Below are 55,691 nucleotides of genomic sequence, written 5' to 3'. Positions count from 1 at the left end.
TGCTTTGACCAGAACCCACATGAAAAGAGCCTCCCTGAGGTCCCCGCTAGAGAGGGTCTCCTCCCTTTTTTTCCCCAAAATTAGAAAGTCAAACTACCACTTGTCCAAATTCACCACAATTCATTGAATTTTTCTGAGTAGTGGCAGCCCTGGCTAAGAGTCTGAGGAGCCCTGGGTCCCTTGGGAAAGTGGGGGAAGCCTAAAGCAGGGGCCTCTGTACAGGGGTTCGGGACCCCTCCCCACCCTGCTGGAGGAGTACATCTAGAGATGGTGGCGCGAGCCTAGGGGTTCCGCTGAAAAGACAAACGGGGTGCAGGGGATGCCACAGAAACGCAGGATGCCCGGGAAGGGGCCTCCACGGCTACACAGGTGCTCCTGTGACACCGCTCGCCCGGTACCGTTCTGTGGTTGGAAAAGCAATTTCTATTTTAAAATACTTTTTATAAGAAGGTGACTTTCCTTTCAGACAAAGCCAAACGTTTAATCACAACATAATGCCTACACATTTTAAAATCCTTTCCCTCTTCCTTCTCACCAAAAAAACAAAACCAAAGCAGGAGACTTTGTGCAGCGTGGCATGCTCCTCTGTGACCCAGAGCCGGGGAGCCCGTCCCTCCCATTTTGCTGAGAGGCTGAGCGCTCAGCTCTGCCCGGGGGCAGCTCTGGGTCCTCCCTGTCCCCAGCACACATGGGGAAGTTGAACAAGATGGTTTGGAAGAAGTTGAGCTTCGGTTTCACCGTCCCTTCTCTGGAGTCCTAGGCCAGGGCTATGTTCTGCCTCTCCCCTCTGTCCCCAAGTGCCTCTGCTGGCCCTGTGAGTCAGGCCCTACAGCTCCCTGCCGTCCTCCTCCTCACCATCCTGGCACTGGGCCTGTCGCCTCTGCTGCACCAGCTGCTTGTCCAGCTCCCGGAGCTGCTTCAAAAAGCCGCGATTTGGGAGGACGCAGCGGTTCTTGGCCACTTGCTGGATGGCGTCCACCAGAGTCATGTCCTTGTGGATCATCAGGTAGGCCAGGACCAGGGTGGCTGACCGGCTGCGGCCCATGACGCAGTGAACCAGGATCTTACCTGCAGATGGAGCAGGGAGGAGAAAACCCACACTGAGGGGCAGGTGTTGGGGGCACAGGTAGGGCCCACTCCCATCCTGACTGTCACCCTCTAGCCCACAGAAAGTGACTCGGCACTGTGCCCCACAGCTGCCTCTGTAGAACGGGGACACTCTCGGTGTCTTCTTCATAGGGTTGTTGAGAAGGCAAATAGCCCTGTAAATAACTCGATTTTAGTACAATTTGTTTGTGCTAATGAATGGCTGCTGAGCTCCTACAGTGTGGCTGGGCTGCCTTTCCCCTGAGCACCATGGCCAGAAAGCAAGCACCCACTTCTTGATTGCTGTTTCGGGTCTGGGGGAGGCTGGTCCCAGGTTCTCCCTGGCATGACCGCACTCCTGGGGTGTGAATGTGTCCAGCTGGATGAATGTCTACCCCTGGCATTCAAATCCCACAGACCTTTCTGGAGGCTGCCGGGCCTCTGGCCAGCCCTGCTGATAACCAAAGCGTTTCTTCCTCTCCCAGAAAACAGGGTAATTCTTTCTGTCATGACTCAGTACTTGAAACAGATGAAAGCTGTAGTTCATTAAGCCTTTTGGGGGCCTGAATTATGTTAAGTGGCAGAGGGGAGGGGAGCAAGAATTGGAAGGGAGATGGAGGGGGTGGCAGGAAAGGGGGAGGTGGAGGGAGCAGGAGAGAAAGGGGAAAAGGAGGGACAGAGGACACTCAGCTCTGGTAGGAGCTCCAAGAGCTGAATTTTGTTTCCAAGACTAGGGCATGAGGCTGGGCGTGGTGGCTCACACTTGTAATCCCAGCACTTTGGGAGGCCGAGGTGGGCGGATCACTTGAGGTTGGGAGTTCAAGCTGGGTGAATGCACATCTGTTACTACTGGAGGAGTCAGCCCTATTGAGAAGAATCAAGGTCCAGGCAACACTTTTTTTCCTTCTTGTGGTCAGATCAGCTGAGACCCATCATGCCAGAGCACATCTCTTACAGTCACAGGGGCCAGCACTATAACTGTGTTGGGCTTTTATTTCCCAACTTCTGTCAGAGCTCCTAGGGTCTCCCTGGCCAGAGCACACTTGTTGCAGTGGGAGAGATCAGCACCCCTCTCATGCTTGGAGATACTTTTCTTCATGACTATAGTCAGAGCCCTTGAGGCATGCCTGACCAGAGTTCATCTTTAGGAATAGCAGCAGCTAGTGCATACCTATGCTTGCAGGTCCTTATGTTCTCACATACAATCAGAGCACCTGGAGTCCATGTGGTTAAAGCCTGGCCAACATGGCAAAACCCCGTCTCTACACAAAAATTAGCCAGTCGTGGTGGTGCACCTGTAGTCCCAGCTACTCAGGAGGCTGAGGCAGGAGAACTGCTTGAACCCAGGAGTTAGAGGTTGCAGTGAGCTGAGATCGCGCCACTACACTCCAGCCTGGGCGACAGAGCCAGACTCCATCTCAAAAAACGAAAATCCAAATCCAGAATCTCTACTGCTCCTCAATTGCATGCTTTTAGGAGTGACTGGAAGGTAGGCCTCTGTCACGAAAATCAGACACAGGCTAAGGCTGTTACCCTGCACCATGCCCCGCCCCCCAGCCAGGTGTGCTCCTTGCTAAGCAGACTCCTTCCTTGCTTTCAGGAGATGCTCTCTGCCCATCTCTCATGCACTATCTGGGAACCTGCCTTTCTTAGCAACTTGCAAAGAAATTCTGGTAGAGCCCTTACTTCTTCCCAAGAGGTTCTGGGTGTGTGGAAGTTCTGAGAAAAAAGGTGCAAGGTGTATTATGAACTGCCGGGGCTGGAGGGAGATAGGGCAAGAGACCCTGCAAACAGTGAAAATCGGCCGGGCGTGGTGGCTCACACCTCTAATCCCAGCACTTTGGGAAGCCGAGGCGGATGGATCACTTGAGGCCAGGAATTGGAGACCAGACTGGCCAACATGGTGAAACCCTGTCTCTACTAAAAAATACAAAAATTCACCAGATGTGGTGGTGGGCACCTCCCAGCTACTTGGGAGGCTGAAAGAGGAGAATCGCCTGAATCCGGGAGGTGGAGGTTGCAGTGAGTGGAGATCACGCCACTGCACTCCAGCCTGGGTGACAGAGCGAGATTCATCTCAAAAAAACAAAAACGAAAAAAACAGTGAAAATCTGGTCGGTTAAAGCTTATTAGAAGCACCAGAGAATCAACCTCCTGCTTGAAAGCAGGCTTCATTTATTTATTCATACTTCCTTATCCATAATAGATTTTAAGATGCCTTCAAAAGCAGACTATGGACTGTTTAAGAACAAGAAAGAGCAGCCAAAAGGAGAGCCTGATACTAAAATCTGATCTTTAGTGCCTCGTGGCATTTGCCCTGGAGTTTCTTAGAAGACTTCATTAAATTAAAACCACACTAATTCACCTCGGAGGATGCCGCATCGGGGGCAGTTAAAGCAACCCAAGTGGGGTTCCTGTATTTTGTGAGTACTTCTTTTTCTGATGAAGAGTGACAAATTCAGTTTTTTCAGATCCTATAACCAGCTGGCATGACTCGTCCTCCATGATATTCGGTGACCTCTTATACAGCAAAGTCACCAGGTGCTCAAAGTAAGGGCAGAGGACTCTTCTGTGAGGCCTCGGTGACAGAAGGAATCCCCGCTGGTAGGCAGGTGTCCTGATGGCGCTGCCTCTGATTAGCTCTGTGACCCTGGGCACTTCACTTGTCTTCTCTGGGCCTCTGTTTGCCCAGCTGTCAGGGCAGGACCAGGGACTGGATTATCTCCGAGATATTTTAAGAGTGACTGAGGTTGCCTGGGGAGTTCTTTCAAAGGGTCAAGTCAGGGTAGTGATGGGGTGGCAGAGGGCCCCAGGGGCTGATTACAGCCCACGAGTATAGCTCCACAAGGAACGCTTTTCAAAAAGAGTGAAAAAGACTGGCTGTGAGAAGCCGGGTGGGGGGAATGGTGTACACTTGGCTGAAACCAGTCAATGAGAACAAAGAACATAGACAAGAGGAAGCAAAGAGTGATGCCTTGCTTTTTGGCCAGACTGTCTATCCACACCGCTTACATAGAGAGTGTAAGAAACATACAAGTAGGTCCAGCACTAAAATGCCAAGCAGTGTCCCTTGGTTTTCCCTTGGGTCTGGCACTAAAATGCCAAGCAGTGTCCCTTGCCTAGACACAACTGGGCCACCCACCGCATGTGGCAGGTGGGCTGAGCACCTGCCGTCCACTGGGTATGAAGTTTGTGGCATTGCTGCTCCTGAGCTAGCGGGCATTTTGTTGGTTGCTCTGGCCACTCGGGGCACAGGTTACAACCCGATGGCCATTGGGTTGCTTTAGTCTGTCCTTTGCATTTTAAGAAATTTCAATCTGTTGCCAAGACCGAAAAATCGAGTGATTTTATAGTCCAGATTGGAGACTTCTGAAAAGTCAGATCTCCCACATTTGCACTGACTCCCACAAGACAAGCATTAGCTGATGCTGAGTGACAGGTGCCCCTCTGAAGGGGTACAGGGCTGTCTGCTTAGCCACAAGTGCCCCCTCCCCACACCCCTCTGCTGTACATGCAGCCAGCTTCCTTTGTTTACACTCTGTGTGGTTCTGCAGGGTAGGCGTTTGAGCCCTGACTTGAATTCTTTAGATATGCCAGTGCAAAGGTGCTGAGAGCAGAGCCTACTCTGCCATCTCCAGTGGGATCATGTCCTGCTCCCCATCCCTAGCCATCTGGTCGAGTCCTGGCACTCCCGTCCATTCATTCTATCCCACTCATAGTCTCTGATCTGAGTATCTACTCTCCTCTGTTGGCCCTTCGTTTGCTAGGTGCCACCTGGTCTAAGTCATGATCCACAGCAGCCTGACACCTCCTCATAATGTTCTGTCATCTGCCTAGGCCTAAGCTTTGACTTGAGAGCCTGATTCTTTCTGGATTTGGCAGTGGGGGCAGACCCTAAAATTGAGTGCCAGGAACCTAAAACAAGCTTTCATATATCTTACAGTTCAAAGTTGGAATGTCTTTTTTTTTTCTTTGAGGATTGGAAACTTTATGATGATGATGTGCACATGCTGGCATGGTTATGTGCTTCACGGTGTATGACCATGCTTTATCAAATACATCCGAGAGCCTGCTGTCCACCAGGTTCTATGCTAAGCACTTTACGTGCGTTACTGCTGATCCTCATTATAACCTCTGAAGGTAAATATTTTTATCACCGGATGGAGAAATCAAGGCTCAGAGAAATCACATCGTTAGTAAATTGTGTGACAGAAATGTAAACCCAGCCCTGTCTTCTCCGAAGTCTGCCAGGCCCCTTCTATGACAGGTAAGGTCTAAAATATAGTAATGGCAAGTGAGTGCATTAAACAGAAACTGAAGGATTAGGTTGTTGCAGTCTTTTTTTCATGTCAAATATGTTTTCAGTTAACTTCAAATACTATGAGGCAAATTTTACCTTGTGGTGATGACTCAGTTCAGTTGCGTTTTTGATCCTGCTTGGAAACCCAGAATGTACACAGCACAAAAGATGGTTCATAAATAGACTCACAAAAGGCAGGCCTGGAAATGAGGCCTCTTCTAATACATGCATGTTAGCTCTGAGGATTTTTTTTTCATTGTGACATTGCTTTCTGAGCCAAAATAATGACAAATTGTTGGTGGCTATGGTTGGCTGTGGGGCCAGGGTCACCTTGGGATGTCCATTAAGGTCTGATATTGTCCAGCAGACCTGGCCTAGGCCCAGCCCCAGGTTGCAAGTTCCTGCAGCAGACTGGTCAGTCACTGAGCCTTGTAATCACAACCTCTTGCGGCAAGAAAGGCTTTCAGTAACCGGATACCCTGAATTATGTGATGGCTCCACAAAGGGGTGTGTGACACATTGGGCTGAAGTCAGAGCACAGATCAGGGAGCTGAAGTCCTTCTGGCCTCTGTGGAATGCCACTGAAGTACACCCTGCAGCAATAACTGTATATTGTCTTACCCCCGATGCGTCCCTAAGCTGTGCCCTTCTCTCCAAAATAGCCTTGTAGCCTTTGCTGGATTAGGGTAGCCAACAGTGCATTCTGAGCACAAAGACTAGCACTGTGATTTAAAAGCTGGATAATTAACACTGGGAAAACTTGGACGCTGGAGGTGCAAAACCCAAATTATACCTCAAATACAGCGTGCCAGTAAAGCCCAGCTTGTCAGCTTTCTACTGGAGGCCTCACTAGGCTGAGTGTAACTGGGGACATGGCGGCTAGAAGGTGGGCTGTGAACTTGGGTTGGTGGGCAGGAGAATTTAAGGTCTCTCCATGGATTCCCACTCAAGTCAGCTCCCTGAGAGTTTTCTGGCATCAAACCCCTTGGCTACTAGTTGGGTTCAGGCCCGGGCACAATTAGTGTCTCCGGCCGCAGCCCCAGCTTTGAGGGCTCCCAGACCACCTCTGCCTTTTGAAGGATGGCAAATGTTCTTTAGCAAAGACTCCGACCAAAAGGCCTTTTTTTCTTACGCCCTATTTCCATTCCCCAGAGCTGCAATCAAGGCCCGAACCCCACCAGCAGCACGCTGCGTGGTGCAGGTCCTTAAACCTTCACAGCTTCCAGGGGCTCAGACCTTTACCCTCGCCACAAGCAGCCCCAGTGGCCTAGCTTTGCGACAGACAGAGATTTCGCACGCGCACATCCCGCTTCCGGCCTGGGCCTCGGGCGGGGAGACCTTGGGCTAAGGGCGGAGCCTAGGCTAGGGGCGGAGCCTTAGCGGGGTGGGGCGGGGCCTAGGCTGTGGGCGGGGCGAGTCGGGGCGGGGCGGGGCGGGGAGGGGAGGGGCGAGTCCGGGCGGGGAGGGGCAGGGAGGATCGCGGCGGATCGGGGCGGGGCCACGGGTCTCTTACTGTGGTCGTCGCGCAGCGCTCTGTCGATGAAAGCTGCCGCCGGGTAGAAGAAGACACTGAGGTCGAAGGTGGGCAGGTCGTCGGCCTCCACGCCGTGGTACTGGATGTCCATGTCGCGGTAGTAGTTGGGCCCAGTGTCCACGTTCCAGCGGCCGTGGGCCGCGTTCAGCACGTGCGTGAACCCCGCCTTCTGCAGCCTATAGCGGTCCAGCGCCGTCGCCCTGGGCGCAGGAGAAATCTGTGTGCGCGCGGGAAACTCAGGGGCCACCCACACTTTCCGCCGTGAATTCCAGTTCCAGAATAAGGACTAGTTATTGCAAATAAGTCCCAAAGCTCTGCTCTTACCCGGTCCCCTAGGCCACCTGCACTGTTTTGTGATTCTGGCTCGGCTGTCTCAAGAAAGGACAGGGTGGAGGCTGGGGTAGGCAAGCTGAGCTGTTCGTTCGTCCATTCGTTCTTTCATCATTCAGTATACACAGCAGAGCCTGGTGCTGGACTCTACGGTGGTCGCAGATGTGGACCTGCCAAATCGCCTGAAAGCCCTCCAGAATAACCTGTTCATCAGGGCTGCCTTCACGCAGCCTCTGCTCTGAACCTGCTGGATGTTTTTAGGGTTTGGAGATGGAGGCTCAACTGAATGGTTTAAAGCAAGGCCTTCCATAAGAGGATTGGATTGGGATTGGGCAAAGTTCACAAATTCACGTTGGCACGATGTGAACGGGAAAGTGTTGCTTTGGGGAGCTGTTGCCCAGCTGGGCAGAGCATTGTTCTGAGAAGGAGGGCTTTTTGAGCCATCTGTTGTTTGAATTAATTGCAGGGAAGTTCTTGAAGCCAGCAGTAAAGTTATTTAATGGGCTACAGCTTTATCTTTCTAGGCAAGAATTTCCAGGAACATTAAAGTCCTCTTGAAGTAGATGGCTCTGAAATATGACTCGATGAGAAGGCAGCATGGTGGGGCCGGAGTGGAGATGGGCTGCCAGAGGAAACACAGGTTCTTCCTGCCTGTGGGGTGGGGCAGGGAGAGGCCTGTGTCACTACAAGTGTCAACATTTGGTGATGGAGGGGAAGAAGGAGGCAAGTGTGGGCCAAGCCAAGGAAACAGCACCACGTGAGGTATGGAGGCTGGAGACAACGAAGGCCTTTCAGGAAGCATTGTCTATTTCCTGTAATCAATTATCCATCCCCAAATAATGATTTGCAATCTCTTGTGTGCCAGGCACTGTGCTGGGTGCTGATGGTAAAGAAGTGAACAGGGGCTGAGCACAATGGCTCACGCCTGTAATCCTGGCACTTTGGGAGGCCGAGGCAGGCAAATCACATGAGGTCAGGAGGGAGACCAGCCTGGCCAACATGGCGAAACCCTGTCTCTACTAATAATACAAAAACAAAAAACAAAAAATAGCCGGGTGTGGTGGCGCATGCCTGCAGTCCCAGCTACTTGGGAGGCTGAGGCACAAGAATCGCTTGAACCCAGGAGGTGGAGGTTGTCGTGAGCCAAGACCACACCACTGCACTCCAGCCTGGGCGACAGAGTGAAACTGTGTCTCAAAAAAAACAAAAGAAGTGAACAGGTTAGTGAAGGTCCCTCAGGAAGGTCAGATACTAATGGGGGTAGGAAATAAAAACAAGTAAAGATAATTTTAGATAGCAGTGAGAGCTATCCGAAGGACCTAAAACTTTATGACATGATACAAAATGACTGTGGTCCTGCTTCAGGCAAGGCAATCAGGAAAGGCCACTGTGGGGAGGTGGTGTTTAAGCCAAGACTGAGTGATGAGAAGGCTGAGGAAGAGTTGGAGAGAAAGTGTTTCATCCAGGAAGAGGGAAAAAGTGCTGAGAACAGGAAGGAACCCAGTGTGGCTGAAGTGGCAAGGGGAATAGGAGTTTGGAAAGGTAGAGGGGCTGGTTCGTGGTGGGCCCTGCCCACCATAGGAAGGAGTATTATTGCAAGTGTGGTGGGAGTCCACTAGAGGATTTTAAGAAAGAAGTAAGCATTTTTTACTTTTTTAAAGATCAGTCTGGCCAGACCTCATCTGATTTTAAAGATCAATCGCTCCTGACCTCATGTGATTTAAGGTGGCTCACACCTGTAATCCTAGCACTTTGGGGAGGCCAAAGCGGGAGGGTGGCCTGAGACCAGGAGTTCAAGACCAGCCTGGGCAACATCATGAAACCCCATCTCTACAAGATATGGGTGTGCTGGCATGTGCCTGTAGTCCCAGCTACTGGGGAGGCTGAAGTGGGAGGATCACCTGAGCTCAGGGAGGTTGAGGTTGCAGTGAGCTGTGATCGCACCACCACTCAGTCTGGGCAGCAGAGAGAGACTCTGTCTTAAAAAAAAAAAAAAAAAAAAAAGAAAGAAAAAGAAAAATCAATCTGGCTGATGTGTGGGGATCCTGGATGCTAGGATCTGTGTTTGGGAGTCAAGGAGAGCTTTAGAGAGTGTTTAAAGAGAAGTGATACAATCTGGGTTTAAGAAGACATTTCCCTCAATAGCACAAAGACCAGGATTTCAGCTCAGGGAAGACATGACAAGGGTCTGGAGCCGTACCAGTAAGAGGGTAAAACTGGCATTGCACTCCAGCTGAGGGCTCATCTCAAGGCCACTAGTAAAAGCATGTGGACAGAAGTGACCATGTTAGATGCTAGCAGGGACCAACACCCTGGGCCAAGAGGAAGCCTCACACCAGAAATATATGCCATGGCCCCTCGGCCAAGGGCGTGCTCGTCTTTCACTGGTTTCCTGGAGCTTTTTATTTGGCATGAGAACCATGATGGTGTACAGTGTTTGGGAAGGGAATTGAGCATTTGGAAACATTTGCAGACAGCCCATCAGAACTGTGGCATGGGGAGGTGGGAAGTCCCACTGAGCCCCCCTCCACTTGGCTCTTAGTGTGGCCATTCTGACTGTGGGACACATTGTGCTTTCCATTTTTCCTCAGAAAGGTCTGCTTTTCATTTTTCGTCTTGCCCCAAAGTATGTATACAACAAACATTATGCTTTGGGGACATAGATCTGCGCCCAATTAAAGCCGCAGCTAATGCGGTCCATCTTGCTGAGTAGCAATCAACCTCACTTTGAGGTTGAGCTCAGTGGAAGAATTAAAATTAACTCTTCTTGACAGGAAGCTCCTACCCACCATGAAGACTGTTCTCTCTGGGTTCAGTAACTGGCTTTCAACATAATCAAGTGGCAGTTTGAGTGAATAACAGTTTGCACTTTGCCACTTTTGGGGAGTGGGGTAGATATGCAGCAAGACTCATTGCCTGACACCTCCATATCCACCACACCAGGCTGACGTTGGCTGTGCCTGAGGGAGAGAAAGGGGCTCGTGAGGACCCCGAGACCTGGTGGGTATTTGAGGCCCACCACAAGTTTTCAGGGTCTTGGCTCCCTGGACGGGAAGGGGAGTTGGTACCCTCACACATCACTCTGGGGACTTCCCCCAGCCTCGTTCACTCAGAGTTCAGTTGAGGGCTTGAAAGAGCATCCACAGCAGAATGGGAATCTGCAAATAAATGGAGTGCCTCTTACACAGATGCTGTGGGGGAGGCAGAGCCATCATCACAGACACCCATCGTCCAATCCCCAGCTGGGACAGATGCCCAGCTCAGCAATTATTGGGAGTGGGGCAGGCTCAGAGGGTGGTGTCTGACACTAGATTGCTTTGGTTTTGTTTTTAAATTTCAGGGCCAGATACATTATCTGCTCACATATGTTGAAAAGAGACTAGGAAACACAGGGGCATTTTGAGGTGATGGGCATGGAGAAAAGGCCATGTGCCCCACTCCTGGGTCCACATAAATGCCTCTGCTGAGGGAGAGAAGACTTCAGAAAGAAAAGCGGATTTAAGAATGTACTTCCAGAATCTAGATGACACAGGAGCTTTAGTTTCTGGTTAGGCACAATCCTAGATGTGATCAATCTGTTCAATTTTTAGATAATAAATATGTCATCTCATGACAAAAATAACACATGCTCAATGTAGAATGTAGAAAACATACTCCCCCCTCCAAAAAAATCACCTGTATTTCCACTCCCCTGGAGATAAAGGCTATTGTTAGCTTTTGATGTAAGAACCTCCCATTGTTTCTCTATGCATAGATTTGTATATTTTATAGAAAGGTTTTTTTTTGGTACAATACTATACATATAAAGTTTCAAAACCTTTGATGTGATATATTGTAAACATCTCATCTTCCTATGGCAACATATAAGACTTCAATAACTGCATGCTATTTCGTTATATAGGTAAGTCCCAATTTTTTCTTACCAAACATTTTGATGTGTTTCTTTGGGCGCTCCTCTGTTTATGTCTGTAGGAGACATTTTTAAAAGTGAAATTGCTGGGTCAACAGATATGGCCATTTTAAAATACATTTGATACTTGTTACTAAATTACCCTACAGAAAACTTGCTAAAATTGCTAAAAATTGCCGTCCATATTCTTTGTCAATTTCATAGACAAAAACAATTAATGGTGTCTTGTTTTCACTGATTCATTTTAGCAATGGCAGACATTGTTTACACATTTGTTGGATTCATGCAGTTTGCTTTTTTTTTTTAACATTTTTTTGACTCTTCCCAGTTCATTGGAATCATGTAGTTTACTTTTTTTTTTTTTTTTTTTTGAGACGGAGTCTCGCTCTGTCGCCCAGGCTGGAGTGCAGTGGCGCAATCTCGGCTCACGGCTCACTGCAACCTCCGCCTCCCAGGTTCAAGCAATTCTCCTGCCTCAGCCTCCCGAGTAGCTGAGATTACAGGCGTGTGCCATCATACCTGGCTAATTTTTGTATTTTTCGTAGAGACAGGGTTTCACCATGTTGGTCAGGCTGGTCTTGAACTCCAGACCTCAAGTGATCCACCTGCCTTGGCCTCCCAAAGTGCTGGGATTACAGGCGTGAGCCACCATGCCTGGCCTATGCAGTTTACTTTTGAAGAACACTGTCAGTCATATCCCCTTTTTGACTCACTTCTCGTGAACTCTTCTCCCTTCCTGTGAACTTCCAGCCTAGCTCTGGATTCAGACTCCATATTGGAGGAGGGCTGAGGAAACGACTTCCTTCTTGCATGGCCCAATTTCCTCAGCTAAGCCCTTCCCTCCCTTCCTGCTTCTCTGGCCTGGCCTGGACACCTGCCAGCCCCTCTGGAGTTGTTCCCAGGAAGCTCGCTTCAAAGCCCCACCCTGGAGGAATGACAGATAAGCTGCCTCTCCATGAGGCGGTTTTCTTGGGCAGTGCTCCTGACATTTCACTTGCTCAGACCCCTTGTCACCCTCCTGTTGTCAGCCTAAATACCTCAGCCTCTGCCAGCAAGCCCATTTTCCCAGGCGTGTGCTCTTGCACAGAGGGGAGGAGGCGCAAGCCCTGAACATATACATCTGTACAACCCCCCCGCAGCTTCCTTCAGGCAGCAGCAGGCTGCTCCCATGTTGCACAGACTCTACACTGGACATTGAAGGAAGTCCCCTCATGATCGGGGCGGTTCCCCACACTCTAATATCTGTGGAGAATCTGCACATTTTCCACACCTGATTATGGACTTCTGTTTGCTGACAGGCTGTACCTTGCCATCTCACACCTTATTTTTTCGGATGGGTGTGACACTGTCGTGGTCACACATCATTTCATGGGCGTGGCCTTGATAGTGACCTTCCCCAATGGAGTCTCTTGTTTTTGAGACAGAATTTTGCTCTTGTTGCCCAGGCTGGAGTGCAATGGTGCGATCTCTGCTCACTGCAACCTCCGCCTCCTGGGTTCAAGCGATTATCTTAGCTTAGCCTCCCAAGTAGCTGGGATTACAGGTGCCTGCCACCACACCTGGCTAATTTTTTGTATTTTTAGTAGAGACAGGATTTCACCATGTTGGCCAGGCTGGTCTCAAATTCCTGACTTCAGGTGATCCACCTGCCTCCACCTCCCAAACCCAGTGGAGTCTTAACCGTGCAGTCTTGAGTGTGCCCGTTCCTTGAAAGTGGACTTTAAAACAGTGGGAACATTTCTGGCATGTGATCTCGGTTAATTCATCTGATGGGAAAGTGAAATGAACTGGCCTTCCGGTGTCTTGGGTGTTCTTGTTACTTGATGGTGAAGCTCCTCCGTGTTGAGGCACCTGAGAAAACATAGGGCTGACAGCTGAAACTGATGCATGAACTGAGGCGGCAGAACAACTGGGAGCCTCTGTTTTCTTTGTTTGCTAAACAGCACCGATTACACTGGCAGTACTTTCTTTGTGAGAGTCTTGTGAAGTTGAATGATGCAATATTGAAGCTTCTTTGAGAGGTTAAAAGATGACTCCAGGTGGAAAAGGCAGTGGAAAGATGTATGTCAGAATGTGCTTATCCCATGACAAAATGTGGTAATGGGATTATATGTAATTTAAATTTTCTTGTTTTTGTCTTTCTACATTTTGTACATTTTCAGTAATGAACGAGTCATATATTCATTTACTATGTAAATGTATAGCATGATTTGTATTGCTATTTCCTTAGTTCTCAAGAGAGACCATTGTAGAGGCATAAGGTGGCCTCGGGGTTTTTAACTTCTGCTGGAAATCTCCTGTCTGCCCCACTCTTCCAAACTCTATTCCTCCAAGGGTGGAAGTGAAGAGAAGAGAATACCCAGGTGGCCTGGTTTTGAGAAATGATGTCGTGTGAGTGATTGGACTTGGCATTTGCCTAACCATGCAAGGAGATGGTTTATGTTGCTTGAGGCCTTGACTGCTAAGCCGTGTTCTGGCAATGAGAAGGCCAGGCCAGGCCAGGGCCTCAGGCTTCTCTCTCTGACCGTCTTGCCTATGACTGCTGCCCAGCTGTGCCTCAGTCGCCTTCAGTAGTTGGAAGTCCTAGTTATTTTCAGGTAACGCCCAGCATGTTAAATTGGCAACCTTGAAGGTGTTTGCTGCATCCTAAACTGACCACGCCACCCACACCTCGAAGAAGCAGGTTAATTTCATCCCTGCTCGGTGCCTTAAGGCGGAATTAGTTCCTCCTTTTCGGAAAGAAGGAGGAGTTGTCTCAGCTGACTGACTTGCCTTCACTTCACTTCCGAGGCTCTCGACGCCAGGCCAGCCATGGAGATGCCTCTGGCTTCTGAGGCGGATGGTCAGAAGCAGAAAAGCAGAAAGGACAAGACAGAGGTTCCCTGGAAAGCCAGCTTGGGCTGGGTGGGTGGGGCAGGCTGCAGGCCTTGGCAGGAATCTGAGGCCAAATACCAGACCTTGGAGGCAACTGTAGTTTACACAAAAACAAGGAGCTCCTGAGGGCCCCCACCATTCCATGAGCAGCGGAAGTTTAACCTCACCTTGGCACTGGCTCTCTGACACCCGCATTGTGGAGAGGGAAGAGAGATTTCTCAATTATCCTGTTTCAGCCAAGCCTTGTCACTGGAGGCTGCCCTGCCTAGGAATTTGCAATCACTTCGATGGTAGCCAGGATATTTCCCCTCCTGCTGACTATAGGGAAAAAAAGGACTGAAAAAAGATTTTGCTAAGCAAATGAAAGATGTGAATGAGATTAAAGTGAGAATATTTAAATTACAGAAACTTAGTGCTTTCGAGCGTACTCAAGCATTTTTGAAGCACCCATTTAGGGACTGCTGATTGATAAGAGGTGATGAATTATTCTTATCTCATCATTGACGCCAGTCCCTGGCTCTCTGGAGGGCAACACTTGGTTAACCTAATTTGAATCTAATTTGAATGACTTAAAAGTAATAAAACAAGTGTGTGCTTGAAACTAATAAAGCCTAATTCATTTAATAGGCCATTTCTTAAATAATTTTATTTTAGAGCTGGAAGGGAACCTTTGAAATCATCCTTTATTTTACAAATAAAGAAACTGAGTCCCAGAACACTAAAATGCTTTGCCAAAGGCCACCCATAGTTGATGGCCACCCACACACAGTGGGGACTGGGACGCTGTGCTGAGTCATGCTGGAGACCTCCACTCTACGCTGAGCCTGCAGTTCCACTTGTGGCCGATTCGGACCCCTATCGAGTTAGAGGAATGAGTGGGGAGTGGGTGGCTACACCTTGTGTGAAGAAGACTTCCCCAGAACCCCAGGAATATCTGCAAGGTGGCCAGCCAGGCCCCACCCCTTCGACCCCTCTGCTGAGCTGGCAGAGTGAGCACCCTCCATGTCGCGCTCCTGTTTGTAGCCTTTTCTCATCAGGCTGCAGTGGCAGGGCCACCTTTCCCTTCCCCTGGGCTGCTGAGCAGTGAGGACTTGGAATTACCAGGCAGCCCACTTGGTGAATCTCCTTGAGCTAACCTGGGATTGAGAAAATGCTTTAGCGATTTTGAAACCCGCAGGCCCAAGGAACTTTGATATGGCTGCCTTCTTAGACCTTAGGTCACCTTCCTGGAAGGCCTAGGAGGGCAGGCCCTCCTTCCAACACTCTGCACTGGGTCATGATAGAATCTCATGGGAGAAATCTGACCCAGGGTTGTTTTCTCTCCCAAGGCTTCCCCTAGCATGGGGGACCCTGCGTGGCAAGGCACAGTGACTGTTCTTTACCTTCCTCATACACTGTGAATCGAATTTCCAGAACCTGCCTGATTTGTCATAGTTCAAACTTGATGAATGTATTGGGCACCGTGAGACATGTTTTGCTTGCATTAACGCATAGAATCCACATAGGTGAAGAAGCTGAAAGTCACAAAGCTTGAGTGACTTGCCCAAGGCCACACAGAAACCAGTATTCAGTCCAGACACTGTGGCTCCAGAGCAGATGCTTGGCCGCTCCACCTCTCTCCACAAAAAGGAGCAGGGAAAAGAGTGAGCTTCATCTTAGAGGTACATATGCCCCCCTGAGGGCCCAACAGTCACTGGCCTGGGCTCCAAGGCTGGATAGTAGCTTTGGCCATCCCAGGACATCCATCCTTACTCCTGGGTCCTGACCTCCTTCACTTCCAGAGCCTTGGTACTGGGCTTTCAAAAATCTTAGGTGCTTTTAGGGAAAGAAAAAACCTAACCAAAATGTAAATATCAAATTAAAACTGAGGCTTTGTGCGTGAGGAACGAGCTTGGAGCTTTTGGCTGCTTTGGGCAACCCCTGCAAAAAGACCAAGAAACACAGGCAGCCTTGCCTGCTCACAGCCCAGGTTATAACCTTTGCATGGCTGCATTGGTGGTGGAGTTAATTGCTCTTGCAATAAGCATCTGTGAGTCTCATTAACCTTGTTAAGTGAGTGTCACAGCAATCAGGGACAAGCACCACGCCATGCTGACTTGAGGCTCCCTCCTTCAGCTGGGGGTGCAAGTCTCACACACCTGTGTGTGCTTGTATTGGGGCTCGATTAGGCAGAGTTGGATTGAATTAAAAGGGCAGTGGCATTTTCCATTTTCTTGGTCGAAAGAAGCAAGTTCAAGGTCAAACATCAAGGAGGCAAGCATATTTTATTGTCTAGCACTCGATTAACTAGAACACGTCAGTTCTGCTCAGACACTCAACGGTTTTCTGAATGAAGTCCCTTGGCCGTCATTCACCCTTCCATGAGCTGGCCCTGACCTACCTTTCCAGATTTCTTTTTTGTTAACAATAATATTTGCATTTGTCTATTACTTTTTTTTTTTTTTTGAGACGGAGTTTCGCTTTGTCGCCAGGCTGGAGTGCAGTGGTGCTATCGCAGCTCACTGCAACCTCCACCTCCTGGGTTCACACCATTCCCCTACCTCGGCCTCCTGAGTAGCTGGGATTACAGGTGCCCGCCACCACGCCAGGCTAATTTTTTTGTATTTTTAATGGAGACAGGGTTTCACCATGTTAGCCAGGATGGTCTCGATCTCCTGACCTCGTGATCCACCTGCCTCGGCCTCCCAAAGTATTGGGATTACGGGCGTGAGCCACAGCACCCGGCCACACCTGGCTAATTTTTGTATTTTTAGTAGAGGTGGGGTTTTGCCATGTTGGCCAGGCTGGTCTCGAACTTGTGACTTAAAGCGATCCACCTGCCTCGGCCTCCCAAAATGTTGAGATTACAGGCGTGAGCCACTGCGCCTGGCCAACTATTCTTCAAGTTGAGGAAAAGGTAAAATAACCTGCCCAAAGCCAATGCACCTGACCAGGAGGCTGTGCCAGATGGCATTATTGTTAGAAAGTTTGCAGCCCCTCCGGCTGTGCTAGTTATACTTTCCTGCCCCACTGACATGAGGCTTTGGCGTGGACTTGCTTTTGCCAGTGAAATGTGGACAAAAATGGCATGTGTCACTTCTGTATCAGCTTATGGTTTGCTAGGTCTCTCTTTTCTCTCTGCTGCAAGGCCGGCAAGATCCCAAATCAGGGCTGCTCTATCAGCCTGGGTCCTAGAGTAAAGTGGCCAGGAGCACAGCAGAGCTGGCCCACCATGGACTGCAGTGTGAGTGAGAATCATTGCTGTGGCAGGCCGCCAAAATGTTGGGGTGAGCTATTAGACTAGCACAGCTAATCGAAACTGACCACACGGCAGCAGAATTTGGCTTAATCTCAGACCTTCTGAAAGTGTACCACATTCATCCCCTATATTCCAGATGAATCCCCCTGCTTTTCTCACCTCTGTAGCTGTTCCCATCCTGCTTCCTCTGCCTGGAAGTTCTTTGAAATCCTACCCATCTTCAAAAGTCGAGCCTGGTTCCATGCCTTCTGTGATCTTTCTCAGATCCATAATAGCACCAAGCACTTACTGAGCATTTACTACGTGCCAGATACTACTCTAGCATTTGTTCGATTTCATTTAATCTTCACCCCGTGAGATAAGTCCCATTATTGTTGCCATATAAGGTGAAGGTAAAATAATTTGTCCAAGTTCACACAACTGGTAATTGGCAGAGCCAAGACTCAAACCCTGTGCTCCTTCCCCTCCAGCACTCACTGCTGTTTCTGTTCCCTGTTACATTTCTACACATCTCCTCCCTCTCCCCTCCTCAACTCTGAAATAGCTTCTGTACCTGACTGGACTGACCATGTTTTTTTTTTTTTTTTTCATCTGGATTTGAGTATAAATTTTACCCCTTTCTGGTGGTGAGAACTTGGGCTGGTCACTTGATTTCTCTGAGCCTCAGTGTCTTGTTTTTCTCCCCCGCAGCTCCAAGCAAGGTGTCCAGTAAAGGCTGACTGAATGAATGAATGAACTCTCTGAGCTGTGACTTGTCCATTTGTAAAATGGGAATAATAATGGTTCCTCCTTTATAGGGTTGTTTAGGAGTCTAAATGACGCCTAGCACAAGGCATGACACCTAACACCTAAGAATTCAATACAACTTAGCTATTATTATTATAAGCCATAGGAAAGGTAAATACAGTATATAATATACAGAGAAAAAGCTTACTTCTCACTATGGGGATTGGAGGAAGCTGGCTTCATGGCAGAAGTGACTTGAATGGACTTTGAAGAACGCATAGGATCTGGACTTGGACATGAGGTGCAGGGAAAGACATTTTAGACAAAGGGAATAGCATGGATAAAGATACAGAAACAGTTTAAGTCTTAAAATCTTAATCACTCTTTCCTCAGTTGTACCATTTCTAGGGTCAGATCTAAGGAAATAATTCTAAATATAGAAAAAACATTATGTGTAAAGATGTCCACTGCAGCGTTGTTTATAAAAGTCAAAACATAAAAATAACTGATATGCCCAACAATAAGGAAGTAGTTAAACAAATGCTCTTCTGTTCATCTGATATATTGTCATGCCTATTATAATTAAATATATAAGAAGTAATAAAAGAAAATGTTTATGATTGATGCTATGTGAGAAATAAGAGAAAATGAATAATCATTATAGTTACAATTATATAAAAGCAAATTCCAAAACCAAAAGTAATATTCGGAAAGTCTAGGAGGAAATATACTACAATATTAATAGGAGTATCTTTGAAGTAATGGCCTTTGGTGATTGCTTTGGGATATTGAAAGCAATCTTTCTTACATTTATCATTTTTTTATTATCATAGCTAAACTTTACTGAGCACTTCCTATGTACTAGGGAGTGCACTATTTTACACACATTACCCAACTTAATCCATACAGCCCTATGAGGAAGGTTATTAGCCTCTTACGAATAGGGAAACCGAGACTTCTCTATTTACACAATAAGCATATGTTACTTTTTTTTTTTTTTTTTGAGACAGGGTCTCACTCTGCCACCCAGACTAGAGTGCAGTGGCACAATTACAGCTCACTGTAGCCATGACCTCCTGGGCTCAAGTGATCCTCCCACCTCAGTCCCCCAAGTAGCTGGGACTATAGGTACTTGCCACCAAGCCCAGAAAATTTTTAAAAATTTTTGGTACAGATGGTGTCTCGCTATATTGCTCAGGCTGGTTGCAAACTCCGGAGCTCAAGCAATCCTCCCACCTTGGCCTCCCAAAGTTACGGGGTTACAGGAGTGAGCCACCATGCCCGGCCTATTACTTTCATTATAGGAAATATTTACCACATTTATTTAATATTTTGTTATTAAAAGACTAGAGATGTCAGTCCCTCCTTTTTTTTTTTTTTTGCTACTTCAAACAGTGTTATAATAAGCATTGTTGCACATATTTTCTCATTATTGCTACTCTTATTTCTGTAAATTACATTTCTTAAAGTGATATTTTGGGTCAAAATATATGTGTGCCTTTTTTATTTTGAACTAATTTTAGACTTACAGAAACGTGCAAATATCACATGGAGATTGGCAATAAAAAGGAATAAAATACTGATACAAGTACAGTTTGGATGAACCTGGAAAACATTATGCAAAGTAAAAGAAAGCCAGGAACATATTATAATATTCCATTTATACAGAATGTCTAGAAATCAGTAAATCTATAAAGACAGAAAGTAGATTGGTGGTTGCCAGGGCCTGAGAGGCAGGTAGGGAATGGGGAGTGACTGTTTAGTGGGTTCAGGGTTTCCTTTTTATTTTTTTATTATTATACTTTAAGTTTTAGGGTACATGTGCACAATGTGCAGGTTTGTTATATATGTATCCATGTGCCGTGTTGGTTTGCTGCACCCATTAACTCGTCATTTAGCGTTAGGTATATCTCCTAATGCTGTCCCTCCCCCCTCCCCCCACCCCACAACAGTCCCCGGAGTGTGATGTTCCCCTTCCTGTGTCCATGAGTTCTCATTGTTCAGTTCCCACCTATGAGTGAGAACATGCGGTGTTTGGTTTTTTGTCCTTGTGATAATTTATTGAGAATGATGGTTTCCAGCTTCATCCATGTCCCTACGAAGGACATGAACTCACAGGGTTTCCTTTTGAGGTGACAAAAATGTTCTGAAATTAGAGGGTGGTGATGGTTGCACAACTCTGTAACTATAAGAAAACCTCTGAATTGTATACTTTAAAAGGGTAAACTTTACGGTCTATGAATTATTTCTCAGTAAAGCCAAATTCAAAGAAGAAAACCTTAGAGAGTTTCTGTACACCCCTCTCCTTCCTTCCCGTAATGTTCACAACTGAGAAATTGTGGGTAAATTGTGGCACAGCTAACTATGGATTAGTAAAAGTATACAACAGTATGTATATATAGTATGGGGTTTTGTTTGTTTGTTTTGGAGACAAACTGTTGCTCTATCCCTCAGGCTAAAGTGCACTGGCACAATCTTGGCTCACTGCAGCATCGCTCTCCTGGTCTCCAGCAATCTTCCTGCCTCCCCAGTAGCTGGGACTACAGGTGTGCACCACCATGCTGGTGCTTTTTGTTTTTTGTGGTTTTTTTTTGTATAGACAAGATCTCACTATTTTGCCCAGGCTGATCTCCAACTCCTGCCCTCAGGCGATCCTCCTGCGTCAGCCTCCCAAAGTATTGGGATTACAGGTGTGAGTCACAGCACCCAGCCTATGATTCATTTTTAATTGTTTAAAAAATATATAGGCCTGGATGCAGTGGCTTACACCTTTAATCCCAGCACTTTGGGAGGCTGAGGCAGGTGGATCACCTGAGTTCAGGAGTTGGAGACCAGCCTGGCCAACACAGTGAAATCCTGTCTCTACTAAAAATACAAAAATCAGTCAGATGTGGTGGCAGGTGTCTGTTACTCCTGCTACTCAGGAGGCTGAGACAGGAGAATCACTTGAACCTGGGAGGTGGAGGTTGCAGTGAGCCAAGATTGCACCACTGAGGGACATCTCAAAAAAAAAAAAAAAAAATAGCTGGGTGTGGTGGCGGTGCATGCCTGTAATCCCAGCTACTCAGGAGACTGAGGCAAGAGAATCGCTTGAACCCAGGAGGTGGAGGTTGCAGTGAGTCAAGATGGTGCCACTGCACTCCAGCCTGGGTGACAGAGGGAGACTCCATCTCAAAAAAAAAAATAAAAAGTAAACCCTTTATATGTGAGTATATGTTTCCTTATGTTGGCAATAGCCCACACAAGGTAGTAGAAGTATGCAAGTAAATTTAACACTGGTTAGTCAGGGGTAGAATTAAGAGGGGACAGTTTGTCTTTATAACCCTCTACCTCATTTAACCTAGTGTAATTAAGCATGTCATATTTGTAACTTTTTCAATTTAAAAAAAAGAAAGACGAAAGGCAAGGGATGCTTACCCTGGATCTTCCTATGGCTAGACGATTATCTCCAGATATTAAGCAGCAAGATGTGTATTAAATCACATATAGACCAGGCACGGTGGCTCACACCTTTAATCCTAGCACTTTGGGAGGCTGATGTGGGCAGATCAACTGAGGTCAGGAGTTGGAGAACAGCCTGGCCAACATGGTGAAACCCTGTCTCTACTAAAAATAAAAAAGTAGCCAGGTGTGGAGGCAGGTGCCTGTAATCCCAGCTACTTGGGAGGCTGAGACAGGAGGATTGCTTGAACCCAGGAGGCAGAGGTTGGAGTGGTGTGACCTCGGCTCACTGCAGTGAGCCGAGGTCACACCACTCCAACCTGCACTTCAACCTGGGTGACAGGGCGAGACTGTCTCGAAAAAAAAAAAAAGAAAGAAAGAAAAAGAAAATAAATACAATAACATATGGAGGGGTCCTACAGCATCTGCTCCATGGTGAGATGGAACATGGCTGGAGTCCTGGAGAGTGGAGGGAGGAGCAGTTAAGAACAAGCTTCTGGGTTGGGCAGAGCTGCATTTTAATCCCAGCTCTCTGCCACCGACTGAGCTGTGGGACTTGGGCCAGTTATTTAACTGCTCTGTGCCTCAGTTTCCCTATCTTTATAATGGGATTAATTAGCCTCTATCATTGGGTTATCAGGAGAGTAAAATGAGATCATGCATGCAGGATGCTTAGCGCAGTGCCTGGCATACAGTGTTCAAGAAAGGATAGTCGTTATCATTATTAATATTATTTACAGTAGGTGCGTCTCAGTTGTGTAGGGAGTGGAGAATGGTGGTTATAAAAATCTAAAGGAGGTGACAGTGACCTAAACTTAGGCTCTCATACTTCCAGGCATGTATTGATGTGTTCCTGCACCACCAACCTAAGAACTGATTTTATTCTTGAGGGTATTATAGCTAGCTAAAATAAAAGACTACATTTCCCAGTCTCCCTTGCAGCTAGGGACAGGGGAAGTCTGGGATGGGACTTCGCTTTGGGAAGATGCCCTTCTGCTCTTTCTTTCCCTTCTGCTGTCTGGGTCCTAGAGTTGATGGCTGGGGTCCTGGCGGCAATCTGGGACCCTGCAGCACCTGGAGGGAAGAAGCCACGTCCCCAGGACAATGGCGCAGAAACACAGGAGTCTGAGTCCCTGATGACCCTGCAGTGGCCGTGCCAGCCCCAGCCCACCTCCCTCCGCGCTTATATGTGAGAGAGAAATAAACCTCTATCTTGCCTAAGCCTTTGTTTAGGTTTTCTGTAATGTGAAGATAAGCCCAGCCCTAACTAATTGAGTTCTCACAGAACAACTACAAATTCCAAAGCCCACGGCTAGGAGGTGGCGCAGGGCGTGGCCTGGGGAGGGGCTGCTGCCGGCTCCCAAGCGAGCCTGGGCCTGGGCACTTACTCATCGCCAATGTAGAGCTTGGGCCAGACCTCGTTGACGTGGGTGTACTGGGGACTGCCCTTCCAGAAGAGCCGCTCCAGCTCAAAGGCTCCAGGGGTGCAGTAGTCCTCCTCCTCCCCTTCCTCCTCCATCTTCGGCGACAGTCTCTTGGCAGATGAGTAGGCATTCTTGAGGCTTGTCTTCACTTCTCCAGATGTCATTTTAGAGCCAAGGGATTTTCTCTCCTTTCTGCAGCTGATTATGAGAGAGAAGCAGGATGGGGTTTAGCAGGGGACACTGAGGCAGGGAATGGGCTTTAGAAAAAGAGGTGGGAATAAGCTTATCTTAAAATTTGGCAAGAGTTTCCCCAACCTGCTATGCCCCCGCTTCCTCTTCCCAGGCCACACAGGTAAACAAGGAAGGCCATGATAGCAGTTAAATGACACTTCCCCAATGTTCCAATCTTTCTAGAGTAGGAGAGCTGGGGTCCTTGGACGTGGGCCAAGGTGGGCTCTGGAGCTAAGAAATCCTGCAAGCAGCCAGTCCCTTCCCACCTTTCTTTAGACTTTAATCCTTTGGTTCTTACTTTTTCCTTTATCTGACTGAAACCTACTGGTTTGGGCCATTTGGGACCCAAAATAGGAAGGCCCAGAAGATTCCTGACATTCCAGGCCCGTGGCCCTCTCAGTGTCTGCAGGGAGCCGTCAGCCAGTGGAAAGAGTACATCGCCAAGGCCGTACCTGCCCGGGCCTGGGTCTGGGCCACACACACATCAGCAGGACTTCAGAAGCCTTGAGAAGGGAGGAAATGTGGCTGCCTGAGGGTTAACCTGTCGGAAGAGCTGAAGGCAATGCTCACGCTCTCACACTAGGAGCCTGGCCATCACTGCGTTAACTTACCAAGGGGATTGGAAGACATGCCCCAAGACAAAAAGCTGTGCCTCCAGACTGAAATGTGCATTTGGAGAGCTGGTTAGGCTCTGCCAGTGGAATGCGGGAGAGGACTTTCCATTGTCCCCAAGGAGAGGAATTTGCAGTGGAATTGGACAGTGATTGTTTCCTGAGCTGAGTAAATGATGTACCTATGGTCAGCCTGGGAAAGGAAATTGTGCTCCTGCTCTGAGACTGGAGAGAAGGAGGAAAAGGTGAGAAGACTGAGAACCAGGGAGGTGAGTGACTGGGAGGGAATGCTATTTGTTTTATTTGACAAATACTTATATAACACCTATGGTGTGCCAGACACCGTTCCAAGTGCTTGATGATTGTAAATCCATTTAATCTTAACAACACTGAGGTAGGGTTATCCTAATACCCTACCATTAGCCCCATTTTACAGATAAGGAGGATCATGAATTGAGGCTGTCTGTAGCACAGGGTCTTAGTACGAGGGGGAGGGAGATGGGAGGTGCAGTGTGAGGAGGGGCAGGCCCGGGATGCAGAGAATGTAGGAAAGGGTTCATGGCTTCAAAGACCATTAGGAACACGTCAAAGGGACTCAGAATACAACTTGAAGAAGCTCCCACTTATCAAAAATGGAACAATTTGAACATGAAAAATAACAATAATTCCAGTGGATCAAAACACATCAAACACTTAGGTCATAATAATACTGAAGGCCGGGTGTGGTGGCTCATGCCTGTAATCCCAGCACTTTGGGAGGCCAAGGTGGGCAGATCACCTGAGGTCAGGAGTTCAAGACCAGACTGCCTAACATGGCGAAACTCCATCTCTACTAAAAATACAAAAAATTAGCTGGGTGTAGTGGCGGGTACCTGTAATCCCAGCTACTTGGGAGGCTGAAGCAGGAGAATCGCTTGAACCTAGGAGGCGGAGGTTGCAGTGAGCTGAGATCACACCACTGCACTCCAGCCTGGGCAACAAGAGAGAAACTCCATCTCAAAATAATAATAATAATACTGAAAACAGGCCAGGAGCCATGGCTTATGCCTGTAATCCCAGCACTCTGGGAGGCTGAGGTGGGCAGACTGCGTGAGCCCAGGAGTTCAAGACAAGCCTGAGCAACATGACAAAACCCAACTCTACAAAAAATGCAAAAATTAGCTGGGTGTGGTGGTGCATGCCTGTAGTCCCAGCTACTCAGGAGGCTGAGGCTGAGGTGGGAGGACCACTTGAGCCCAGGAGGCCAAGGCTATATTGAGCCATGATCATATCACTGCTCTCCAGCCTGGGCAACACAGTGAGACCCTATCAAAAAAAAAAAAAAAAACCCAAAACTTAATTATGCACGGTTGGAGGATGTTTGGGAACCAGCTCCTTATTTTGAAGATGGATAGATAAAGGAGAAGAATCTGCATATATTGCTCCTCTCTTTTACAAACTATATACTACTGGGTTGATACGGGAAATGTTCTTTTATAGAAGTATTCCAGATAATGAATAAAGAAGGAAGCACCATTTTACACCACCTGATGAGTTGCTGCATCCAGAGACTGAGCATAAACTGCCAACCACGTACGAATAAAAAGAGATGATCAGACATTATATGCCTTCGAATAGAAGAGCACACCACCATGGCGGGAGTCATCTCACCAAAGAGGTCTATATCTACCAGCCAACTTGCTGGAGATTCCGAGGACAGTTACATTATACCACAGGGCCTTATCTTTTAGAAAAACATACTGAAATATTTGCTTCAAAAATAATATAGTTGGAAAATATAAATAATATAATGTTGGGGCAGGGTATTGATGTAAGTATGAATGAGATGGGCTGGCTATGAGTGATGGTGATTGGGGCTGGATGATGGTTATAAGGTAGTTGCTGTTTCTCTTTTTTCCTTTTTTAAAATAGAGATGAGGTCTCGCTATGTTGGCCAAGCTGGTCTCGAACTCCTGAGCTCAAGTGATCCTCCCACCTCAGCTTCCCAAATTGTTGGGATTACAGGTGTGAGCCATCACACCTGGCCAGTTGCTGTTTCTCTTCAGGTGTGTTTGAAATTCTCCATGACAGAAATTTAAAAGGAAAGGGTTGAGACCACTGCTTTGGGGAATTCGATTCTCCCAAGTCCATAGCAGATGACTTAAAGGATCACTAGCTAGCCATGTGTGTCTGTAGGGATTGTGGGAAGCCAGGGTTTGTGACTTCCTCCAACAACTTCCTGCTTCCTGGTGGGGTGTGGAGAGGGCAATGGGCAGCAAAGGGGACCCTCCTGTGAAGTCTCTCAAAGTGTGGTCTGAAGACCACCTCTGTCAGAGTCACCTGGCACTGACCAAAAATACAGATTCCCAGGCTGCACCCTGGACTGGGGGTAGGGGCGCAGGCATCTGTATCTCAATGAGCTCCCAAGTGAGTCTGACGCTTAGTAAAGTTTTATAATAATTGTCTGAGATGTGGCTAGAGAGCCAGGGCGCTGCGGAGTCAAGAGAAAGGCAGTGAGGGCGCTCATTCAAAATGCCTCCTGCTGTCCCAGTGGGGTGGGAGGCCCGGTCTTTGGCCCAGAATGCAGCTGCAGGCTGGGAGGAGAGAGGACCTTGCTTCGGGGCTCCTGAGTGTTGCTTCTCTCTGTAGCCTTGGTATCTGGCACGTAGGAGGTACTCAGGAGATATGGGTTGGATGAGGAAGTGGCTTAGTGAATGAATGGAATGAGTGAATGAGTGACTGAGGGGTGAAGGAATGATTAAGGGCTGTGAGGCCTGTGCAAGGGGCTCAGCAAGAGCTGCTAAGGCAGGACTGAGCCTCCAGGCTGATTTGGAGGAGGGCAAAGGTGAGGGGACTGCAGGCACAGGGTGGGCTACCCTCCCCCACCGGTGGTCATTCAGGCCCAAACTCTATTCTGGGGCCTGCCTGCTGTGTTTCCAGTCAGGAAGGAAGACATTATTTCAAGAAGTGGCCAAAAGTCTTTCTCACAGAAATGAGCCCAGACCCCTCCGTCCCCTAGGAGCATACGTAGTTATAGCTCTCCTTGCTTCAGGCCCACGGTGTCTAAAGGTCTGAAGCTCAGCCCGTCCACAGCACCCACTCTTCTTGTTCGAAGTGAGTAGAAGCTGGGCACCATACACCTAAAGGTGGTGGTTTAGGCCATCTTGAACTCTGCCTGAAGTTAATGGAAGCTTCAGAAGAGGTGATTTTCAGGAGATGCTAGAGTCAATTCCATTCTGAAACCTCCGTCTGCCTCCGTTGATCACTGAAGCTGACCTCACCCTTGGTGAGGCCGTTCTTCCTTCATTACACTGTGGAGGGAACCATCCCCGTCTCCGTCTCTGTGCTGAAAGCCTCGGCTGGATTTCCAGACAAAAGAGGAAGTGGTGCGGTCTACCCCGAGGAGCTTGGCACGCAGTGTGAGCCCTGGGATCTATTATCCTCCAGCATGCAGATTTGATGGGGAAAGAGAACAAAGTGTGGAACCGTCCAGAAACCACAGACCTGTAATCTTTCCAAATCCTGAAGGCGGCCTGTGTGCACCGTCTCTGCATGGCTCCCAACTCTCTAATTCTCAGAGAGGCCAGGAGCATCTGTTTCCCAGATCACAGCCAACATGGAAGGGAAGACAAATCTGTTCTGTTTGGTTTCCATAGATTCGACCCAGAGATTAACTGCCAAGGTCTCAATGACACACACAATATCAATCACAGGCTAAATGTCATAATGAGAGCTGGGCAGGCTGTCAAGAGAGGCCTCCAGGTTCCTGTTACAGCTTCATATTTAAAGATTTGGTCCCAGGAAATCAAATGCTGTCTCCGAGATGACTTGGCCTACATGCAATGGCAGCCTGTCTCCTCCTTAAAAGGTGACAAACTCAGGCTCCTTCAGGGAAGGGCCAGGCAGATAACATAGAGGAAGGAAGTGGGTTGGGTGTTAAAAAGTAAACAAACAAAAACCTGGCTGTTGGCCTCAGGCAAGAGACATTAGGGAGTGGTGGGGAGTGTGGCACACTAGGGAGCATATACCTCCATTAAGGGGGCAGCAGCTTGCTGTCCCATGTGGGAATGCAAGCCCAGATTTTCTGGTATTTTTATGATCCTCATAGATTGTCGTGAGAAATCTATTGATTTTTAAATGTCAGCTCCTGTAATCGATGCTATCCTTGCCCTGTTACAAGGATAGGATCTACTACAGGTGGCTACAGGTGCTTCCTCAGCTCAAGTCGCTGCAGCAGAAGTGGACAGTTCTTTATATATAAAAGCCTTCCTACCTCAGGTGCCTGTTTTCCTGCTTGAGGGCATTTTCCAGTCCTTGTGCTGGTCAGGCCTGCAGTATGTGGAGTTAACATCCCCCAGAAGTTGTCACCAATTAGAGGCAGGAGTTGGTGGATAAACATCCCCACTTCCTCAACCCTGAGTGGGCCACTTTTGAAATATGTCCTGCACAGTCTCCCGGAGGCTGGCCCGTGTGTTGGAGCTCCAGTTGCCCAGAGTGGGACTCTGCTCGTTCACACATCCTTCACTGGTTCTCCTCCCTCCTGGGCGCTCTGCGTGCCACACCGTGCTCCTGGGAGCACCTCTCAAATAAACAACATGCACCCAAACTCTAGTCTCAGGGTCTGCTTTTAAAGGAAACTAAACCAAGGTACAGCTAATTTAAAAACATTTAAAGGTGAAAGATACAGTATACATATATCAAAACGTCACATTGTATCCCATAAATACAATTATTATTTGTCAATTAAAAATAAAAATGTAAGGAGAAAAGAAAAAAACAAAGATACCATGATAACAGAAGATGCAAGAGGCCGAGCAGTACTTGACCGCTAAGGCCTGGAGTGCCATTTCCTTCCATGAAAGTGACCTTGCCTTTGAAGAGCTATCAGCACAGGGACTCCTCATTAACTCAGACTCTAGTTCAGACTTTTTTTTTTTTTTTTTGAGATAGGGTCTCACTTTGTCACCGAGGCTGGAGTGCAGTGGCACAGCTCACTGCAGCCTCGAACTTCTGGGGTCAATATCCTCTTGCCTCAGCCTCCCAAGTAGCTGAGACCACAGGTTGCACCACCACACCTGGCTAATTTTTTTTAAAGTTTTTTTGTAGCCAGGCACGGTGGCTCATGCCTGTAATCCTAGCACTTTGGGAGGCCAAGGCAGGTGGATCACAAAGTCAAGAGATCGAGACTATCCTGGCCAACATGGTGAAACCCCGTCTCTACTGAAAATACAAAATTTAGCTGGGTGTGGTGGCGCATGCCTGTAGTCCCAGTGACTTGGGAGGCTGAGGCAGGAGAATTGCTTGAACCTGGGAGGCAGAGGTTGCAGTGAGCCAAGATTGCGCCACTGCACTCCAGCCTAGCGACAGAGCGAGACTCCGTCTCAAAAACAAAAAACAACAACAACAAAAGTTTTTTGTAGAGATGGGATATCACCATGTTGCCCAAACGGTTCTTGAACTCCTGGGCTCAAGCGATCCTCCTGCCTCAGCCCCAAAAAGTGCTGGGATTACAAGCATGCGCCACTGCACCTGGCTTATTTCAGAATTTTATATTGCAAGGCTTGCATTTAGTTAAAGGTTTCCTTTGCCCAAGTAGGAAAGGTTTTAATCTGAATTTGAAACTGTAATTTGACACCATTATTTTACTTTATGCATAAAAAAACCCAAACAAGCAGAAAACTTTTTATAGTTTTCTTTTTTAACTAGAAAAAAATACATCAAAATGTCAATACTATGGGTGACTTTTTCTTCTGTTTCCTAATTTGGGATTCTTTTAATAAATAGTGATATTTTATAATAAATAACCATGTGTATATTTTTAAACTGTGCTGGCCAAACAGAACAGTCTTGGCAGGAAGCTACTTGTGACTTCTATTTTGCGATTTCCACCCCATCTCACTTGCTCCTGGGACCTGGCACTGTCACTGGCCCCAGCAATCACTGAAGACCCTCAGATCTACATGTTCCATCCTCCCTGAGCTCCAGTGCCTTCTTTGACAAAAATGGAGCTAAAGCTAGAGGGGCAAAATGCTTTTTAAACAAACAAACAAACAAACAAACAAACAAAAAACCTCAAGCTGAACTCTTTCGCTTGCTAAGGTGGCAGATGGGAGAAGCGGCATGGAGAGATGCATAATCCATTTCAGTGGGAAAATTAAAATCTCTAAGTAGAACCCTTGAGGCTGCAGAGATTGGCTAGGGAGCCATGCCTAGGAATGAGAGCATGTGTCAGGAAAGAAGGCTTATCTTTTTTCTTTTTTTTTTTCTGAGACAGAGTCTCGCTCTTTCGCCCATGCCGGAGCTCGCGGGTTCAAGCAATTCTCCTGCCTCAGCCTCTAGGGTAGCTGGGATTACAGGTGCCCGCCACCACACCCGGCTAATTTTTGCATTTTTAGTAAAGACGGAGTTTCACCATGTTGGCCAGGCTGGTCTCAAACTTCTGACCTCAAATGATCCACCCACCTTGGCCTCCCAAAGTACTGGGATTACAGGCATGAGCCACCGCGCCCAGCCATCTTAACATTTTGAAGAGCCACATACAGGCTTCTTGCTTAACAGAAAGCACAATTTAAGGATTTTTTTTTTTCTGTAGAGACAGGGCCTCACTCCATTGCCCAGGCTGTGGTGCAGTGGTTCAATCATGGCTCACTGCAGCCTCAATCTCCCAGGTTCAAGGGATCCTCCCACCTCAGCCTCTAGAGCAGCTAGGACTGCAGGCATGTGCCACCACACCCAGGTAATTTACTATTATTATTTATTATTTTATTTTATTTTATTTTTGTAGAGATTGTCTTGCTATGGTGCCCAGGCCTGTCCCCAACTTCTGGCTTCAAGTGATCCTCCCATTTCAGTCTCCTGAAGCACTGGGATTACAGGTGTGAGCCACTTTGGCTTATTTGAGGATCCCTTTGATGGGAAAAACATGAGTTCTGCGGCATGGCTCAGAAAGAGGTGGAGTGAAACAGAGAACTAAATTGTTCTGTACAATAAAGCAAGAGACTTTTGAGTTTCCTAGAACATTCTAGAAGGAGTATGAGGGGGCCCTGTGGCAGGACTGAGGAAAGGAGCAACTGGGGCAAGAGACCACCAAGTGAGGAGTTTCTGGGGGAGGAATAGCCACGAGATTACTGAGAACGGGGGTTCCCAACCTTCAACTTGGCAGTGACTCATAGCTGTGGCAGTCCTCTCATTGGGACCCTAACCCTTCAACAGAATTGTTACACACAACAGCCATGTTCTCGGTGACTCCAGGAAATCAAAGGGAAAGAGGCTGGCGACGGCGGAGAGAGAAAGCAGAAGTTTGTGAAGTAGCAAATACAGAACCATCCCCTTCTTGTACAAAAATAAATTTCCCCAAAATATTAACACTGGCTACATGCTCGTTTTAGGGTGACGAAATTATATGTGATTTTTGTTTTCTTTTTTTAAAGTAACCATCTTTTCTAAATTTTCTGTGCTAGACATGTTTTACTTGAGCATATGGAGGGAAAAAACCAAAATTCCATGAAAGTTCTATTTTAGAAGTGTTCTGCACGGAGTAGAAGTTCGCCCAAAACCCCCGGGCCGAGGCAGGAAGGTGGCCCTCGGGACAAGGTCTGACTCCGCTCCTTACATCTCTTTGGTGGCACCAAGTGCCTCCTGTCAAGTGGGAGCCCCCCGAAGGCAGCTCTGTGTCCTCCCCGAGGCTGCCCATGGCAGCAGTCAGGCCTCCGTGGTGTCAGAAGGTCACCCTAGCCCCCCGTGCCTCCTGAGAAAGCAGGAGGAATCTAGATTTTGTGGATCTTGAAGCTTATTCAATTTCTTTTTTTTCTTTTCTTTTTTTTTTTTTTTTTTTTGAGACAGCGTCTTACTCTGTCACTCAGGCTGGAGTGCAGTGGTGCAATCTTGGCTCACTGCAACCTCTGCCTCTTGGGTTCAAGCAATTCTCCTGCCTCCGCCTCTCCCAAGTAGACGCGGCTACAGGCATGTGCCACCACACCTGGCTAATTTTTGTATTTTTAGTAGAGATGGGGTTTCATCATGTTGGCCAGGCTGGTCTCGGACTCCTGACCTCAAGCAATCCACCTGCTTCGGCCTCCCTAAGTGCTGGGATTACAGGCGTGAGCCACTGCACCTGGCCTCAATTTCTTTAAGTAAAAGAAAACCAAATAGGTATAGGGCCTTGGAAGCGGCTGATGCAAGTGCAGAGTTCTGAAGCTTGGGGTAAATCCACCTCGGCGTAGGGGGGATCTTCCTTCCCCTCTGACTTCAGATGAAGAGGGCAGCCCCCCTCCCCACCCCAACCCTTACAGTGTCAGAGCCAGCATCATTGACTCTGCTTAGCTTGGTCTTAGTCTAACTCAGCTGACATTGGGGTGCTCTGGCGGGTCACGAGAAGGGATGAGGAGTGGCATCGTTCCCTCCTTGACTTCCCCTCAGAAGTTAGGCCTGGCCCTGACTCCAAAGCTTTACTGTGTATGCCCCTGTGTAGGGTCGAGCTGGGCCAGGCCAGCATGGGAGGGGATCGGAAAGGGGTGTGCTGAGCTAAGCCAGGGAGTTCTCTGCCTTCTAGAGGTTTTTAGCTGAGTAGAACAATTTATAGTATAAACATTTTAAAAATTCTCCTCTCCCGAGAGTTCAAGACTAGCCTGGGCAACATTATGAGACCCTGTCTCTATAAGAAAATATTTTATTTTATTTTATTTTGAAACAGAATCTCACTCTGTCGCCCAGGCTGGAGTGCAATGGTGCAATCTAGGCTCACTGCAACCTCCGCCTCCCAGGTTCAAGCGATTTTCCTGCCTCAGCCTCCGGAGTAGCTGGGATTACAGGCGCTCACCATCCCGCCCAGCTAATTTTTGTATTTTCAGTAGAGATGGGATTTCACCATGTTGGCTAGGCTGGTCTTGAACTCTTGACCTCAAATGATCCACCCCCATCAGCTTCCCAAAGTGCTGGGATTATAGGCATGAGCCACTGCACCTAGCCTTCTGCAAGAATATTTTTAAAAATTATATACATAAAACAGAAAAGTTACCACCTTAGCCTTTTAAAATATAGTAAAGGCTGGGTGCAGTGGCTCAGGCCTGTAATCCCAGCACTTTAAGAGGCCAAGACGGGAGGATTGCTTGAGTCCAGCAGTTCAAGACCAGCCTGGGCAACATGATGAGACCCCCGTTTCTACAAAAGATAGAGAAAAACATAGCTGACCATGGAGGTGCATGCACCTGTGGTCCCAGCTACTTGGGAGGCTGAGGTGGGAGGATCGCTTGAGCCCGGGAGTTTGAGGCTGCAGTGAGCTATGATCATGCCACTGCACTCCAGCCTGGGTGACAAAGTGAGAACCTTCTAAATATGAAAAATCCTCCTCTCCCTTCGAAGGCATTCTGTATCTGTGCCTGTGTGTAGATCCATTGCATTTTCATGTTTCTAAAGCATGGAGCTCATGGGGAAAGCTGGTCTGTGTTTAAGTGCCTGTGTACCACGTTTCTTCCATGACACCACCCAAGTTGGGCTTGGATATGCTTGGAAAGAAGGGGGAGAGTAAAAATGTTATTGTGGTTGGGTGAATTACTCTATTAGGAGAGTAATACCTACTGCTGGGGTACGTGGGGAGGGGTGGAATTTGGCAGCAGTGTCCATATGTAAATATGTACATATTTTTAACTTAGTACAAGTCAGTGCTTGTCTTTATGCATTTTAGATATACAAAAATGATCCCAACTAGGGAATAAAATAAGTGGATTTTTTTTAAAAGAAGACTTGGACGCAAAAACCCAGGAATTTTTTGTGGCCTATAATTTAATTCCTAATGTATCAGACATATTCCAAGTTTAACAGATTTTTTTTTCTTTTGGATTCTGGCAAGTATGTTAACAGGAGGCAATTATGTGAATTAATATAAAATCCTTTTATTAAAAAATACAGAAGAGCCTTCATTTTAAAAGTAATTTAATATTCCTTCTCTGATGGTGTTGATGTCATGAACTTGTTTGACTAACTCTTCAAATGGTTTCAAAGCGCTTGGGGTGGTAATTTATGAACTTCTAATTGATTTCCCCAGTCTTGGTTTGGCAGAGGCGGGTCTCCTGGAAGCCCTGAGGAGGCTGGAGGCCACACTCAGCTTCCTTCTCAGACAAGGGAGCCGGCCAGGATGGACTTTCTCGAGCGGCCAGGGAAGAGGGAGCTCTGGCACTGGAGACCCAGACCGTGACATCTGACCAGGCCCATTGTGGTTCCTGAATCCTAAGCAGCTGGGCCTTCACTCCCTCTGAAGATGTGTGGAAACACCACAGGCAGTTTCACAGGAACCATTTCCCACTGGGCCTCACCTCAGAACAAGCCTTCCTTGTTCGGGGAAAAGCAAGACTCCGGAGGTGCAGCCCTCACCATGGTCCTGCCGCTCCACCACTTCCTGTCCAGGCCACTTATTCGTCACTGGTCCTGTCTCAGATGCTACACAGGGGATGCTCTGGGCCTTGGGAAGGCAAGGGGCTAAAGCTGCCACCTCTTAAATCTGCCACCCACAAAATCTCGCAGAGAAATCAAGGCCTTGGCTGGACCCAGGGAAATGATCATGTTGCTTTTATTGTGTGCCCAGTGATTATCTACTCTCAAAACCTTCTAGATAGTGGCTGGGCGTGGTGGTTCACACCTGTAATCCCAGCACTGTGGGAGGCTGAGGCAGGCGGATCACTTGAGGTGAGGAGTTTGAGACCAGTCTGGCCAACATGGTGAAACTCTGTCTCTACTAAAAATACAAAAAAAAAAAAAAAAAAAAATGAGCTGAGCGTGGTGGTGTGTGCCTGTAATCCCAGATACTAGGAAGGCTGAGGTATGAGAATCACTTGAACCCAGGAGGTGGAGGTTGCTGTGAGCCGAGATCACGCCACTACACTCCAGCCTGGGTAACAGAGTGAGACCTTGTCAAAAAAAAGAAGGAAGGAAGGAAGAAAGGAAGGAAGGAAAGAAAGAAAGGAAAGAAAAAAAAGAAAGAAAGAAAGAAAGAAGAAAGAAAGAAAGAAAGAAAGAAAGAAAGAAAGAAAAAGAAAGAAAGAAAGAAGAAAGAAAGAAAGAAAGAAAAGAAAGAAAGAAAGAAAGAAAGAAAGAAAGAAAGAAAGAAAGAAAGAAAGAAAGAAAGAAAGGTTCTAGATAGGGAATAACTGCCTCCACTTTACAGATGAAAAAATGAGGGTCAGGGAGGTTAAGAAACAACACACCAAGCTAGTAAGGGGTGCAAATAGGACTCAACCCAACAGCCCCACATCCCAACCCACCACAATAGATACTTCACTACATTCTTGGTCACAAAGTATAAGCTCCTGAGGGCATGCCTGGGCCTCTCAATTCTGTATGCTTCCCTCCCCAGAGTGGAGCACAGAGTCATGTAAATTTGCAGCAAGCGGCTCTTATGGGCCTTGGAATCTCACTACCTGGGCTTTGGCTTCCTCATCTGTCAAATGGGGATAACATTCCCCTCACTGGTTGCTGAATTAAATGAGATAATCTAAGCCCTTGGCACATCTGCCATGGGCTCAAAGAGGGTTTCAGGGAGCAGGGACAAGGAGGCGGCCTGGAGGGTGGGTGGGGAATTCCCAGCTGTACTGGGAGTTGTGTTCCCAACCGAGAATAGGAAAGGGAGGGTGGAGCAGTTTGGCCGGGGCAGAGGTCTCGGTAGGGAAGCTGTGGTGGAGGAGATGGGCTCGTGTGAGCCTGAGCATTGTCCTGTGGGTGACAGAGCCCATCGCCTCCTGCGGGACATGCAAGAGAGTAGGAGAAAGGACTCTCCCCAGGTAGTCAGTCTCTGGTCGCTGTGCCAGGCTGCTAGGAGATCTGACCCCCTCGTTACTGTGGAAGGGGTAGGCCCAGAAACATGAATCGTCACCAGAAGAGGAGATTAAAACACCATCTGCTCTGAAATCAGGCCGAAGAGGACAAACAGCTGACTCCTGGCCCAAGAACCTGGAGTGGCTGTTTCCAGGCCGGGCCTCCCTGAGAGAGGGGCCTTGGTTGGAGTTTAGGGATTGAGAGGAGTAGGAGATTGAGACGCCACCAGGCCTCTACCCCACTGAGGGGCACTAGAGCAAAGGGGCTACACCCCCAGACTCTGAGGCACGCTGGGTTCTGGCCTCTGCCCCTGTTTAGGCTGCATGACCTTGGGCAGAACACTTATTATTTGTGTCTCTGTGTCCAATCTGAAATGGGGCTGTGCTGTCCATCACTCATAGAGCTGTTGCAATTATGAGGAATAAATGATTCCTGCTTGTCAGGAAAGCTCTTGGAACAGTGCCAGACACATAGCACAGGAAACACCGCCAGGCCTCGAGGCCGCAGTGTCTGGGGAAGGCTTGGTGGAGGCTGCTCACCCCCACCCTGGTGGACTCAACTGGGCCTCCCTGGGGCTGCTGGAAAATGCTCACAGCCCAGCCCCTGGCCTCAGGGCCTCCCCTAAGCCCCTCATCTACTGTGGGGTCGACAACAGCCACGGGAGTGCCACCCGCAGACAGGACCAGGTTCCCACCCAACCCAGGTGTCAGCCATGACTGAAATGTCCCCAGTAAGGGCTCCAGTTTGTCTGATGGCAGAGGACCACTGGCTCTCTCCTCACCCTCAGCACAGATCTGCCTTTGCCCATGAAGATCCTTCAGAGCCAAGTGAGCTCCTGATACCGGAGGAGGGCCGGAAGTGCTGGGTAGAGAAAGGCAGGTCGCTGGCCAGGGCTCCACCCCTACACACCTAGGTGAGGACAGGCATTCCTGCCTTCGCACCCAAATGTTGTTTTTTCCAAGACCACCCTGGCCCGCCACGCCCCAATCCTGTGCCTATAAAAACCTGAGACACACAAGCATCTGGACGTCCTGAGGAACACACAGGCAGAAGACACAGGTGGCTGGTTGTCAAAAGCACGCCAGCAGAAGATCACGCCGACAGGCACTGGCAGGCCTGCAGGCCATCGACCAGCAGAACGATGCCGAGTTTGACCAGAGCGGTCGGAGGAGAAGAGTCGGCTACCGAGTGGCCCAACTCCAGGGAAAAACTGTCTCCCTTCTGGCTCCCCCATCTGCTGAGAGCTACTTCTACTCAATAAAACCTTGCACTCTTCTCCAAGCCCACATGTGATCTGATTCTTCCCCTACACCAAGGCAAGAAACCCCGGGATACAGAAATCCCTCTGTCCTCGTGATAAGGAAGGAGGTCTAATTGAGCTGGTTAACACAAGCCGCCTATAGACAGCAAACTAAAAGAGCACCCTGTAACACATGCCCCCTGGGGCTTCAGCTGTAAACATTCACCCCTAGACACTGCCATGGGGTCAGAGCCCCACAGCCTGCCCATCTGTATGCTCCTCTAGAGGTTTGAGCAGCTGGGTACTGAACAAGTGAGCCACACCCCCATCGCATGCCCTGTGAGAGGGACAAAGGAACCTTTCCTATTTCACTCCCACTAACTCTCCCCAGACCCACCCCATGTCCACCCCAGCCTCCATGCCCAACGCTCCTTCCTTGTTAAGAACTCAGCTCAGAAGCCCTTCAAGTGTTGTTTGTTAATGTCAGAGTCCTTGGATTTGTCGGTGGGACCAAATGATATTCTCATGACAAGAACAAGGAGGGATCACAAGCTAAAGGTGGGGGCAGCGGAAAAAATATCCAGTGCCAGGGACCCTCAGGTGCTGGCAGCCGTGAGTGTGGCAACCTCTCCAGACATCCTCCTCGTGCCCCTCCTGCTGCTCGCTGGAGCATTTTCCACTTTCCCGAACAATCAGAGCCCCCGGGCCCAGCTGTTCTTGGGTTCCAGGCCCATGAAGGGACCCCTGGGGTCACAGCACAAGGGCACCAGGGTCTAATGGGAGAGCCCTGGTCTGAGACGCAGGCCCGTCCCGCTTCCTGCCCACACGTGTCTGAGACGCAGGCCCGTCCCACTTCCTGCCTACACAGGTCTGAGACGCAGGCCCATCCCGCCTCCTGCCCACACGCGGTGCCGCCTACACTCTTGGTCCAGTGGCTCTGATCCTTCATGACCCAGCCCCACCCCCCATCTCTACCACGGCAGCGTCATCCCCAACCCCATCCTCCCACCAGGACTGAGAAATGCTTCCAAACCCGCCACTCTGTCCAAATGATGCTTTTGCATTACCTGGACACAGGGAGAATTCTCATCCCTGGAGCATTAAGTACTTTCTTGTCTTTGATGCTGCCCTGAACAGGATCCGAGTCACTCCAGGGCCTCTCTGTCTCTCGCCCCCGAGATTTCTCCCCCTTTACTGGCTAAATGGACAAACATAGAACCTCGCTGGAATGTGGAATATGATACAATACATCCAATGCTTCACAAGGGCTCGATGAGCTTTAATCTACCCCATTATCCTTTAGAAAATGGTCGTTGAACTGGAAGTTCAGATTTGGAGAAAGGGAAATGGAGAAAATTCCACGGTGTCTCTAGTAAAAGGACAGCAAGAAACCTTTCACACTAGAAGGAGGTCAGCTGTTCCCCACAGCACCAGGAACAGGGTGGAAAAGGAGCTTCTAATCCCCACCCCTAGGCCCCCAAAGAACACGTGGGTGAACCCAAGGGGTGCCGGCCTTCCCACCCAATGGCCTTACCTGGGTGTGCCAGGGCCTGGCCGTGTCAGGAGGTTCTGGTCCGTGGGGCATGCAGCAGCCGCACACCCAGCCGCCCCAACTGGCAACAGAGGGCCTATTTTTAGGGTCAGATCTGCTGACGCTGACCTTGCGTGCCGTCCAGTCTAAGATGAGACCTATGACATCTGCTTGCAAAATGATTTTCCAGTGCGACCTGAAACCCTCGACTTAGGAAGCCCTGTACCTGAAAGCTACGTGCTTGTCCCCGGCCCAGCCACAGAGGCAGGACATGTGGCCACCAGGGCAGGGACAGACAGGAATTTTCCAACTTTGTTTTCCTGGGATGGACGAAGCCAGGTGTCTACAGGCCCTGCCCTGAGCCCTGTCCCAGAACAGCTAGAACAGGGGAGGTTTGCCCACTGGCACAGCTCTCTATTCCAGTCTTTTCTGAGAGTTTGTGGAGCTATCTCTGGGAGGCCAATGGAATGGATGACACATCACACAGGGTAATCAATGAAACTCTGGGCAGAGTTTGTGCTGTGTGGCTTCCAGTGAGACCCCAGCAAGCACCCAACCATGCTGGGCTTCAGTGGGGATAATGATCATAATATCTTCCTTTTACATTGCTACGAGGTCTGAATGAGATAAAGAATTTAGTGGTATTAGAATATTTAACAGTCTGCAGTGAGCCAAGATTGTGGCACTGCACTCCAGCCTGGGTGACAAAGCAAGACCCTGTCTCAAAAAAAAAAAAAAAAAAAAAAAAATATATATATATATATATTTAACGTTAACAGTCATTAACAGTCATTCCCAGGTCTCTCTTCTTGGCCCTTTCTTCTGTCAACCTCCCTCCTCAATGGCTCCAGAGTTCTTTGCTCTGGGATCCCTCCCGCCAAGCCCTACCAATGTAGCCCCCCTTTTTAATACTTAGGGACAAAATTCTGCCCAGTCTCCTCTAATTTTCTAGTAAAATCTTCCCAGGGCTTGCTACAGTTCCTTATAATGAATGACGTGGTTCTCCATTCGTATCCATCCTTATCACCCTCTCTGGGGCATGCTTTAGTGTGTGAAGGACTGGGAGAAGTAGGGAAGGAGGCACCAGGCTCCCGCATCTTTCACTTAACACGATCTTCTTGCATTGGGGTCATTATATTGTCCTCTGCAGCTTTATTCAGCCAACCAAAGATCTTCCTCACAATTTGCTACATTAGCTACTGCCAGTTTAATTTATAGCGATTATTTCTACTAGTACTATTCATTGCTAAGTGACTTAGCTTTTATTGATTTCTTGATGTGAGGAAAATTCCCAAGGCAAATACACAGAATCTGAGTGTACAATGAAGTCAGAATGTCAGAGTCCAAATGTCCCTGCTGTCAAGTGCTGGAGTCAAAACAGCAAGGTCGAAAGGCCCTTCTGCACTTACCCCAAGAACTAAGCGAGTCAGAGATGCTGGAATCGCCAAAGATAGAGAAGAAAGATTTCTCCTTAGCTGAAAGCCTAGGGGGCAGCCCCAGCCCCAGTCAAGGGCTGAGGAAGCAAAAGGGAGCTCTGAAGATGCAGCTTCAGCAGGGAGCAAACATAAAATATCTAAAGACATCTGAGCTAGCTAGATGACTGAGAGAGGGAGAGAGGGAGTATTTCACACCATCTAGGAAACGTTCAATGACTTAATTTACATGGAGTCAAGAGGAGAATTTGGTGGGTTGTTGGATTATCACCTCCAGTAGAGTAGACCCTACATGTGGTTAACCAGAAGACTGGTGGCCCCTCCTCTAATCACACATTAAAATAGGCCCAAAAGAGGGTGACAAGGATAGAGAAGGGTTAAAAAAAAAAAACAAAAAACCCAGGCTGGGCGCGGTGGCTCACGCTTGTAATCCCAGCACTTTGGGAGGCCGAGGCGGGCGGATCACGAGGTCAGGAGATCGAGACCACGGTGAAACCCCATCTCTACTAAAAATACAAAAAAATTAGCCGGGCGTGGTGGCGGGCGCCTGTAGTCCCAGCTACCCGGAGAGGCTGAGGCAGGAGAATGGCATGAACCCAGGAGGCGGAGCTTGCAGTGAGCCGAGATTGCGCCACTGCACTCCAGCCTGGGCGACAGAGCAAGACTCTGTCTCAAAAAAAAAAAAAAAAAAACCCATCATTTATTATGGGGAACTGAAGGAAGCCCTAGGAAGGTTTTCTTAGAAAAGAGTGGTAGTGGTGGTAGAGGACACCTGGTCTGTCTTCGAGGAGCTAAGGGGAAACACCAACATTCTCTGCACAACACTAAGGGCAGAACTTGGACCTTGGCAGACACCGCAAGAGCTGCCTCATGTAGATGAAGGAAACACACCATCCCATCAAGATGGGAGCGAGCCAGGTAAGCATCAGTTGGACTGAGAGATGTGTCCAATTGTTCCCAACTCCAAGGAGATTTCCTAGGATTCTGTGAAAAAGCAAGCTCCATTCATGCAGGTTAAGTACAATCCTGTAGAAACAACTGTTACTGGCTGGGCGCAGTGGCTCACACCTGTAATCCCAGCACTTTGGGAGGCCGAGGCGGGCAGATCACTTGAGGTCAAGGGTTCAAAACCGGCGGCCAACAGGGGAAACTAACATATGAAGTTTGCCGTCCTGGACCCAAACTTTTCTGGGTCTAGAAGATCCAGAGGCTCTTAGTGCCCTGTGGATACCTGAATATGCATGGAGGCTGAGTCCAGCTGCAGCCCAGGGGAGAGACCTCCCTGCCCACCCAGAGGCCAGATCCAATGGCTGTAAGTCTGCAGCTCTCCCAGAGGGCTCTCTCTTCCTTCATATTAAAAAGCAAAGCAAAGCAAGAGAAACTGAGGCCCATGTTCTGCAGGAAGTCCAAAGCCCTCTCCAACATCTCAGAGGACTGTTTTCCCCTGGGAAAAGAATAGTAGGATGGCTCTCATTTCTCCAAAGTCAATTCTGCTGTGGCCTCTCCACCCTCGCTGGCACTCTCTGGCCTCTCACTCCTACAACCTCATTCTGAGCTTGACACCACCATCTTCTATTATTCCTCCATCACTCACCGAAGGGATTGTGTGGGGCAGAGGGATTGCAGCACAGAGCAGGAGACAAGTCCACATTCAAGGTTCAACCTCCCCATTCTTTGAAAATTATTGGCTGGGCCCCATCTCCAAGGACTTTCTGTGTCCTGCTGTGTTCATGAGGCTCCTCTCCGTACATGCAATTGTCACAGCCTTCCTTTTTCTTCATCATCTCTCACCTCCTCTCTAGAGCCAAGTGCCTCAACGGGCTCGAGAGTCCTCCTATTGCCATGCAGAGCAGCTCAGCTCCCTCTTAGTCTCAACCTCCCAGGCAGACTAAGCCTAGGGTGCCCCCATTCTCATCCAACAAGCCCACCCAGGTGGCTTGGTGGTGGGTGCCTGTAATCCCAGCTATTTGGGAGGCTGAGGCAAGAGAATTGCTTGAACCCGGGAGGCAGAAGTTGCAGTGAGGTTGCAGTGAGCCAAGATTGCACCACTGCACTCCAGCCTAGGAGACGGAGCGAGACTCTGTCTCAAAAAAAAAAAAAAGAAGAAGAAGAAGAAGAAGAATATGTAGGTGCTTTGTTCTCTTGGGATCTGGCTTTCAGCAGTGGCAAAGTGTGACTGTAACTCTACCTACTTTTGTAATTAAAACCATCCACAGGCCACAGAGAATGCTTTTCCCTTCTCTTGCTCTGTGTCCTCAAAATCAAAGGTAATTAAATATGAATTGCATGAAGGTTGGTGGGCCATGCTGCCACTGACCTTGGAGGTGGACACTGCTTTGGAGTACTAGGAGGATTTGAGCTGTGGAAGGGCTTCCCGGTGAAGAAAGGGAGCTTATTCTATTTGTCAAGTATATCTACTCAGATAGTATAAAGGACCTGGTAGCGCTGAGCGTCATGATGTCTGTGTTTCACCTCACAGTTCTGGGGGCACTCCAGAATTAGCATGGTATTCTGACTGTTGTAATAGCTGAGAAATATTCTGGTATATTACACAGTTCATAGTGGTTTTTGTTTGTTTGTTTGTTTGAGACAGAGTTTTGCTCCTGTTGCCCAGGCTGGAGTGCAATGGCGCAATCTTGGCTCACTGCAACCTCTGCCTCCCAGGTTCAAGCGATTCTCCTGCCTCAGCCTCCCAAATAGCTGGGATTAAAGGCACCCGCCACCACGTCCAGCTAGTAGAGACGGGGTTTCACCATGTTGGCCAAGCTGGTCTTGAACTTCTGACTTCAGGTGATCCACCTGCCTCGGCCCCCCCAAAGTGCTGGGATTACAGGCGTGAGCCCGGCCCCATAGTGTTCTTTAAAGCATATATATGTAGGTCGAGATGTAATGAGCGTAACACATAATGACAGTTCTTTATATTAGCTACTAGACTTGTACATAGTTTCATTTTTATAATATTTTATTTATTTATTTATTTATATTTGTTGAGATAGGGTCTCATTCTATCACCCAGGCTGGAGTGCAGTTGTGTGATCATAACTCACTGTAGCCTCGACCTCCCTGGCTCAATCGATCCCCCCACCTCAGCCTCCCAAGTAGCTGGGACCACATCCGTGCACCACCACGCCCAGCTAATTTTTAAATTTTTTTGTACAGATAAGGTCTCCCTATGTTGCCCAGGCTGGCCTTGAACTCTTGGGCTCAAGCAATCCTCCCACCTCGGCCTCCCAAAGTGCTGGGATTACAGGCATGAGCCACTACACCCAGCCTATAACAAAATTTTATGAGATTTAACAAAATTTTCAAAAAAGTGAGTTAAGATTTTCAGGTTCATTTAGATCATTTTGTCTTAAAACTTCGATAGTCTATGATTATATATCTTTTTATTTTTAATGGAAACATTGAATATCTTAGAAAAGAACACTTGAATATTATATGAAAATAATTTTAGGTTTTTATTGTTTTTATTTAATTTGCTTTTTTTTTTTTTTTTTTTCTTGAGACAGAGTCTTGCTTTATTACTCAGGCTGGAGTGCAGTGGTGCAATCTCAGCTCACTGCAACCTCCGTCACCTGGGCTCAAGCAATTCTCCCACCTTAGCCTCCCGAGTAGCTGGGACTACATCTGTGCAGCACCATGCCTGGCTAATTTTTGTTTGCATCTTTATGTAGAGATGGGGTTTCACCATATTACCCAGGCTGGTCTCAAACTCCTGAGCCCAAGCAGTCCACCCAAGTGCTGGGATTACAGGCGTGAGCCACTGTCCCCGGCCTAATTTGGTTCTGATAAAGAATATGTTCATTTTTTTTTCACTTTGAATTCAATGAATCATTTTATTTTTGATCCTTCAGAGCAGCACTGTCCAATAGAAATATAATGTAAGCCATGTATACAATTTTAAAATTTTTAGTAGACACATTCAAAAGCATAAAAAGAGCCAGACACAGTGGCACATGCCTGTAATCCCAGCTACTTTGGAGGCTGAGGTGGAAGGATCACTTGAGCCCAGAGTTTGAGTCCTGCCTGGGCAACATAGTGAGACTCTATCTCCAAAAAAAAAGAAAAAGAAAAAGGAAAGAAAACCTAAACAGGTGAAATTAATTTTAATACTGCAAATTAAACAGGTGAAATTAATTTTAATACTGCAAATTAAACAGGTGAAATTAATTTTAATACTGCAAATTAAACAGGTGAAATTAATTTTAATAATACATTTTACAAGGCCAAGCATAGTGGCTTACGCTTGTAATCCCAGCACTTTGGGAGGCCGAGGTGGGCAGATCACCTGAGGTCGGTAGTTCGAGACCAGCCATGACCAACATGGAGAAATCCTGTCTCTATTAAGAATACAAAATTAGCCAGGCGTGGTGGCGCATGCCTGTAATCCCAGCTATGCAGGAGGCTGAGGCAGGAGAATCACTTGAACCTGGGAGGCAGAGGTTGCAGTGAGCAGAGATTGCACCATTGCTCTCCAGCCTGGGCAAACTCCATCTCAAAACAAACAAACAAATAAATAAATAATACATTTTACAAAATCTGTCCCAAATATTATTTCAACATGTAACAATGTGAAAAATTAGATATTTGACTTCACTTTTTATTTCACACTGTGTCTTTGAAATCTGTGAGTATTTGATACTTATAGCACATTTCAATTTGGACCAGCCATCTTTCAAGTGCTTAGCAACCCCACAGTGCTGGTGGCCCCCATGCTGGACAGCCCAGGTCTAAATCATTGAGAATGGGACAAGTCAGTGTGGTGATGGAAATACGGGGTGGGGGCTTCCATTTGTCCTCTGGCCAAGGCCTGACCTACCTTCCTCCCACCAGGAGGACCAGTTTCCTCAAGTGATTACAAACCTTCCCTCCTGCCCTGCCTGGGTTGGCCACAGTTCCTAAAGTCTAGGTGTGGGTGCCTTTGGAGGTTTCAGTCGCTCTCGAAGGAGTTTGCCGGCAGCTGGCCTGGCCACGTCTGCTGTGAAGCTGTCACTTTTGACTCTGATGGCTGAGCTATGTGAGGACATTGTGTTTGGCGAGAAGGCCTAAGGGCCAAGGATATTTCTCTGAAATCGATACCTCTGTTTCTCTCCCTGGCTGTCAAAACACTGGGAAATCTGCTGTCAGTCTTCTGCTGGGGAGCTCTGAAGCACTTAGGACCCACAGCAGGGGCTATGGGTAGGAGTCCTCACCAAATTCTGCCTTTCCTAAGGGATGAATGCTTTGCTCAAGCCTGTCAGTGATCTCAGCAAATCGGTCAATTGTGTCTCCATTAGCACCTCTGTCTGCATGCCAAGACTTGTTTATTTTACAGATAGATGGCTGTTTCGTCTTCACGGCCTGTTAGTGCATCAAAGTGACACTGGTGAGGATTGACAGGGTGATTGCTTGCATGGGGAAGGCAGGAGAGCAGAGGAGTGAAGGACATGTACTTTCAAACGTAAGGAATTGGGTTCAAATCCTGCCTCTCCCACTTACCTCTGAACTTGTGCAAATTCCTTAACTTCTCCAAGCTCATCTCTCTTTACGTTGGGCATAATAACAGGAACAGTAACAGGATCCACCTTTAGCATTATGGTGCAGGTTGAATAAGATAATGCATATAAAGCTCTTGGCTTGTCCTAAGCAACCAATCCGTGCCAGTCACTACTGCGCTTTTTCTTGCTTTCCCTCAACTCTGGTTCATTGTCTTAGCTCTGATTGGACTAAGAAATCCCTAAAGAGGATTAAACTAACCAACCAGTGGGGGCTGAAATCTCCCCATGGATTCAGCAGTTGACCCAGGTGAGGCCCTACTCTGTGTCCAGGCCCTGTTCTAGAAGCAGCCAGCAGGTCAGGGAGGCAGGAAATCAGGACCTGTCTGGGGTGAACTCACGGTCTGGTGGGGAAATGCACTCCCGAGCACACGCTGGTGGCTCAGTGGATGTGGGCTGTGCTGGGGGTGCACACGGGGAAGGGCTGTCCCATAGAGCCAGGAGATTCCATAAAGACTGCTCAGAAGTGGCCAGTTTGGCACTGGATGGGAGTATCCTATGATGATGTGCTGGTCATCCATGAACCCAGTGGGCACTCAACAAGTCAAATATTTGTTGCACAGAGAGTGATATTATTCCAAACTGCCATGGGCCTTTTGTTCAGAGATAGACATTAGCCAGTCTGTGATCGTTTGGTTTTTTGTTCGTTTGGTTTTTTAGAGACAGGGTCTCGCTCTGTTGCCCAGACTAAAGTGCAGTGTTGTGAACATAGCTCATGGCAGCCTTGAACTCCTGGCCTCAAGCAATCCTCCTGCCTTAGCCTCCCAAGTAGCTGGGACTACTGACGTGCACCATCATGCCTGGCTAAGTTTTTGTTTTGTTTGGTTTGTTTTCATTTTTTGTTGAAACAGGGTCTCATTTTGTGGCCCAGGCTGGTCTTGAACTCCTGGCCTCAAGCAATCTTCCCACTCAGCCTCCCAAAATGCTGAGATTACAGATGTGATTACAAGTGCCACCACACCCAGCCAACCCATGATCGTTTAGTCATGACAGGTATCTTGAGCCCACCCCAGTTAAATTTCAGGGACTTTATCTTGAAGAGAAAAAAGATGATAATGTATAGGCTGGACTGAGCTCAGTTTCAGGAAGGGGTTGACTTTGATACATTGTGCAGAGGATCCTCTACTGGTCAGGAACTAGCAAGGAACAGAATTCACCAGGGTTGCTTTAAACAATAAAATATTAAGCAAGGGACTACATACAGAGTGTGAACAGGGTTAAGGGAATAAACAAGGAATGCTGCAGCATCCAGGAAGTAGCCACAGTGGAAAGCCACGGGATACAGATGTGGCTGTGCCCCAGCTTCAATCCGGCAGATAAAGACAACATTCTCGGGGACAGCAGAGCAACAAGGTGGAAGGAAGCTGGGTCCCTGCATGACCTTGAGGAGCTGAATCACTTTGCCAGTCTAGACTGCCCACCTACCTCTGTACAGTGACATGAGGGAGAAATAAGCAGCTGCCTGTTTAAGCCTCTGTATTCTGGAGTCTCTGTTACAACAACTGGCCTGTGCCCTTATGCGTTCAAAGGCCAATGCAGCTGGAATAGAGTGAGAGAGGGTGTGAGCTTTAGCAGATGAGGGCCAAGCTCTCATAGGGCCCTGTAGGCCAAGGTAAAGAGTTTGGAATTTATTCTAGGGAGTGATGCTTACACGATCTAATTTGCATTTGAAAAAGAACATTCTGGTTTGTGGAGAATGAAATACAATGAACAAAAGTAGAGGCTGGGACACTAGTGAGCAGGTTATTCTGGATGTCCAGGCAAGAGCTGCTGGTTGCCTTGGTCAAGGGTGGTAGCAGCAGAGGTTGTGAGAAGTGAATCAGATTCTGGATATGTTTTGATGGTGGATTATAAAGGATTATCTGATGATTTTGACTTGAGGGGTTTGTATATTCAAGAATAAATGAAATAATACACAGTGCTTAACACAGGCCCTAGCACATAACCACTGTTGTTTTAAGAAAGGCTTTCTAATCCTGCTGCTGTAGCTTTTCCCACAAGATGCTGGTGGGTTGGGCTAGCAAAGCAACTCACTACTTGGGTGTCTGGGGACAAGGTCTGGGACTGTCCCTGAAGCCAGTTTCTTTTTTTTTTTTTTTTTTTTTTTTCTTTTTTTTTCTTTTTTTTCTTTTTTTTTTTTTTTTTATGGAGCTGGAGTTTTGCTCTTGTTGCCCAGGCTGGAGTGCAATGGCGCGATCTCGGCTCACTGCAACCTCCGCCTCCCAGGTTCAAGCAATTCTCCTACCTCAGCCTCCCGAATAGCTGGGATTACAGGCATGCACCACCACACCCAGCTAATTTTGTATTTTTAGTAGAGACGGGGTTTCTCCATGTTGAGGCTGGTCTCGAACTCTTGACCTCAGGTGATCCGCCCACCTCGGCCTCCCAAAGTGCTGGGATTACAGGCGTGAGCCACCGCGCCCGGCCAACCTGAAGCCAGTTTCATGAGGGAAGGATGTCTGTGGGCATGACCCAAGAATCTGAGAGACCCTCATGGCTGCAACTGGGCTTGAAACCAGTCAAAAACTCACTCCTTCTACCCATTCCTGTACAGCAAATAGTGACCCATTGCCTATTACGAGCTGAAAAGTACTCTAGAATCTGAGTGAAATGTACCAACAAGAGACACTGTGCACTGCCCTCATGTTGCTGCTATTCTTTCCACTGGGATGTGCAAAGAATGTTAGGTGTCTATTTTTCTTTGGCTTTTCTACCTTTCCCCACATGACCGGCCCCACCCTGCTGGGAATTGAGGACATTTAAATGGCTAAATGATAATGCCGCAGTCCCTTCCCAGTTAAAAGCTCAAGTGGGCTGGGTGCTGTGGTTCATGCCTGTAATTCCAACACTTTGGGAGGCCAAGGTGGGAGGATCACTTGAGGCCAGGAGTTCAAGACCAACCTGGACAACATCTCTACAAAAACAAAAAACAAACAAACAAAAATAAAAAACCAGCCAGTTCTAGGGGTGCGCGCCTGTAGTCCCAGCTACTCAGAAGACTGAGGTGGGAGGATCACTTGAGCCCAGAAGGTTGAAGCTGCAGTGAGCAGTGAATGCACCACTGCACTCCAGCCTGGGTAGCAGTGAGACCCTGTCTCAACAACAACACAACAAACAAACAAAAAAACAACACCTCAAGCACTTCAAATTCCCTTCTCTTGCCCAAGATGGATTATGGATGACATCAGGGTTTATTGCAAGAAGCAAGGTGGCAAGAAGGCCTTGATGCTATGGGCCCCTTGAGTCTGGCTGTTACACGTCTACGTTGGTGCAAAATGATCTTCCAGAAGCCTGAGTAAAGAACAAAGTCTCCCTCTTTCAGTGTCTTCCTCGTTCTATATGGCACCCCCACCTACATCTGGGACACTATCTTAGAGAAGGGAGGTCACCCTCCATAGCCCTCTGTCGCTGCCCCTCCTCACCTCCCTCTTCTTCAGGCATCCTCTTTCTTTTCCTTTCTTACCAGAATATCCTCTCCTTTTGGCCTCCTCCTACTGGATGTAGCCCCCCTTTCCCATTTTTCTGGGACAATAATGACAAAATGAGTTCCAGGTAGGGTTGAAAGATTTACAAATAAATGGGTTTTTGTGTTTCGTTTTTTGAGATAGGGTCTTGCTCTGTCACCTAGGCTGGAATGCAGTGGCACAATCACAGCTGACTGCAGCCTTGACCTCTCAGGCTCAAGCAATCCTTCCACCTCACCTTCCTGAGTAGCTGGGACTACAGGCATGCACCACCACACCTGGCTACTTTTTTTCTTTATTTTTTGTAGAGATGGGGGTCTCATTTTGTTGCCCATGCTGGTCTTGAACTCCTAGTCTCAAGTGATCCTCCCGCCTTGGCTTCCCAAAGTGCTGGGATTAGAGGCATGAGCCACTGCACCGGCTTACAAATAAATTTTTAGATTAAGTTTGTCTCATACTTCTTTGGGACATATTTATGTTAAAAAGTTATCTGTTGCTTATCTGAAACTCAGATTTAACCGGGTGTCCTGTATTTTATCTGGCAACCCTAATTCTAGAGAACTTCATTGTCGGCGAGAGGAATGAAAAGTACAGCCATTCAGTATTTTCAAAATATTATGCTTGATACAGGGCTTACCTCCTTCTGGCCTCTTGTCTGGACAGACTTAGGCTTCAGAAAGAAGGAGGTTTCTCCCTACCTCCCCCCCTAGCCTGGGCTATTCTGTTCCTTAGAGGAGCCCATTGTGTCTGTTGTGTGTGAGGGGGGTGAGCTGGGGGGAGGATGGAGGAATCAACTCTGGTTTTCTGCCCTTCCTCCCCCAATCACACCAGGCAGGCTTCCCTGGGATGTGGGTAGCCCCATCCTGTCGGCAAAGCAATTGCTCACCTAGGATTTTATGAGGACATTTTTATTGAACTATAATTGAAAAAAAAATTCCAAGACGCTCCAGATTTTTCTCATAAGCCTGCTTCAGGTGTGCATGCATGCATGTATGTGTGTGTGTGTGTGTGTGTGTGCATGTATGAACATGCATATACTTTGGCCAGACCACACCAGTCTTTGTTGAAAAAATGAGGTTTCATGTAAGGCATTTTACTTTTCTCTCATTTTCTCTAAATTAAGGATCAGAATAAAGATCAGTAGGGATTCTGGAGAGCCTGCAAGAATCTTTTCATTAAGCAAATACTGCAGTAGTTGGAGAATCTGAGTGTTACGTAGGAGGGCTGCGCTTGTCATGACAGCCTAATATCCTAATGGAAGTTGACAACCATAGTTAGGAAATCCATAATAGAATGCAGAGCCTGTTATCTCTGTGAAACTGCTTGGCAAAAGTTTGTAAATCATACACATATATTTAAAAGAATACGAAGTAAAGCCAAATGAGGGTCTTTTAGAAAGTGGCTGACTGTAATGGCCCTGTTATGTCCTCCTGCCTCACTCACGCACCTCCCCCCACTGCTGTTCTGAGAAGCTGCAGGAAAAGACAGCGTCTCTCTTTGGGTCTGTGTGACCAGCCAGCCCTCCCACCGCCCACTCAGGAAGGATGGAGATACAGGTCTTCCTTCTGCACCCTTGATTGTCTCAGCAGAAGGAGAGATACTCAAGCTTGTACTGAGCGCCTACTATGTGCCAGGCACTGGGCTGCTTCCTTATTTCCACCCTCCCAGCAGAGCTGCACAAGGCTGTTAATCCTTCCCACTTTGACACTTGAGGAACCTGAGGCTCAGAGGAGTTCAATATCTGCTCAGGTTCACACAGCTGGTCGTAGCTCCTGGTCGCAGGAGGAGTCGCAGCAAAAACCCGAGTCCACCCGTGTCCAAGGCCCGGTTCTTTCTACCTTTCAGTTCCTGCCCCAGGCAGCGGCTCAGCTTGGTGGTGGAGGTGTGCAGGTGGCAGGGTGTGTTACGATCTCCTTGCGGGAGATATGTCGCTGCTTCTCAAGAGGGACAGCGCTGGATGGAGAGTGAGTGAGATCGGGCCACATACCTCCATGTGGTGCCCATTTCTGGGACAGGCCTGGATCCATTGACCCGCCATCCTCCCAAAGGTGCTCCCTCTCTTCAGGTGGTGCCCATGGTCCGATCAAGGTTCAAGAAGTGAATGATGAGGTTCTTTCAGATGCCACAAAGTGGACCCCCACTCAGGTGACCTCAGAGCTTCATGAGTAACACACTTAAGAGCAAGGACTCTGCTGGGCAATGGGAGTGCCTCCTGGCATGGCCTGTGGCTCCCTGGCCGGCTCCGCATGGTTCTCAAGTGCAGACTGCTCTGCCTCCCAGCGCTCTGGTTACGGGGACTCTCCTCTGCTTTGCTTCTGAGGTTCCTGTGGCTGCAGCTGCCTGCCTCTGGTTCTTGGTGACTTCTGCTGCTTTCTGGCTCCTGCCTCCTGATCTCTCTCTCCAGGCACCTCCCAACCCAACCTGCCACTTCTGACTCTGTCTCCCATTCAAACTCTCCCAGAGAGCGCCTCACTGGGTGGGCAATTCCCCGTCTCGTCAATGGCAGCTCTTACATGAAAGGGCCTCACAGGCCTCTGGTTACCTGTGGGTCAGGAGACAGAACAGTTAAGACCAGGTTTGGGGCAAGTAACGGAGACTTGAAAAATAGTGGCTTAAACAAGATAATCATTTCTCTCTCAAGATAATCATTTCTCTCTCAAGATAATCATTTCTCTCTCGCTCGTCCTGGACTGCAGAGGCGGTTCAGGACAGGCAGGGAGCTCCACACTCACATTCACACTCCAGGCAGCACCATGGAGGTGATTTTTTTTTTTTTTTTTTTTTTTTTTGAGATGGAGTCTTCAGCTCTGTCTCCCAGGCTGGAGTGCAGTGGCACCATCTCAGCTCACTGCAACCTCCCCCTCCAGGATTTAAGCGATTCTTCTGCCTCAGCCTCCCTAGTAGCTGGGACTACAGGCGCCCACCACCATGGCCGGCTAATTTTTGTGTTTTTAGTGGAGACAGGGTTTCATCATGTTGGCCAGGCTGGTCTTGAACTCCTGACCTCAGGTGATCTACCCGCCTCGGCCTAGTCTTTCCCTTTCAAAGAGACTTTTCAGAAGTTCCACACAAGAATTCCACTTACATTTCATCTGCCAGAATGTAGTCACTTGGTCACACTTACCTGCAAGGAGGCTGGGAGATGTTCTACTTTAGCTGGGTTCACGGCCACCCAGCTAACACTCGAGGCTCTTTGCCAAAGTAAAGGGGAGAATAAATATTGGGAGGCAAGTAGAAGTCGCTATCCAGCTCCAGACAAAGATTCTTGGCTTGACCAAACTTCAGTCAGGCTCCCGAACCTTCTCCTAGGCCCACCTGTGCACTTCCTGGTAAAATCGAGTTTTAGCAACAACCCCACTAAGTCAGTATATCAGGAACTCCTCCCTGCCCCAGCTCCCCTGCATATCTGATCAGGTTTCTTCTCCTCCACCCTTCTTCAGGTGATATCGAGCCATCCTGGTCTGTTTTCAGCAAAAATCCTATTAGGCTGGTTTAGCCAAAATCCCTCTTATCCCTGATATTTCCTCTTGGTAATTTTCCTTCCACTAACTCTACCCCTCTCCTTGTCTATAAATTCCCACTTGCCCATGCCGTATTCAGAGTTGAGCCCGGCCAGGCACGGTGGCTCACACCTGTAATCCCAGCACTTTGGGAGGCCGAGGAGGGTGGATCACGAGGTCAGGAGATCGAGACCATCCTAGCTAACACGGTGAAACCCCATCTCTACTAAAAATAGAAAAAATTCGCCGAGCGTGGTGGCAGGCACCTGTAGTCCCAGCTACTCGGGAGGCTGAGGCAGGAGAATGGCGTGAACTTGGGAGGTGGAGCTTGCAGTGAGCCGAGATCGTGCCACTGCACTCCCGCCTGGACGACAGAGCAAGACTCCGTCTCAAAAAAAAAAAAAAAAAACAGAGTTGAGCCCAATCTCTTCTTCCCACTGCAAAATCCCACTGTCGTGGTCCCCATACCCATCTCGGTGGTCCTGAAATCTTCCTTTCTGTGCTTTAACAAGCATCAATAGTTTTTTTTTTTTTTAACAGGGCTCATCCTAATGCAGCCATCTCTGGCTAGGACAACAGATCCACCCTGTAAAGAGTTTGTGAGGCCAAGAATCCCTCAGAAAGGGGTGCTGGCACGATGAGTGCCTTGCACAGGCTGGACAGAGTGCTCATTCATATTCATGTGGCATGGCTGAAAAAGAACTGGAAGAGCCCCTTCACCCCACTCCCAAGCTTCCCCCTTAGCACTGCTGCCTGCAAGTTCATCACTCAAGTGAAGTGATGCCTTCTCCAGCACTCCTTTTCAAATGTGCTCCTGATCCTGGGCTCTCCCTCACAATCACTGTCCAAGTCAGGATGGTCCTAGCAATCAATATCACTAAGCTGGAGCCCACAAGTCTAGTCTGACGGGGTCCTAGTCATGGGTCCCAGGAGCCCCATCACAGGCTCAGAGGGTCCAGGAGGCAAAGCCTGAACACCTGCATAGGTGTGAAAGGGAAAGGGTTCTGAGGAGGGAGTGGGAGGGTGGGGGTGGGGGAAGAACAGGCTGATGGAAGGCTTGAAGTAGCAGCCGGAGTGCAGAAAATCTCAGAGGAGGGGAAATGCTAGCAGCTCCCAAGGAGAGAGAACAGGCTGACCTGACATCATACGGCTCAGGAAGCACGGATGAGGAGATGAATGCAGACACCTGGGGGAATGAGCTGAGAAAAGCAGAGTGATCTGAGGCAAAGGAGAATAATGGTGGCAGTTCCTCCTGCTTGGTAGGGAGGGTAGTACCTGGGGAGGACGTCATGGGGTGGGCCAGTTCCCCTTGAGTTTTCCCCAACCAAGTTTCCCCCAAGGCCTCCCTGGCTACAGAGTCCACGCTGCAACTGCCCTCCCCACCCCAGGGCAGAAAGCAGAGGAGGCAGCCATCAAGGACTTGCTCTGAGCTAGAGGGCAGCAGAACCCCCAGGAGGCCTTGCCAAGGGCAGGAAGGAGGTCTCGGGCCTCTCAGCAGGAGTTTATTGTCCTGGGAGGAAGGTAGGATGGCTGGAGCTTAGGAAAGAGCTAGGGGTGTGGATGAGGAGCAGGGAAAGATTCTCTTTCTGGTAGCCTCTCCACCCTCCCCATCTCAAGGCCTTTGCCACCAATATCCCCCTTGGGCCCCTAACATCTTCCCTGGTCTCCAGTGGAGCTCTACTGCCATCTTCATTCTCCTGTAGACACAGGGCCTCTCATTTCCATGCACTCAGCACCGGCGGGATGGATGTGACCGCCCTGTCCCTTCCTCACTCACACACTCCTCTGGAGGTTAATAAAGTGGCTACAAGCCAGGGCTGCTGGTCAGACCTGGCTCTGCCCCTGTGCTGGTTACCCATTGATGTGTAACAAACTACCCCAAAACTTAGTGACTCCAAACAAGAGCATTTTCTGATATCTCATTTTAAGTCAGTAATTCAGGAGGGTTCAGTAAACAATTTTGCTGTTCCATGTGGCATTGACAGAGGTCACTCTGTGGTATTTTGCTGGCAGATGTGCTGGTCTGGAGTGACCAAGAAAGGGTCACTCAAATGTCTAGTGTCTGGGCTCAGTGAGGCTGTCAACCAGTTGGCCTACCCATGACCACTCCAGCATGGCAGAGTGGGGCGCAGGCCGACTTCTACAGGGTGGCTTAGGATTCCCAGAGAGCACATTCCAAGTGACCCGGGCAGAAGATGCAAAGTGTCTTATGACGGCCTCAGAAGCCCCAGAATGCTGCTTCTGCTGCATTCTCCTGGCCAGCAAGTCACTAAGGCCAATCCAGAATGGAGGCTCACAAAGTGTTTAAGAATACAGGTTCACTGACTGAGTTGGTAGTATGATTCTACCCTGCTAGCTAAGCAACCTGAAAAGGTTTACTTAAGCTCTTTAAGCCTCAGTTTTCTTATCTGTAAAATGGGAATAACAACAATATCTACCTCTTAGGGTTTATGAGAGTTTAATTATATATACATATATATAATTTCTAAATTAATACAAATGTAAAAATTATAAATTATACGTATGTGTATGTATATATTTTGTGTTTTTTTTGGCATTTAGTTTTTATTTCATAATCATCAACTTAACTCTGCAATCCAGCTAGGCATCGAAGGGAACAAGGAAAACATGGCACCCAAAGGGAACTGCAGCGAGAGCACTAAGATTCTAAGATACTGCGAGCAAATCGGGTGGAAGGGTGCTCTCTGAGTTACAGAAGGAATGGTCTGGAGGTTAAGATAAAACACAAGTCAAACTTATTAGAGTTGTCCACAGTCAGCAATGGTGATCTTCTTGCTGGTCTTGCCATTCCTGGACCCTCCATGGCCTCCACAATATTCATGCCTTCTTTCACCTTGCCAAAGACCACATGCTTGCTATCCAACCACTTAGTCTTGGCAGTGCAGATGAAAAACTGGGAACCGTTTGTGCTGGGTCCAGCATTTGCCATGGACAAGATGCCAGGACCTGTATGCTTTAGGATGAAGTTCTCGTCATCAAATTTGTCCCAGTAGATGGACTTGCCACCAGTGCCATTACGGCGTGTGAAGTCACCACCCTGACACATAAACCCTGGAATAATTCTGTGAAAGCAGGAACCCTTACAACCAAATCCTTTCTCTCCAGTGCTCAGAGCACGAAAGTTTTCTGCTGTCTTTGAAACTTTGTCTGCAAACAGCTCGAAGGAGACACAGCCTAAGGGCTCGCGGCGACGTCAAAGAACACGGTGGGGTTAACCATGGCTGATAGTACAGGGCTCCTGGCAGTGGCGGTGGGGTCCACAAAGCCTATTTTTGTTTTTTTTAATGCCCGCTGTAGAAAGCTCATGATCATCAATATCTGCAGTTTCCTCTTCTTCTTGGGCACCACCCTAGACTATTTCCTGGCTCCCCCTGCAGTTAGGTGTGGCCATGTGACTGGTTCTGGCCCATGGAACTTGAGGGGCATTCATTCCTCCATGCTTACTCTCCTGGCCCTCCATCAACCTGTGTTGTGAATAA

General features: G+C 48.2%; 1 protein-coding gene and 1 pseudogene across 2 annotated transcripts; both read right to left on the bottom strand.

The window, feature by feature from the left end:
- Positions 1–460: 460 nt before the first annotated feature.
- On the bottom strand, positions 461–38,335 carry DUSP29 (dual specificity phosphatase 29). Of its 2 annotated transcripts, none has more exons than XM_055275672.1 (4): positions 38,264–38,335; positions 22,828–23,061; positions 6,900–7,120; positions 461–1,068 (listed from the first exon to the last, which is right to left on the bottom strand). In XM_055275672.1, the coding sequence occupies exons 2-4, from the start codon at positions 23,025–23,027 to the stop codon at positions 827–829; spliced, it is 663 nt and encodes a 220-aa protein (XP_055131647.1). In that variant the 5' UTR covers positions 23,028–23,061; positions 38,264–38,335; the 3' UTR covers positions 461–826. The 2 variants fall into 2 exon arrangements, with proteins under 2 accessions (XP_055131647.1, XP_055131646.1); XM_055275671.2 differs by lacking the exon at positions 38,264–38,335 and adding an exon at positions 37,797–37,837 and having other exon boundaries at positions 526–1,068.
- A 16,575-nt stretch (positions 38,336–54,910) lies between these two features.
- LOC129480991 (peptidyl-prolyl cis-trans isomerase A-like) lies at positions 54,911–55,431 on the bottom strand (annotated as a pseudogene).
- Positions 55,432–55,691: the final 260 nt, after the last annotated feature.

Source organism: Symphalangus syndactylus, chromosome 4 (genome assembly GCF_028878055.3).
Source record: "Symphalangus syndactylus isolate Jambi chromosome 4, NHGRI_mSymSyn1-v2.1_pri, whole genome shotgun sequence".
In the NCBI taxonomy this organism is placed as follows: Eukaryota; Metazoa; Chordata; class Mammalia; order Primates; family Hylobatidae; genus Symphalangus; species Symphalangus syndactylus.
The sequence above is the reverse complement of the archived record's forward strand: the minus strand, read 5'-3'. Positions and strand labels throughout refer to the sequence as shown.

Excerpts from the sequence above, each read along its gene's own strand:
- DUSP29 (XM_055275671.2), bottom strand. The coding sequence starts at position 37,819 with ATGAGAATTCTCCCTGTGTCCAG. Across the intron at positions 23,062-37,796 it reads AGAATTCTCCCTGTGTCCAG|CTGCAGAAAGGAGAGAAAAT; the intron begins GTAATGCAAAAG and ends TCTCATAATCAG. Across the intron at positions 1,069-6,899 it reads AGCGCTGCGCGACGACCACA|GTAAGATCCTGGTTCACTGC; the intron begins GTAAGAGACCCG and ends CTCCATCTGCAG.